This window comes from Misgurnus anguillicaudatus, chromosome 9, assembly GCF_027580225.2.
Source record: "Misgurnus anguillicaudatus chromosome 9, ASM2758022v2, whole genome shotgun sequence".
In the NCBI taxonomy this organism is placed as follows: domain Eukaryota; kingdom Metazoa; phylum Chordata; class Actinopteri; order Cypriniformes; family Cobitidae; genus Misgurnus; species Misgurnus anguillicaudatus.
Genome location: NC_073345.2, coordinates 31,106,822 through 31,169,051, shown reverse-complemented (window position 1 = coordinate 31,169,051; position 62,230 = coordinate 31,106,822). Strand labels below are relative to the sequence as shown.

Here is a 62,230-nt window from a genome sequence, read left to right as displayed (position 1 = left end):
AATTGTTTTTTGATTTCTTAGACGAGAGATTTTTATTTTCCTTGTTGTGTCTAGCTGTAAATAAACTACAGTACAACATTAATATCATAGTAATTTAAATTGTCCTTGAACTTTCTATTGCCTTCTTAGAGGAATTTTTATCTCTTGATAAAAATATAAATGTAAATAATTAAATATCATAATCTTAAATTATCTTAAAGTAAATAGATTGAATGTTAACATTTTCAGCTATTTCATTATGTTGCACAGACACACAGCTTTAGATTTTATTAAACATTTTCTCTATGAATTAATCGTATGGACTACTTTAATGTTAATTTTTTTTCATATTTTATCGGTGCAGAGCTTGACAATAAATTGTATTTTTTTAGATTGTTTATCTCTGTGTTATTTTTGAAACAACACACTTTGTGTTTGTTTTAACACATCTTGTGTTGTCTCTTTAATTTATTTGAACTCAAAGTCAACACGAAATGCCAAAATATAACAATATAAGATAACAAATAATGTTTGTTTGTCGATTGGGATTCACACACTGATTCACGAGCCACACGGAAAGTGTTTAAAACCCATTTGTGGCACTAATCTATATAAATGACTGGATTGCGCATGATGTCACAATCATGAAGCCACGGTGCCACCATATTTGTATGCCCAAACAAAATGGATGTGGAGGTACCCGAATGGATCCAATAAAATCCTAACTTAATCCTAATTTATAACGTCTTAAAGGTTTAGTGATCAAGGAAAGGTGTGCGCTCTGTGTGCTTCTACTAGTCTTAGATATTGCTTGTTAGCTTATCTAGATACTGTAGTACTTCAGAGAATCAGGTGCCAAAATGCTCGCGCAGGCTATTTGGTCATGTGGGCTGTAAAAGGGTCTATTTGAATGTCTTTTCTACATGTTAGTGAGGTGTCCGTATTTGTGTATAAATGCAAGATGTCATTACATTATGCTGTGTAGTTTGTTTAATTTTGTGGGGAAATGATATGAAAATGTGCGGATGTGAACGTGTGTTGTTTGTAAGGTTTACAGGATTTGTCATCACTTGCACAAGACTGCATATGACAAAAACACTTGGAAATGACCATTAATAGTGTTCAAATAGACATTACTGTGACACTTACCGCTATGTGTTGTTTTAGGTTGAAGCTTGAATTCCTGTACGGTGAGATGTCAGTTCGTTTTGGTGCACACAGCATGCATCGTATTATAAAACGATTCTTATTGACCTCTTGGAGTGAAAACATAGACCGAACTTGAATCCACGGGTGATCTGCCTCAGATATCACACACATGCCTTCATCTGCTTCTCCTTTCATCTACGCATGCTAAAGGGTGATGCGTAACCACCTCTCGCAACGCAGAGGGAGGTTAGCTGTGATGTTTGGAAATTGTAATTTGCCAGATGCTGTCCTGACAGAAATTCTTCTTCACGTGGTCGTTTATTTTTTAACGTTTCTTAAAGTAGACCAACAACAATTACATTTTATGATACATGTCGTAATTCTTTGATTTTAAATAATAGCACTTTAAATATTATTCGGTTTACACAATTTGAACATTTCTGACATTAAGTATAATAACTGAACATGCTATATATTTATAGACTTTGTTTTACAGGGTACTCACACAATGTAATAACAATTGCTGTGTTTTTAACTGCTTTAACTCTTAGATGCTCATGTTAGCATGAAGCCAGAAAGCATTCATTACAATGAGGATTACATTAGCATATACTCAAATGACAAACTTTTAGTTAAAAAAATATTGCAAATTATGTGTTTAATCAGCACTTTACCCATAAGTTTCTTTAAATGCACAGATCAGCCGTGTTTGATATCTTTGTAGCTCTTTTAGTTTTCTTCCACCAAAACACAGAGCTGATTTATTATGAGATGACCCATAATAATACAGCAGAGGATCCAGAAAAACACTTGAGCTCCCTGCACACACAGCTAACATGTAAGCCATATATGATGCATTTCCCTCCCCGCTAATACCTCCGGTGACCAAAACAACACAGTGGTACAAAAGAATTGCATTGGTTGCTGCAAAACAAACCACAAACTCTATCATTGTGGCAATAGTCATAATCACGGCTCTTCCTCGTTTATCTGAGGTTGATGATGATGTTGCTAAGCGACCAGATTTGACACTGAGTGCATATATAATAGTAGAGTAACACACCAAAGTGATGACCAGCGGCAGAAAGAAGTAAAGACAGGACAGAATGGAAAACAGGTTCATGTACATCTTATCTAGGTCGTTGTAACACAATGCATCATGACAGGTCATGCCCACATGCTCGATGTCGAACGTTTGCGTTATAGAGAGAAGTGGGACCGTGCCAGCGAGTGCCAGCAACCAGACCAGCGCACAAACGTAAGCAGAATTCCTCGTTGTCCTCCAGGTCAGAGAGACGATGGGGAAAACCACAGCCAGCAGTCTGTCCACACTCATGCACATCATCAGCAGTATGGAGCAGTACATGTAGCAGTAGAAAGCAGCGCTTAGCACACGACACGCCACCTCACCAAACACCCAATCAGATCCGTTCAGATGATAGTGGATCTTCAGAGGAAGCAGCAGGGTGAAGAGCAGATCCACACACGCCAGGTTTGACATGTAGATCACAGCCGGTTTCTTTGCTTTAATCTTACAGGTGAACGTCACCAGGGCCAATGCATTTAGGGGCAAACTAATGATGAAGAGGAGGATGTAGAAAGAGGGCATGACACGTGTGACCAGTAGGCTTTTGAGGAAGAGCACAGCATCGTCTGAGATGGAGAATGTGGTCATATTCTGTGTCGTTTTCAGATCAGTGCCGTTATATTCATTTGTAAGATTTTTACCTGTAAATAAAACACAGTACAATATCAATATCATAAAACTCTTAATAATGATCTCCTTAGGAATCACATTATGGTATCTTTAATTTTAAGGTGCTTTGACTAAAGATATCTGTTGATAAAATATAAACATGCAAATATAAAAAACTTTTATAATAGACAAGTGAATAGAGTAAATGTCAAGGTTTTCAGCAATTAAGTTATGTTGCACATACACAGCTTTACATTTTACCATATTCTTCAGAAATGAATCGTATGAACTATACTTGTATATTATTTCTGTACTGATTTTCCATTAGTGTGGAGCTTGACAATAAATGCTAACTATTTGTGTGGATTTGGAAATGACTTTAGAAAAGATGCATTGGTATATTTTGTATAGAAAAAAATGCAAGTATGTTGTTGTATGAGTTTAGTTACCTTTGCCCTCTAAGGAACAGTTGGCTGATGTCTTTTCTTTTGGCCTTGTCCTCAATTTTTCATCAATATTTATACCACCTTTAACACAGGGGGTTTTGCATTAGTAGAAGTACAACTACTTCTGAGCATCAGTTTTCTATGTTCCTAGAGATCTTTGCAAAGTAAATCTATTAATTTATCCAACATTTACTTTAAATAATGGTATTTTAAACCAAAGTACAGAAACATATAAGAGTTTAGTTAGGCTATATGAGAAATAACAATCTCATGACACTATCAAACACTGAAACTGCTGAGGTCTGTAACAAATAGTCAAGAAACACTATCCTTGAATGTCCTATATCAACATATGTTACTGCATACTTAGAAATCACATTACAGCATCTTTAATTGTAAGCTGCTTTGACTAAAAGCATCTGCTGATTAAATATATACATGCAAATATATATTAAAACTTTAGTGAAAAAATGAAAGTCAAGGTTTTCAGCAATTAGGTTGCACAAACACAGCTTTACATTTTATATTTTCTTTATAAATTATTTGTTTCGACTATACCTTGTTACTTTTGTATCGATATGCTCATCAGTATGGAGCTTGACAATTAATGCTAACTGTTTGTGTATGGAGAGATTGGGAAATGACTTTAGAAAAGATGCATTGATAGATTTTGTATAGAATAAATGCAAGTATGCTATTGTATGACATATGAAATGTATGATATATATATATATATATATATATATATATATATATATATATATATATATATATATATATATATATATATATATATATATATATATATATATATATATATATTCAATTACCTGCCTTCCTCTGCAATAGTTCCTCTCTAACAGCAAAACAGTCTTAAAAACATTAGTTTTGCATTAGTAGAAGTACAAACTATTTGGATGCTGAGCATCAGTTTTCTATGTTCCTAGACGTGCAGAGTAAATCTATTATTTAACCAACATTTACTTCATATAATGGTATTTTAGAGCAAAGTACAGAAACACCATGACACTATCAAACATGTAAACTGCTGAGCTCTGTAACAAGAGTCAAGAAACACTACCAACGGACTGTTAGACATGTGTCTATTACGGTAATATAGAATATATTGTACAAGTCTTGTGAATTCATTTAGCCATTAAGTGTGTTTATTACAACTAATGGCATGTTTAGTTACCTCTGGGTCCGGGATGTATGATACAGGTAGGGCTCATTCCAGGCAAACTATTCAATATTTCACCAGAGTTTCCTATAGAAAAAAATATAAATTAAGAACATCTTTAGTAAAAGTTTGCAAAACTATACAAGAATAATCCAAGTAATTTGGAAAACACAGAATACCCAAAATTTTCATTGTGCAGCAATGTGTAGATCATTTATATTAAGATTACAGAGAGAATCTCTAAAAATGTATACCAATAATGTAAGTATGTACTGTATCTATGATGTAACAATAAATATGTGCTCCTCTATAGGCAAGGTTCAGTGGTAGAGCATTGCATTACTAGCGCAAAAGGTCATGGGTTCGATAGGGAACACAAATAGTAATAAAAAATGTATTGTATGCAATGTAAGTCACTTTTGATAAAAGTGTCTGCTAAATGCTTAAATCTGTCTGTTGTTCAAGAGTGGCTTAACACAAGGAATGCGACAGCTGAAACCCATGTCTTGCATACGTCTGTGCGTAGTGGTTCTTGAACCACTGACTCCAGCTAAAGTCCAACTTTTGTGAATCTCCTAAACATTTTTGAATGGTTTTGTTTCATAATCCTCTCCAGTGTGCGGTTATCCCTATTGCTTGTACACTTTTTTCTACCACATCTTTTCCTTCCTTTCACCTCTCTATTAATGTGATTGGACACAGAGCTCTGTGAACAGCCAGCCTCTTTTGTAATGACCTTTTGTGTCTTGCCCTTCTTGTGCAAGGTGTGTCTTTTGGACAACTGTTAAGTCAGCAGTCTTCCCCATGATTGTGTAACCTACAGAACTAGACTGAGAGACCATTTAAATGCTTTTCACAATATTCTAATTTTCTGAGATACTGAATTTGGGATTTTCCTTAGTTGTCACGCTTAGAGTTAACGCTTTATCTCTGGATAAATGTACAAAGTCAAGGTTGAGTTGGAGAAAGTTGTTTTAAAAAAGCTTTGAGATATAGGCAATGAAAACACACTTTTTAAAAGGCAATTTTTTATTATTTTATTGCTTTATGTAATCTTATGAAAGACATTAACACAGCATGTGACTCCATGACCTTAATAATGCGTGTTGCCATTGCTTGCTATTGCATGTTTCTGTGACAAGAATCGTGTGAAATGTAAATTAGAAGTAAATACTACAGAGTTGAGTATGTGCACTCAATCTACACAGACTGCTTAGAATTCGGCAGGATAAGGTGACTATAAATTGTTAAACATAACAAACTGGTTAGTGAAATGACATTGTTACATCATTAGCTGGACATTATTTTCATAATTTTATCACAATAGGAACATCAATGTGATCAAATCTTTGGCCAAACATACACATCACAATAAGACATTTTTGTGTTTCTCTGCAATTTAGCATCTCCAATGTCTTGACATCATGTTCACCACATTTGGTGTCAATTGCATGAATCCTAGGAGGAGAATGTAAAAGTTCAGGGCATCCAAATGTCCAAAATGTCCATCATTATGTTGCGTGTTTACCAAGTTTCAGGATTGTAGGTAAAACTAATTGCACATTTTTGATGAAAGGGGGCGCTAGAGAGCAAATATACATACAAATGTATATTTGTATGTATATTACAGTTTTTCTAAGTCGCTTTGGTGCATTTCTCACATCACTATTTACATTTGCACAACAGTTTATGCAGTTCTCAAAACAATTAGTACAAATTGCAAAACCTAGTTGATAACCTGCAAAAGCTTGTCACTTGCTCAAAATGGATAGTTCATTCCTCAAAAGCAAGTATTCATGTCAATGAAAGTGTCAGTGTCATCAAAATGAAAAGTCCTGACACCATTGTTTATGAACAAGATAGTCAAATGGCTTAGTCATGTTTTCATTGTGACAGTTATAAATGTTTTTCAATGCAAAAAAGTCAGATCTTGGTGACACTACATGCTCAAGAAGACAGCACTATATACTATTTGCACAGCTATTTGAAAAATACAGTAAAGTTACACATTACTGTATTTAGTGAGGTAACTGAGTACAAGACACTGAATATGTATGTTTCACATTTTTACTTCATGCTCTTTGTGATTCTAATTTGTTCACAGCATTGTGCAAAAGAAAAAAATACACCCTTATTTACAACAAACAAAAACTCCCTTTGGGTAGAGCTTACTGTGAACAATATTGCAGTACATATTGGAACTGAACATACAACACACATAGTACTGCAATCATTCATGCACATCCAGACATTCCTCTCTGTCTGGCCACATAATTTGAGAAATTGTTCAATTTAGGAGACATTTTTTGGGGAAAAAAGATTTAAAAAATTGATTTTGACAACTAGTTCAACAATTTTTGTATACAATGACTCAAGCAATGAAATGATGACTATTAGTTTTATATGGAATGACTATTCAGCAGTCACAAGTATAGTTAATTTTGACTGACAAGACATAAGCAAATGATAATGTTATAAAACAGCAGAGAATTGTATGAAAGCAATAGATGCATGTCCAAAAGCATTTGCAATTTGTTCGAAGGAATGAGAAACTGCTAATGAAATGACTAAATGTTGTGCAAATGTAAATAGTGATGTGAGAAATGCACCAAAGCGACTGAGAAAAACTGTAAATATTACTGCATTTAAAAAATATATTTGTTGCAACCTCTATTGGTTCCTTATCAACACTATCAGTAATTATCACCACTATCAAATATTTTATTCTTTGTTCAATTTATTTATTTAAAATGTTTAAAAATAAACTGCATTATATGATGTATTATTAACCTAACACTGGTCATATATGCCCTTTCTTTTCAAAAGAAAAAAAATAGTATTGGGAAATTTAGGAACTGGGTGTTTAATAAATAATAGTGTGAAAAAGTATAAGTTATTAAATGTCTCTCTTTTCTAAAAACCTAACATCTAAAATGATTTTGTTCAGTAATCTACAATGATTTGAGTATGCACACAAATAGTTAGATCTGGCGATCCAGTTCAGTGAGTAGGACAGCAGCTCATTGCCTTATGTGGTTACTAAATACAACAGTATCACTCTTAATGTGGCTCCATTATCATCAAGCTCATAAGTTTCTCCTGAAACAGTGATTTTGTCTTTAGAGTCTGTAATCGAACAAAAAATGCACTGTATTTTGCTGTAATTATGCAGCTGGTTGCCAGTAACTTACTGTAGAAGATAAAGACTGAAAATGTTTCATGTTCATTTAACTTTGAACAAACTGTTGTCAGTAAATAACATTTATTATTTAACTTTTACTGTGTAATTTTATACAGTACCACTTATAAAGACTATTAAAATACATTTACTATGAAACTTTGAATATGTAGAAAAAATATAAAAAATGACTTCTCTTTAAACAACACCCACACAGTTGGAGTCAAGGACAGTGAATGATAAACTTGACACTCAATATATGATCCAGTCAAAAGGTTTCAAGTCAAAGCATTAAAATCATAAGATGTACTTACTTCTGTATGCAGGGCATAGATGCATGAGAAGAATCAAATGCAAGATAGTTTTAACATCCATGAGTACCAAACCTGAATACTAGATTGACAGACAGCTCAATAGCCTCTATTGAGCCTGAAGCAAGTGACAGAGAGCTGACTGCTTTGGGTGTGTCTCCTTTAATTGATGATATATATGCATGAATTTCAATTTGTTCAATTACTGACAGTAATTGCAATTTACATGATTAACAATCTATTTGAATGGCTTTCAAATGTAATTTTGTTGAAAACCATATAGCCCATCGCTGTTACTCGTCATTAATGCATATTGCATCTGCAGGAAAAACACGCGGATTTGATTATTCTGTGTTGTGAGAGATCAAAATTTGTAAATGTAAAATAATTATGTCATTTGCATATCACAGATCTGTAAAACTAATAAATAAAACAGAAATGAGGATTATTGGCTGAACTCTATGGTTGTAGAGTAACCATTAGTAAAACAACAGTATGTGCTATTAACAATACACACTGTATGAATACAGACAAAAACAAGTGCACGGTGTACAATGCAAATAACCGTACCAGGTGACTGAAAACATTTATTTGGAATATTACATGGCGTCAAAAGTATTCACATTCATTAATCAGGTAGAAGTATAGTGACTAAGGTATATTAAATCAAGCTTTTTACTCAAGTAAAAGTGTAAAAGTACTGGTTTTAAAGTATAAAAGTAAAATGTAAGGAAAAAAAGCACAAAAGCTTAGGCTGCGCTACAGGGGCCTATTGTGCACTATACCTTCTCAACAAAAAAAATTTTTTTCTAAAGGCTATAATGTCAATGTTAAAAAATTTGGGATGTCCTAGGCTACCTATTTCAGCCACATATATGCCCATAAAAATGTACAATGAAAATTGATTAAAGAACCATATGTGTACTGATGAGCATTAACATGTGTTTCATGGAGCAGCAAAAGATATGATGAGTTGCCTATAAGTATTTGTAATGGTGCAAAAAGTCAAACTTCCGAGCAGGGCCAAATGCCTGTGGTGCCCTCTTTAGTTAAAAAATACCCCCCCCCAAAAAAAAAAAAAATCACACACCCAACTATAGTATGTATGAGAATAGAAGGATTTATTAAAATACTATTGTTATCATTTATAATTTGTATTTTGACAGCAACACAATTATACAAATATGCAATTATATATTATAGCCTATATTTCTGCATCTAATTATCAAATAATAATTAAGTGTAGTTATTAGCATATACAAAACAACTAATGTCTTTAGCAGAGATATCTTTACCATGCATTAAATGCAACGCAGTACAATTTAATTTAAGAATTTGAAATGATATGGGTACATTGTTATACTATTTAAATCACGCAGATGAGTTGGTTGTTTGTTGGTTGGTCTGTGTTTTCACAGGCTTGTGAATGTGAACTGACCTGAAAGTGATGCAAGGGTTTAATTTTGGACTTTTCTTTTCCATTTGAAGACAGAATGCGGTGTCTTCCCGGGGAGAGAGTAGCTGTTCATCAATTGCCATTATATATATATATATATATATATATATATATATATACAGTGGCTAGAAAAAGTATGTGAACCCCTAGGAATGAATTGATTTTCTACAGTCATTTGCCATAAAATGTTATCTGATCCTCATCTAGGTCACAACAATAAACAAACACGATGTGCATAAGCTTACAAGACATAAATAATTCCAGTTTCTTGTGTATTTTTGGAAAAACACCCATTAAACATTCACAGTGCTGGAGGAAAATGTAAGTGAGCCCATGGACTCATTACTTTATTGGCTTTTTTGTCAGAAGCTGGCAAACTGGAGTCCAATTAATAAAATGAGTTTAAATGTGTGGTTTAGTGCAACTTTGATTGATATTAAGACACTCACACATTTTAAGATTGTAGTCCTTAAGAAGCATCAGCTCTTCTGAACCACGCTCTTATAAAGATGTATCTGATCAAGAGATGTTGCACTCCATAAGGCTGAAAAGGGATACAAAACAATCTCAAAATGTTTAGACCTCCATCAGTCTACACTTAGATAAATTGTCTATAAATGGAGACAGTTAAATACTGTAGCTACCCTTCCTAGAAGTGGGTGCACAGTCAAGATGACTCCTAAGACACCATGCAGAATACTCAATGAAGTAAAGAAGAACCCACGAGTAACAGCTAAAGGCTTGAAGACATCACTGAGTCTACCATACGCAAGTCTTTGGACAGGCACGTTGTCTATGACAGTACACGGCGAAGGAAGCTGCTGCTCTCCCGAAAAACATTGCTGTGAGCCTGAAGTTTGCAAAAGAGCACCTGGTTTAAATGGTTGCCAAAAACGTTAAAAATATTATTTGGTTTACACAATTTAAACGTTTTTGACATTCTGCATAATAAATGAACATGCTTTATATTTATAGACCTTGTTTTACAGGGTACACACACACACAATATAATAACAATTGCTGTGTTGTTTAACTGCTTAACTGTTAGATGCTCGTGTTAGCATGAAGCCAAAAACATTCATTACAATGCACGTGATTAATCAGCACTTTACACATCAACACGATTCTCTTTGTATGCACAGCTCAGGAGTGTTTGATGACTTTGTAGATCTTTGTGTTTTTTTCCACCAAAAAACAGAGCTGATTTTCTTTCTGCACTGAGATGACCCATAATAATACAGCAGAGGATCCAGAAAAACACTTGAGCTCCCTGCACACACAGCTAACATGTAAGCCACATATGATGCGTTTGCCTCTCCTCTGGTGCCTCCTGTGACCAAAACAACACAGTGATACAACAAGATTGCATTGGTTGCTGCAAAGCAAACCACAAACTCTATCATTGTGGCAATAGTCATAATCACGGCTCTCCTTTGTTTATCTGAGGTTGATGATGATGTTGCTAAGCGACCAGATTTAACACTGAGTGCATATATAATACTAGAGTAACACGCCAAAGTGATGACCAACGGCAGGAAGAAGTAAAGACAGGACAGAATGGAGAACAGGTTCATGTACATTTGATCTGCTGGGTCTTCGTGACGCAATGCATCGTGGCAGGTCATGCCCAAATGCTCGATGTCCAACGTTTGCGTTATAGAGAGAAGTGGGACCGTGCCACCGAGTGCTAGCAACCAGACCAGCGCACAAACGTAAGCAGAATTCTTCGTTGTCCTCCAGGTCAGAGAGACGACGGGGAAAACCACAGCCAGCAGTCTGTCCACACTTATACACATCATCAGCAGTATGGAGCAGTACATGTAGCAGTAGAAAGCAGCGCTTAACACGCGACACGCCACCTCACCAAACACCCAATCAGATCCGTTCAGATGATAGTGGATCTTCAGAGGAAGCAGCAGGGTGAAGAGCAGATCCACACACGCCAGGTTTGACATGTAGATCACAGCCGGTTTCTTTGCTTTAATCCTACAGGTGAACGTCACCAGGGCCAATGCATTTAGAGGCAAACTAATGATGAAGAGGAGGATGTAGAAAGAGGGCATGACACGTGTGACCAGCAGGCTTTTGAGGAAGAGCACAGCATCGTCTGAGATTGAAAATGTTTTCACAGTCTGTGTAGTTTTTATTAAATTCACTGCACCCAGATCAGTGCTGTTATACGGATGGGTAATGTTGATCTTTTCCATTTCATGAGAAAATGAGACATTTTTACGATTTTCTTTACCTGTAAATAAACATCAGTACAACATTAATATCATATTTACCTCTGAATGGTACTTGAATTTTCTATTTCAACATTTATGTTACTGCCTCCTAAGGAATCACATTATGGTATATTTAATTGTAAGCTGCTCTGACTGAAGGTATCTGCTGATAAAAATATATACATGCATATACACTTTTTTAATAGACAAGTGAATAGAGTGAATAAATTAAGTTATATTGCACACACACAGCTTTACATTTTATTTAAAAATATTCTTCAAAAATAAATCAAATTAACTATACTTTTATCAGTGTGGAGTTTAATAATTCTTACTGTGTGTGTATGGACAGATTTGGAAATGACATAAGAAAATATGCATTGGTATATTTTGTATAGAAAAAATGCAGGTATGTTTTTGCAGAAGACTTGAGTTTTGTTACCTTTGACCTCTGAGGAACAGTTGGGTGACATCTTGTCTGTTGGAACCGTCCTCGACTTTTCCATAAGAGCACTAAAACTGCAAAAAACTTGTTAAACACAAGGTTTTTGCATGCATTAGTAGAAGTACAACCTTTTTTGATGTTGAACATCAGTTTTCTGTCATGTTCCTAGAGGTCTTTGCAGAATAAATCTATTAATGGATTACTTCAAATAATGGTATTTTACATATAAGAGTTTAGTTATATGGATAACAATCTCATGACACTATCAAACATTTAAACTGTCTGTAACAAGAGTCAAGAAATACTATCAATGGATTTTCAGACATATGTCTAATACATGTAGATTCCAATTAATTATTAATGCACACAAAGACATTGAATAGCTTCACAATAATATAGAATATATTGTATACAGTGTTTAATTTAGTGTTAAAACTGATAAAATAATTGCTGTCTGTGGTTCTGTATGGGCTATAATGGCAATATTTAAAAAAAATAATATAGGAATAAAGAACTATAAATTAGTTCATTTTCAAAATTTTGAATGAACTATGAACTGAACTAGTTCGTTTTAAAATTTGTGAACTGAACTGAACAAGTTCATGTAGAAAGTGAACTTTCCCAACACTGTACCTGTGGATATGGTGAGATAAGAAACATTTTTAAGTAGGAGAGAGCGGGAGCGAAAGTATCATTTTTCAGAAAAACTTAATTTTAAATGATAATGTTTTAGACAGAGATATATATTTTTGCTGTGGTCAATAACTCACAAGTGTGGTCTATCAATACCAGGTGGAATTTTGGAAAAATGTAAAAACGACTTCAGTATATATTTTTAAACTTTAGTAGTGAATTGTTACTTTCGACCCCACTGCAGGGATGAAAGTAACACAACAAAACAAGATAGATTTTTTGTGTTACACATGTTTTTATTAAATATACATGACTATGACCTCATAAATATGTAACTGCAAACACATTTTGTAATTTATCTTTGTAAAAAATTATGAAATTACATTCTCATTTAAAATGTTAGTTTTATAAAATGTTTCAAAAGCAACCAACAGTACAAACTTAATTTGGTGAGAATAAATTTTTTTCAACAGTTTGAACACTATGAAAACGAAATTAAATCAAATTAGAATAATATCAATTGTCAACATATACAACAGTTTTAGCAGCGGGACAAATGTAACAAGTGTTTCGACCTGACAGGATCTCCTCACATTTAAACACGATTTACTTTTATTTTGTAAAAGTCAGAGAGGTCAAACTTCAGGATGTGTTAGATCACTAAATAACCTGTAGATTGATCAGTATTGTAACACATGAAACCAGAAACACAACGCGTTATAAGAACAAAATGACCGCTTTAGGAATTTAATTATCATGGTTGAAAACACCTTTCTGGATCTACACGCGGAAAATGGTGAGTAAATAACGAAATATTTGTAAGGGGTGTTCTGCCTAAGATTCTGTCGTAGTTTGGGATGCAAATGTTATCAGGGCTCAGAGAAAACCGCTTAGACTCTCATAGGTTTTTTGCACGTTACGCCCAAAACACACCCATTACTCATTAGGAGAATAGGAACAACTCTTTCAGACTGGCGCATAAACCATTTTTCCCATTGTTAAATTAGCAAAAGTGGAATCGGAGATGCCTGTTTAGACCGTGCGCCGTGCACTTTAGACAATGTGCTTAGAGCGTTAAAAATACACTGTAAAAAATTGACTGTAGAATTTACAGGATTTAGCTGGCAAAAAAGTTGCCAATAAAGTTCTGTAAAAAAATTATTAATTGCTGTAAAATGGTCTGCAGCATTATACTGTAAAGCAATTTACAGCTAATTGTTGTTTGTAAAATACAGTACTTTGTTGTTTATTTTACAGTTATAATGAATTACACTTGTATTATGAGTTACAGTATTTTTTTGTAATTCCAATAAATTACAGTATATAGTTGGCAACTAGAGTTGCCAATAAAATCCTGTAAATTCCCCAAAACCCAAGATGATATTGTAATAGGTTTACATTCAAATGCTGTAAAGATTTTTTACTACATCATTACACTAATATATTTACCAAATCTATTCCTGTAAATACTGAATTAAATGTAATTTACAGAATAATGCAAACAAAGTCAGAGGTGCTTCAAGAACAACATTTATTAAAACTGACAGCAAAGTACTTTCAAAAAAATGATGTTGTTTCAGCAACTATTCCACTCAATCCTGAATATTCTAAAACAATGGCATCTATAAAACATCTAAACACGGTTTGTGTTACATTTAAGATCTTGTTGAATCTGTGTTAGAACATGACATAACTTGTATGTCTAGAAACACAAGTGTTCAATCACAGAACTGGCCTATTTACAACATGTTTTGGTCTTTATACATGAACAAGAACTTACATGCGTAACCATTCAAAGTCCAATAATTTTCTGAAAAGAGTACACACATGAGGGTTGATGGTGTTGTTTCTCTTCTCAGAGGCGTTTCCACTTTTTTGCCTCTTGATGCTGTCTTGATGCCAGTGTTAGCTGTGATTCCAACAAAACATCTGCACAAAGAACAAACAAAAATAAATTTTAGAATATACATGTATATATGTACATTTACATACAAATGTACATATAAACACTTAAATATCATATGGTAGCATGGGTACTTTCCTGGTGTGTGTGTATTTTATTTTTCAAATGAAAATAGTATAATGCAGGAAAAAAAACACATCTACAGAGTGCCCACATAATGTTACGTTACGTGATGAAATCCAGTAAGAAAAAATTAAACAAAAATTGTGAAGAAGTTAGTATTAAAAGGCTTACATTTTAGACAGCATAATTCCTGTTTTTTCACCAACAAAAATAATTACAAACGCAGCCACAGCACTGTTTTGATTATCTGAGGACAAGAATGGTCTCTTTTAATTAACCTGTCCATACTCTAAAGTAAGAACCTTATGTTACCATATTTATCTATAAATACAACATATACACCAGGAAAGAACACATTTTAAAAAAGTGGTTGTCAACCTTTTTTCTTTTCAACCTATTTTCCAAAACAATGTCAAAAGCCTTATTTCTACCCTGTTCCTGGAGGGCTACCATTCTGCAGATTTCAGCTCCAACCCCAATCAAACACAGCTGAAGCAGCTAATCAAGGTGTTCAGGGTTGCTTAATAATTACAGACAGGTATTGGTGTTGGAGCTGGGTTGGAACTGAAGTCTGCAGGATGGTAGCCCTCCAGGAGCAGGGTTGACCACCCCTGCACTAGAGCTTGGCATGTCTACACAATGTAAATTTGTTTAAAAAACATCCAAACAATAAGAAATCTCTTGATTTTAGATTGTTTTAGCTTATCATGCTTGTTTTGTTGTATTTTGAATAACTGTCATTTAAAAGTCTTTTATTAAGGCCTACTTGGGGGGTCCCATCCCCCTGGTTGAAAAACACTGCTATAAAACAAATAGCTCCCTATGTTAATATAATTACCTTTGAACAAATTCAAGTGTGGAGGATGCCTCCCTCTGGTAAACCAGGTTGAAGTTGTAGTATGATGCGAACAAAGCTGCAAATCCAGCCACAAGGTTAGGGTGTGGATTCACAACCACCTGACCGTCCATACTCAGCATCCACTGAGTTGCATTGAGGATTTCACCTAAAAATAATCTTAAAAACAAGAAATATAAAATGTAAGAGAAAATATAACAGTCAACATTTATTGAACAAATACAACAGATTTCAAAACGTTGTTTTTATGCATTCTTGAGACATGAGAAGCAAATGTGAAGTTAACACTAAATGTCCTCTCACAGCTCTTAAAAGGGCATTTTATCTTTCTGCCTTCATCTATATGGTCTTTTGGAGGAACGCGCCCAGATTTTGGGAGTTTGGCTTGTTCGCCGTGTCCCCCGGAGTTGGATGGGTCCATGCATGCCTTTCTCATCTTCGTGCGTGCTGTAACTCTGTTTGACGCAGCCCCCGCTAGCTAAGCTTAGCACAAAGACTGGAAGTGAATGGCTCCAGCTAGTATACTGCTCCTAATAAGTGACAAAATAACGCAAACATTTTCCTATTTATGTGTTGTGATTTGTATAGTCACACCGTGTACAAATAACAAGGTGATATGAGACACAACTATCTTTTAACAGTATACAATATACTCGTCAGACAGAGTTACAGCACGCACAGAGATGAGAAAGGTATGTATGGACTTATCTAACTCTGGGGGATACGGTGAATAAACTAAATTCCCAAAATCTGGGCGTGTTCCTTTAAATGTGCAATAAAGTCCTTTAGGCTTGTACATGTGAAATTACAAACTTAAATTTGTCAAGTCTTTGTGGTGTCTGTTTGGTCAAATCTGACACTTCCACGATACCCTCTTAGGTCTCTGTTTAAATGAGACTTGAATGCTGAAATTTTTTGAATGCACGGGAGCATTCAGGTACTCCACATGTAAAGGAACAAGTTACGAACATTACTGTGTACTTTCATATGCTGAGTAAAGCCTATAATAGTATTGCTCTCATGCTGACACAACTTGCAGTGATACATGTCTAAAATACTTTATAAAATAGCAAAGTCAACAGTGAAGTATAGCATCCATCCATGAAAAAGGGCAGTGTACACAGTGGGTTTTTCACCTTTTCTCATTTGTCTCACACCACCAGTCCTATCAGGTTAGAGTTGCAATCGCTGCTGTCTCGTGCCTGAAAAACAATGTTAAACTTAATTACACTCCAACCTAACCAAATTTCACGTTTAAAACAACACTGCAAGCACCTATACTAACATGTAAAAAGTGAACAACAAACTGGAAAATTAATTACATCTGACTATGTTGGCTAATGTTATAAAATATTTCTGGTCGAAATAACAGGCATCAAATTGCTTCACATTAACTTAAGTATGACACAATTAATATGTTAAACACTACCTTAAGTAAGGAAAATAAACGGACGAAATAAACTAGAATAGAAAATCGCAGCATCCAACCATATTTTCTAAGATAAGAGCAAATACGCATTTATCGTGTAACCTTACGTTCGTTTTCTTTCACAAGCAATTCAATTGAAATGTCACGTTCATTTAACAGCAATCCAAAATACTTTAACAAAATGGCAACAAACTACAGCCGTATGCAAAAATAAAACGTCCTGTATGAGCCCTGAAGTTGACCCGTATGACGTGACATCTTTGCTGCCTTGCGCCTGAATTCAAAACTACTGCACATTCAACTCAGATATAACCCGGGTATTATGTTAAACATGTTGACGTGCCCTTAGTAAGGAGTAGTTATAAGCTGGCGAAATAAACTAGAAATTTGCACGATATCCAACCATATCTAATTTTTAAACTGGCAGCAAATAACGTACGCGTTTATAACGTAGTTTTCTTTAACAAGCAATTCAGTGTCGCGTTTAATTAACAGCAATGGTCTAAAAACACTTTAGCACGCATCCATGATAAAATGCATAGCATGTACAATGTTTTTTACCTTTAAGTTTGAAGATTCGTCTCTCCACCTTGCAGTCCAGCCGTTACGAGACCCCTCGCGCTTTTTGCTGCCTCGCTCATGCCTGAAACAAACATCTGAAACGTTATAAAGTTAATGACACATAACTACCAAATGTAACATTTAAAATAATGTAAAGAATTTAATTTTATATTTTGCTACGTCTTAATGACACGCTGTTGTGAAATACAAATTATTAACATCTGTTATGTTAATAATATCTGGTATAGCGGTCGCATACCAAATATCACTATTTAAATGACCATAATAGTACTTAGTTTAATACTGTACTATATTTGAATGATTTACGTGAACTTACCAACAATTTTGAATGATGACTCTTCAGTGTTCATGTCCATTTCAAATGTAAATACACCCACGCAATCCCATGATGCCATTTCACAATTAATTTTTGTAAAAACATATGATATACAGTGGCAACACCTTCTGCCTGTAAATTCAATTACAGTTTAAATGAAAATATACTGTTAACAGCTGTAATACCTTCTTTTACCCATAATGCATTGTGAACAACACTAAAATCTTGTAAAATGTTAAAACAGGAATTTCCTGTAAAATTTTGCTGTAGAAACTACAGCAATTTGTTACAGTGTAGGGCCCTTAGAGTTAATATACAATCATGGGTATATTTGCTGGACGAATGCATTAATAAATTGTTATCATTAATTCTGCTAAATCCTTATAAATTTGTATAGTTAATTACAATTAATTAAACGTATTATTCCCTAAAATCCGTAGCATAGTTCGGTAGGAGGTTCAATAGTGTTTTAAATAACATTTCATTTTACCCTGCTGAATCGCTACATTGATAAGATGTTATTAATAACTGGTGTGTTCTGGTTGCAAAGCCTAGTAAGCAGGGGAGAAACTGACATTTGTTGGTTGAAGGATATGCAAATCCTCTGTGTCCCCATCTCCCCCTTCAGAAAATACTCAGGAAACTAACATATGGGCTTTGAAATGTCACAGAGATTTACTATTTACTTTTGCTCTCACCCATAGTTGTCTTTTGGTTAACTAGAAAAATGAACATGAATCTATTTAAAAATATATGTAAAAACACAACTGCACTGTCCGTTATTGCTTTCAAATCTAAAAAATAAACATTTTGTTTTTACCAATTTCTTTAGTTAGCCCGTCCTTACACGGAGGATCCGTACCTGTACCTGTAACCAAACATAAAAAACATAACCATATTAGTGAATGCTCTCCCTACTGAACATATCAGAAAAACGTTTTGGGTTACGTATCGTATGTAATACTTGTTCCCCATAGCGTCAGCTCTGACGCAGCGTTGAAGTTCGCTCGAAAGGGAACAGAACACATCTGAGGCTTTGTTAAGTCCAGCAAATAAACAAATAAATAAATAATCAATCCTTGCTCATGCAGCATGAATCTGAAAACAATTCAATTCGCAGCTCTTAAAATCATAAGATCTACTTACCGCCCTCTCCAGTGCATGTATGCACAACTATTATTAAAAACAAGATAGTTTTCCACCCCATGATTGACCTAGAGAAAAAATTTAACAAAACAACTTCAAATCATGAAACTACAGAATCTTCAGACAGACAGACAGAAAGCTTCAATTAAAAAAACAGCTTTCTTTGAGATAATGTCTTCTTTGTAGTTTTGTTGAATTTCACTAAGTTAAAAGCAGATCACAAGGACACAATTTTTTATTTAAAAAAAAAGATTTGAAGAGTTAAAATCTAAAATTTCCTGTTAAAACAAAGAGGACTAACAGACATAGTACAACCTGTTAGGACCTCAAGCCTTAAGGGGGTCGCACACCGGCCGCGCAGCTCAGCGTCGTGCCGCGTCGCGTCTAGGACAACTCAGATGTATCGCAAACCGGAGGTGCACATTAAATAGCACAAGCTTCATCAGATAGCGTCTACTTCAAAATGCAAAATATACGTTAGCAGCCAATGTTAGTCGTTAATGATTTGTGACAAATATGATGTTATTTAATGTTAAACTATGTGAGTGGCGCTGTGTGGCGCGACAGGGATTTGAGCAACTTCCTGAGTCACAGCTGGGCGGCGAAGACAGGCGCCACCTGGCGGTGCCGGTGTGCGTTTACTCATAGAAAATAATCGCTGCATCAGAAAACTCAAGGCAGTGACTCGTTGCCTCGCTGCCTCATGAGGAAATGACTAAGTTCGGAGGCATGAAGGCAGCTCAGAGATGGCGCTTTTCCATTGTATAGTACTTCGCGGTTTAGTTTAGTTTGGGTCGGGTCAGCTCACCTCACTTTGGCGTAGTTAGCTTTTCCATCGAGTTTGGTATCACTTCGCAGTGGGAGGGATTTTAGGCGTGTCGTTATATTTGCGCTGCCCACAGCTGTGACATAATACAAGTGAGAGGAGAGCGTTGTTGTACATTCCCATACATTTATTTATTTCTCAGTCCGCCACAAAATTAAAATTGGCCACCACAAATAGATGTTTGCACATCGCGTTTATTACTACCTCTATCACATGACAGTTTCAAACACCCGCGGCGTCAGCCGATGGCGCTCCGCTGATATAATGCTGACGTGCTCGTCGCGAATGTTCCGCCACAAACTGCAAGCCTGGACAAAACTGTTATGGTGTGATGTGGATGTTTTTCGTCGCTAAAAGGGTGTTTGGGAACTTATAGCAGAGCACAGATGACAACATGTTTGCTCGAGACAGCGCAAGCTAGCCTAGCACAGGTAAAGCTAGCGATGACCCTGTTAGTGACGTTTCTTTCAGACCAATCAGTGATCTACAGTGTTTTCGCGTCACGTTTGGTATCAGCTTGGGTCGCTTGGAACCCCAACCGAGGTGGTACGAAAAAAGTATTGGGTACCACGTACTGCATCTAATGGAAAAGCTCCCAAAAGTAAGCTGACCCGACCCAAACTAAACCAAACCGTGGGGTACTATGCAATGGAAAAGCGCCAAGAAAGACTTTCAGACACACTTCAAAGGCAGCGTGTTTGAAATTTAAACAGAGAGCGCCTTTGTGATAACTAATCACATATTTGAAAACTACAATACTAATTTCTCACTAGAAATGCAATTAAAAGGCGTAAAAAGTGAAAATCTACCTTTATTTACATTAAATTGGTGGTCCAGTCGCGTCCTTGGCCGCCATTTTATTTTTTCGAACTCGACCGGGCTCGACCAATCACATTCTTAATGTACGTCCACGCATAGGTATCTCAGGAGACAGGAAGTAAACCATACATTGAATACGGACATGCCTTGATGCCTTCCTGCCTTGAAAAGCTGCCTCAGAAGGCAGCAATTTAGAGTTTTCGGACGCAGCCAATGTGTTTGATTTTTTTTTAGAACGGCGCGGCCGGTGTGCGATCCCCTTTAAAGGTGCAGTGTGTAATTTTTAAAAGGATCTCTTGACAGAAATGCAAAATAATATACAAAAATATATAAGCAGACAATAAAGACCTTTTTATAATGAACCGTTATGTTGTAATTACCATAGAATGAGACGATTTTATCTACATGCACAGAGGGTCCCCTTACGTGGAAGTCGCCATTTTGTGCCGCCATGTTTCTACAGAAGCCCTTAACAGACAAACTTTTTTTACTAAGATGTGTACGATGATGACATGTTTTTCCGGTGGCAGCTACCGTAGCTTCTCTATGCGTTTTAAAAGCGAGGGGTGAGCAGTAGACTGAGCTGTTGGTTGCAATTCTCAACCTCACCACTAGATGCTGCTAAAATGTACACACTGCACCTTTAAGGAACGGTTCTTTATGTTCTTAAAAATCTTTGCAGAGTAAAGGGGGCAACTTGCTGGTCTGCTATAGAGACTCCAGAGAGCAGTACCCATAGACCCCCAAGTTAAAATGTTCAACTTTACAACAAAAATAAATAAACAATTATCCATTGCAGCTGATCATTGGATTTAAAAAATGGTCGCACAAATATCTCCTATATATAGTAGGCAGTCGTCTAGTGGTTTAGAGAGTTGGGCTTGTAACGTGAGATGTGCTGGTTTGAGTCTCACGGCCAGCAGGTTGCAAATATTAACTATACATTGGCAAATACTTAACTTTTTCACTTTTTATTGGTAATAAATGCATTCTCTGAGAAACTATAAGTTTTGAATGCATGTCACACCCATAACACTGGAATTGCCCACATGTATATTTGGCCTGATTTTTACGCTTTGTATATATAACATATTTACATTTGCTGCAGTGATGAATGGAGAAAATCTGTTGATTTAAATTAATTTTACTTCATAAATTTGTTTAGCATCTTAATTTGTTGTTTTGATAAGTTGTTTAAAAAATTATTGTTGCAACCTCTGTTGCTTCCTTATCAACTCTGTCAGTAATTATCACCACAATCAAATAATGTATTATTTGTCCAATTTATTAATTTAAAACATTTAAACATAAACTGCATTATATGATGTTTTATTGACATAACATTGGTAAAATATCCCTTTTTTTCAAAAAAAATTCAAAATTTAGGAACTGGGTTTTCATAATACTTTGAAAAGTTATAAGTGATTAAATGTCTTCTTTTTTTCTATTTTTTTTCAGTAATTAACAATGCTTTGAGTATGCACACAAATAGTTACAGTTAGATTTGGCGATCCAGTTTCTTGAGTCGAATGAAAGTAAACAGAGAGCAATGTAACCAATCAGTGAGTAGGACAGCAGCTCATTGCCTTATGTGGATTGCTAAATACAACACTATCACTCTTAATTTGGCTCCCTAACCTTGCAGGAAAACATACATGCATGTATCTTTATGAAACACTGTCAAGAAAAAAAGTTAAAATGATGTACCACAGCTGTAACTGGGGCAGTACTTTCAAAAAGTACACCTTTCCCCAAAAAGAGTTCATAGTAGTACTTCAAATGTATATATTGATACCAAATGTTTAAATCCTGGTACATAATATCTTTAAAAAAAAGTGTCAGTGGCAGCTAGGGTACAAATTTTGATCATTTTTTTCCTAAGAGTGTTTGTCTATTACCTTCTTATACAACAGCTGTTACATTGTGCTGCTACAATAGCAAATGTTCAAGTCATCAAGATATACAACTGAGAAAACTGTTTATTAAAACCATTTAAAGCATTTAGTCTGTTTATACCATCATTCTTAGCATTTCTGTCAAACACAAACCTGAACTCTACTTAAAACGCACCAGCGAGACAAAGTTAAATTACATAGTCACAGTTTTTCATGCATAGTTTGTATGTACTTACCGTTAAAGGTTTGAGCGCACGTGCATGTAAGCAAGTTAAGTTTAAGTTTTGAACCCCATCACAACTGATTATAGACAGAAGTGCAAGCTCCGACTCCTTCACTAAGCGCAACTGTTGTGAGAAGATGCAGGATGTGATTTTACTGTAAGTGTGGTAACGTCACTGCACCCTTAGTATCCATGTGCTATTAACCCATAAGAAACAAGATGCTGTAGAGGATTTGCCACATCAACAGAGAGAATAAAAGTCTTTCAGTGAGTACATGTAAAAAAATAGCTTTAAAGCACATTAAAGTGACTTTTATAAAAGTTTGATATAACATTAATTCTACATTTACACAATAAAATGCAAGACAATGCATCTGCATATTCCTAGAAATCCATTACAAGATGACCTGATGATAAGATAAACTTAATGACATTTTCATTTTGCTGATATAGGCCAATAAATATATATTCTGATTTATTGTGGTTTTGGGCAATTTTTTTAACCAACACAATAAAATCTCAAATAATTTAAACGGCTCTTTATCTAAACATTTCACACTTAAAGTTAAGCTTGGCTGTATAGGTGATTCTCACGAAAACTTGGTTTTAAAAATGTCAAGCATGAAAATGTAAAAATTGCTTAAATTTACTTTTTTTCCCACCAGATGTTGAAAAACAAAGTCTGGAGTAAATGGGAACATTAATTTAAAAACTTTTACTTATCATTTAACACTTTTTGTAACATAATTTAAAAAATTTGTCCTTAAAAATCTCATTACCGCAACAGTCAGAAAACATCAACACTGACATATTTTCAAAATGACATGACAAACCTGAAAGAACATAATTTGGAGATTCTGCACATGCATTTAAAATCAAAGTATTATGCTTCTATTAATTAAATTAACATTTAATAAGCATCTGTTGCGGTAATGATAATCAAAATGTCGTGTAAGCATTCTGACAAGACAATATTTCAAATTAACTGTAAAAAAATGATCTTACTTGGATGCCATCTTGAAGTAACTGGTCCATGTGCTTGGTCACTCAAAATCAAACTTCATTAAAATTCTGTATGTGTGCTTAAACTGTTCTCAAAAAGTGTTGCGGAGGATGAGAACGTCAGGCATGGACACATCATTTTCCTAATTTTTCTTCATTATTATTATTATACATGAATATTCAGTAAATATTTTTTCTGTCATCTAAAGTAGTCTAGCAAAACATCCATTTATTTTTTTCTTAATATTTTTGTGTTAATTTGATTAAATTACAACATAACGCATGTTCAAACACAGCCGGACACATTGCGGTAATGAGAATTTCAGCAGAAAATGAGATAAAATTTCCAATTACAAATTCTTATGTTGAAATCACACATTGTGCAAGGTAGAACACAGTATTGTGTTAATTCTGATGCTTTTTAATGTTACTATATTACACATTTTAAAGCTAAAATCATTAGTGCCGTGGTGTTTCAATGGTTTCGTGAGAATCACCCGTATACTCAATGTTTTTCAATTGGTTTGTGTGTTTGATGGCGTGCTTTCTGTTTTTCTCCACCAAAACACAGATCTGATTTTCTGTCTGCACTGAGACGACCCATAATAATACAGCAGAGGATCCAGAAAAACACTTGAGCTCCCTGCACACACAGCTAACATGTAATATTTCCCCTCCTCGGTGTGACCTCCTGTGCCCAGACGAACACAGTGATACAACAGAATTGCATTTGATGCTGCGAAGCAAACCACAAACTCTATCAGCACGGCGATCGCCATAATCACAGCTCTCTTTTTATTATCTGAGGTTGATGATGATGTTGCTAAGCGACGAGTTTTGAGTTTATAAAAAACAGTAAAGTAACACACCAAAGTGATGATCATTGGCAGGAAGAAGTATAGGCAGGACAGAATGGAAAACAGGTAGTAATACAGCTTTATGTGGTACAGCACATCGTGGCAGGTGACGCCCAAATCCTTGATGTTGAACGTTTGTGTTATAGAGAGAAGTGGGACCGTGCCAGCAATTGACAGTAACCAGACCAGTGCACAAACGTAAGCAGAATTCCTCGTTGTCCGCCAGGTCAGAGAGGCGATGGGGAAAACCACAGCCAGCAGTCTGTCCACACTTATACACATCATCAGCAGTATGGAGCAGTACATGTAGCAGTAGAAAGCAGCGCTAAGCACGCGACACGCCACCTCACCAAACACCCAATCAGATCCGTTCAGATGATAGTGGATCTTCAGAGGAAGCAGCAGGGTGAAGAGCAGATCCACACACGCCAGGTTTGACATGTAGATCACAGCCGGTTTCTTTGCTTTAATCCTACAGGTGAACGTCACCAGGGCCAATGCATTAAGAGGCAAACTAATGAGGAAGAGGAGGATGTAGAAAGAGGGCATGACACGTGTGACCAGCAGGCTTTTGAGGAAGAGCACAGCATCTTTTGAGATAGGGATTGTCTGTGAAGTTAGGTTGCACTTCACTGCATTAGTGCTGTTACATGGACGTGCAGGCCACGGTTCCTTTTGAATTATGTTAACCACTGTTGAATCAAACAAATGATTTGTCTTCATTACCTTTAAATCAGCTCAAAGTTGGTAAAATATTAGCAGAGACTTAAAATTATGCATAAGAAAAATGTTTACATTAATAATTGGCTTATGAGGGGTAGTAATCAGTGTTGGGGAAAGTTACTTTAAAAGTAATGCATTACAAAGTTACTCCCATAAAAAAGCTAATTGTGTTACTTAGTTACTTTTTATGGAAGTAATGCTTACGTTGTTTTTTAGTTACTTTTGCATCCCTTTTTTTTGCTATGGCTTGATTTCTTTCAGGCCTTGCAGGTGTTTTTTATGACTGAGAAGTTCTGCATTAAGAAATTGCATCACAAAAATGTCGAGCTCTGGCCTGTCATCTCCGTTTCTGATTCAAACTGTTCCCACGCATAGAGTGCATAATGTGACTACGTTCAGTTTAATTCAGTACATAATTTTTTTTTTATCGAATTTAGTTTAACTAAAAAAGTAACTTGCATTACTTTTTTTAAAAAGTAACTCTAATAGTAGCCTCTTATGGAACGGCTGAAATTCCACAAGGGGGCGTATTTGTTCCTCAGACGTTGCACAATAAACGTGACATCCGAATATATTCATTATAAATCGTGAATGAAAAGTGAGATTCGAACGAATGTCCATTAGTGAACCTATTGTATACAGAATTTATATCATAATTCGGTCAGAAACGTCAAGATTGTGAGATGAACAAATCGTTTTGGATTAAAAGGCTTGGATATTCAGTTTCAGTTTATGAACAATTTGTTTTGGACAATTTCACCGAAGCGGATAAATGGAAGATTTTGAAGGTAAGTAATTATCCTAAATCGGCGCCGCCCGGTTCAGGTAACTAACAACTAGATTTCAGTTTTATGACTGCTATAAATCACATGATGCTTTGTGTGTGCGCTTAATGGAATCCTGAAAGTCTAAGCTTTCATACGATGTGCCGCATGACCGTATATTTTGAAGATTTAATGCTTCAAAGTTACAATGACGTTTATGCAGCCTCAAGTGCAAGGGAGGGGGTGTGCCGTGTACGGCACAGTGTTCCTTATCAGGTTAATGTGTACATTTAAAAAGTAATGCGTTACTTTACTCGTTACTTCAGAAAAGTAATATTATTACTTAAAGGAATAGTCTACTCATTTTCAATATTAAAATATGTTATTACCTTAACTAAGAATTGTTGATACATCCCTCTATCATCTGTGTGCGTGCATGTAAGCGCTGGAGCGCGCTGCAAAGGTTCGATAGCATTTAGCTTAGCCCCATTCATTCAATGGTACCATTTAGAGATAAAGTTAGAAGTGACCAAACACATCAACGTTTTTCCTATTTAAGACGAGTAGTTATACGAGCAAGTTTGGTGGTACAAAATAAAGCGTGGCGCTTTTCTAGGCGGATTCAAAAGAGGAAATGTGTTTTATGGCGTGGTGGCACTTTTGGGAGTACTTCGACTCACCTGAAAAGTCCGCTCCCCTTCTCACTCTCATAATGGGAGAGGGAGGGTGTTACTGCGCCGAGTCGAAGTACTCCCAAAAGTGCTATTACGCCATAAAATGTAGCTCCTCTTTTAAATCCGCTTAAAAAAGCGCTACGTTTTATTTTATACCACCAAACTTGCTCGTATAACTACTCGTCTTAAATAGGAAAAACGTTGATGTGTTTGGTCACTTATAACTTTATCTCTAAATGGTACCATTGAATGAATGGGGCTAAGCTAAATGCTATCGAAGCATCGCAGCGCGCTCCAGCGCTTACGTGCACGCACACAGATGATAGAGGGATGTATCAACAATTCTTAGTTAAGGTAATAACATATTTTAATGTTGAAGATGAGTAGACTATTCCTTTAATGCACGTTACTTGTAATGCGTTACCCCAACACTGGTAGTAATGATAATATGATAATGATTTTAAAGATAAGTCATGTGACCAGATCACACATATGACAAACTCAGATCATACAGTGCCTCAAGAAGTTTGATACTGTACCGGTGTTGATGCTTTTTCCAGAATAGTCTTCATCATCAAGCTCATAAGTTTCTCTTGAAACAGTGATGTTGTGCTCAGAGTCTGTAATCGAACAAAAACTACACTGTAAATTTGCTGTAATTATGTAGTTGGTTGCCAGTAACTTACTGTAGAAGATAAAGACTGAAAATGTGTCATGTTTATTTAACTTTGAACAAACTGTTGCCAGTAAATAACATCAATGTAAAATCTACTGTAAGTTACTAATTTCTACAGAAATGTTTTGTAATTTTATACAGTAACACGAATAAAGACTATTATAAGACATACTATGAAGCTTTGAATATGTTGAAAAAATATGAAAAAATTTATTCTATTTAAACACCACAAACCTAACATCAAATATGATCCAGTCAAAAGGTTTCAAGACAAAACATTAAAATCATGAGATGTACTTACCTCTGTATGCAGTGCATGCATGCATGAGTAGAATCGAATGTAAGATAGTTTTAACACCCATGAGTACCAAACAGATGTTGCACAATAACTTGAACGGTAGATTGACAGACAGCTGAACTTCAGTCCTGACTCTTTGTAGATGACAGGATGTTATAATACATAGATGTCACTATTTTGCCTGAAGCAAGAGAAAGAGAGAGAGAGAGTGATAGAGAGCTGACTGCTTTAGGTGTGTCTCCTTTAATTGATGATACAGTATATATGCATGAATTTCAATTTGTTAAATTACTGAGAATCGAATAGCCATTAATTGCAATTTACATGATCAACAATGCTTTTGAATGGCTTTCAAATGTAATTTTGTTGAAAACCATTAGCTCATTGCTGTTAATCGTCATTACTGGATGTTGCATCTCCAGGAAAAACATGCGGATTTGATCATGGTGTTGTGAGAGTTCATATTTCGTAATTGTAAAATAATTGCCAGTGGTAATTATATCATTTGCATATCACAAATATGTAAAAATAATAAATAAAACAGAAGTGAGGATTATTGGCTGAACTCTATGGTTGTAAGAAACCATTAGTAAAACAATAGTATGTGCTATTAACAATAAACACCGTAGGAATAAAAATAGCGTACATTAAAAATAATCATAGCAGGTGACTGAAAACATTTATTTAGAATATTACATGCTATGGTGTAGTTATTATTATTATTATTATTAGTTGTAATTATTATTATGAATTATTATGAAAATTAATGATGATTTAATGATTGTTTTGGTGTAGTTAGTTAACATCATTTTAAAAACCTTTGATATGGATGAGTCTTACATTTGTCTTGCAGTCAAAAACACTGCAATTCTCATACAGTGATGCATGATATTCAATAGTTCCCCTGCTGTACAACATGAAATTTTGACTTCAGTTTTGGTTCCTTATTCAGTAACCGGCTGTGTGTGCTTTTTCGGTTAGGCCATCGATTGTGATGTGTAGATACACAAACTTTGGGCCTTTGGTTCTTTTACTGGGAATCTGATATTAGTAAGCAGTCTGTGTGAAACCAATGAATCGGACAAGAGGTCAAGTACCTACGAATTACTTTTTTTTAAAGGTAAAGCATTTAACATTGCTGTAGGCTTTACAATGACACCTACGGGATTGTTGTGGTATTTTCTCTGCACATTGGAAGCAAAAAAATGTGGGTGGGTCCAAAGCATTTACTGGAGTATATTTTCTTGTATTATGTGCCTTTACATTAAATTGTTTTTTTTTTAGCCTAAAAGCTTTGCTTAGCTTGTTGTGTCAGGCCAAATTTCAATGACCTATTTTTTCACATGCTTGCAAAAAATCGTTTACCAAAAAAAACTACTGTGTTGATCTTTTTCACATTTGCTAGGTTGATAGAAGCACTGGGGAGTGGGGACCAAATTATAGCAATTAATCCTTTAACTGTCACCCCTCCCCTTTTTTAAGTGGGGGGTTAAAAGGTGATTTGCACATTCAAATTAATTTAACTCTGTCATTCTTTGGTCTAGAAGCAGGACACTTAAAAAGGTTTTTCACTGAAGTGTCTGCACTGCACTGAAAAAAATGATTCATTGAATTTACACATTTTTTTAAGGTAAGTGGTTGCAATCAATTTATTTAAGCTACATTAAAAAAAAAGATTAGTAAAGTAAAATAAAATATAAAAGTTTTGTTTAAATGTAGCTTAAATAAATTGATTGCAACCACTTACCTTAAAAAATTGAGTAAATTCAATGAATCATTTTTTTCAGTGTGTCAGAAAAAAGGTACAAAGTTGTTCCTTTTTCTGTTGCTGGGGGGTACCCTAAAAGGTACCTTTTTGTACCTTTATGGGTATACAACACATTGAAATGTTGTACCTTATGGGGTACAATATAATACCATAAGGACCAATTGTGTAGTTTAAGGAACAATTTTGTACCAGTTAAATTTTAGGGGTACAAAACAGTTAACTGTACCTTTAAAGGTACACAATAGATCCTTAAGGAACAGTATTGTACCTCAAAAGGTACAACATTGTATTATGTTTATATACCTGTAAAGGTACAAAACACTGAAAAAAATGATTGATTGAATTTAATCAATGTTTTAAGGTAAGTGGTTGCAATCAATTTATTTAAGCTACATTTAAACAAAAGTTTTATATTTTACTTTACGTTACTAATCTTTTTTGTTTAAATGTAGCTTAAATAAATTGATTGCAACCACTTACCTTAAAAAAAATTGATTAAATGCAATGAATCATTTTTTTCAGTGAATGGTACCTTGGGGTACCACCCCAGGTTTTTCACACTTTTAGAGGTTTTAGCAACAAAGGCCACTAGGTGTCAATGGTTTGTTGCATACTCGCAAATCACAAATTAATAAATTACTTTTACAGCATTATTATTAATGGAAAAAAATGATTTGAAATATGAAAACTACATTCTGAGAGCTTTCCAATTATATATATAGGTTGTCAAGATTTTTAAAGATTATAATATATTACAATTATGAATATATAATAATTATGGGGTGAGTGACGTTTACTGAAATGGTTATCACTACTACATTTCAATCATCAAATGGCCTTGAAATATGAAAACTACATTCTTAAAAAAATCAGATTTTTTATATGTTCCTTTTGAATCCCCTTTTATACAAAGAAGTTGCTGTCACATTATTACTTTATACATGTTTTAACTTTATATATTATTCATAGTTTTATTCTATTGGTGTGTTTTTTTTCTTTAAACTGAAGGACACTGGTGAACATTAGGCTATAAGATCTGTGGCTATACGGTTAGTCATAACGTAGCTCATTCACATATTCTAATCAATCACCTATCTAAAAGATACATTACCAAAAACAGCCTGTTTTTATTAAGTTAAGATAAAGGTTGGAAAATAGACATGGAAAATTACAGTTTAGTGCAAGACAGCTTAACCAACATTATATATTCTTTTCAGATAAATAAATGTTATAAATGAATTGTTATAAAGAAAGATATATAGTATTCAATGATGTAGTTTGCATTTTAGACAACTCCATTCCCCATTTACAAATGAAGATTTTCGTTGCAAAACGAGATAAATCCATTTTTTTTTATTTTTGTCAAAACATGTTTATTATTATGTTTTCATGTTATCATTTTGTTTTATGGTGCTACTTAGCTGTATATTTTAAGTTATGAAGGTTTAAATCAAAACAAACCAACTCCAGTTCAATTGAAATTAATTGGAATGCACAACCAAAAAACGAGATTCCTGAACAATTAAAAAAAACGGTGGTTATCTCGTTTTGCAACGAAACTCTTCAAATACTTATTCCAATATATAGTACTCACATTTACTGTATTTTTAATAACCATGAATACATATTTAAAAATGAGATACAGTGACTTATTAGCACATTACATAAATATGTACAGTATATATATATAAAGTAGGGCCGGGACTCGATTAAAAAAATTAATCTAATTAATTAGAGGCTTTGTAATTAATTAATCTAAATTAATCGCATTTTAATCACATATAAATATTTGACCTGAGAACATTAAGAAGTAATTTTTTTACATGGATTTTCAGTATACACTCTTAGAAATGATGTGTTAATTTTATACACATCATTGTGCGGTAAGCTTTTAACACATTATGTGTAATTTTAAGACATTATGTGTCATTTTGTGTTGATTTTGTGTTCAAGTATAAAACATGTTGTGTTAAAAGTAACACAAAATGTGTTGTTTCAATAATAACACAGAGATGGGTGGATTCCAGGATGACGCAGTTTGTTGTCCCAGAATCAACACTAATGTGTTGTTTTGACTGTCTGTGTTCCGGTACCTATTTGCGCGGATCCCCCACCTCACGTATAAAAACAACAAAACATAATATACTATATAGCCTATATTAAAATTAAAATATAAAAAATATATTATGCACATTTTTAAGTTGCACATCGTTTATAGTTTTCTTAAGTGGGATTCAGATGTGAAAAGCGCTGCATAATGTACGCGCTTTTAGTGTTACCATTGAAACTTAACTAAATTAAAAAATAAGAGGTGATATATAGCTTTAGCCTACATAAATGCTTGTTTCTTTAATGTTGCAAGATCCTCTTCAGGTTTTCTTGCTGTAATGTTTATAATAGTTCATTGTTCAGAGTTCATATTGAGGATCTTATAGTCCATTTAAATATGTTCTTACAAACTGACTCTATTCGTCAGAAAAACACCATTTAACTTTTTTCCTTTACCTGCCGTCGCTATTCTCTGTGCGTGTCCTCCGTCAAAGTAGCCTATTAAAATTAATATGAAGTTGATTTTTGAAAGTCTTAAGCACACCGCAAATCAAACGTGCTGCTATATGCTCTAAATGCGCGTGGAAATGTAATTTCTGGGCACTGCCAAGCTGATTTTTAAGTGATATAGGCTACTCACTGCATGTTTTGGCATTCGGTAGCATATGCATCAATGAGATGCACGGTGTTGCTTTTAAAGTTCTTTTTAATTTATATTCACAAAACCTAACAACAAAACATTGTTTATAATTAGTAGACAAATTATTTAAAAACGAAATTCATTTTAAAGTAGCAAACAAAACTTAAATTAAACTCGCAATAAGCTAATTAAATTGAAACAAAACAACATTACAACAATATTTAAACCCAACAATACTCAAACATTAACATATAACAGACATTAGGATACATGTTAAAATAATCTGTAGTTTGTTGGTAGATGTTTATTGGGCAAAACCTCCGTTGCAAACCTCCATTTACCAGAATAAATAATTTTTACTTTGAAACTGATGCGTTGTCCCGTTAAAATCAGCTGTTCGTTTAGGTTCCGTCCACTTTTATTTACACTGCAGCACAACTCCGGAGTTCTCGAACTAAAACAGGGTCTGCAGCATTTACGAATGACTCCGTTAATAAGTGCGATTAAAATGCGTTAAAATGTTTAACGCGTTATTTTTTGTGTAATTAATTAATCTTAATTAACGCGTTAAAGTCCCGGCCCTAATATAAAGCATTTCTAAACACGCAAAAACATGCAATGAAAGGAAAATCTCAAATGTTTTCTGTTAGCTTATTCCCTGCCATGTTTTTTTTTAAGGGCCCGCCTTTTACAAAATGACGTTTTACAAAATGCCTTCCAGGAAAATGTTATTTTAAAAAATATATAAACATACAAATATATCAAATGAAAGAACAGACCCTCTGCTTTCAAACAAACAATAAACAAACAAACAAAACGGGAAAAAAAAACGTTTCATCCTATTTATTTTTTTCTCTGCTTATAAACTCTTAAATATTGGTATTTTTCTTTAAAAACATTTTTTTTTTTTTTGCAAAAAGATGAAATAATTGCATTTTTGTTAAGGAATTTTGTTAGAGATCAGATTCAGAGCGATTATCCAAATATACACAGAGTTTAAAATTAGTTTAAAAAAAATTGCTTCAGTTTTTTATACATTTGGTAGGTTTGCCATCTAGTGGATAATCGTGGTATTACAGATTATCATAAAACTTCATCAGGAACACGTTTTTATGCAAATGTTTTCTCTTAATTAACGAGATAACGTCAATGGCGGGGAAAGAGTTAATTATTTTGCGTTATATTCGGCACTGCATAAATTATAGAATATGGGAAGGTTAATGAAAAATAATAAATAAAATATAAAATACAAAAATACAAAAATAATCTAATGCGTGAGTTGACATTAATTCTACATTGCATCCTATTGGATCAATTCAAATTAAGTTCAAATTTGGAAATTAAACCCATTCATCTACAGTAGTTTTCTCTCATTGCACAATGTATGCCAGTACAACGTTTTTATTTTTTTATTTTTTTATTTAAGTAAATTATTTTCCCAGCATGTCATTAGCTTTATTTCCAAACACCGTAATGCGAGCTTGACTGTACTCGCAGCTCATGTGAGAGCATTTTGTCAGACTGTCTGAGTTTGATAATGTGGCTTTTGCCTTCTTCCACCAAAACACAGAGCTGATTTTCTGTCTGCACTGAGACGACCCATAATAATACAGCAGAGGATCCAGAAAAACACTTGAGCTCCCTGCACACACAGCTAACATGTAAGCCATATATGATGCGTTTCCCTCCCCACTGACGCCTCCTGTGACCAAAACAACACAGTGATACAACAAGATAGCATTGGCTGGTGTAAAGCAAACCACAAACTCTATCATTGTGGCAATAGTCATAATCACAGCTCTCCTTAGTTTATCTGAGGATGATGATGATGCTAATTGACCACATTTGACTCTAAGCACATATATAATTCTAGAATAACACGCCAAAGTGATGACCAGCGGCAGAAAGAAGTACACGCAGGACAGTATAGAGAACAGGTACATGTACGTCTGCTCTGCGTGGTCTTCATGGAGCAATGCTTCATGACAGGTGATGCCCAAATTTTCGATCTTGAATGTTTGCGTTATAGAGAGAATGGGCACTGTGCCAGCGATTGCCATCAACCAGACCAGCGCACAAATGTAAGCAGAATTCCTCGAGTTTCTCCAGGTCAGAGAGGCGATGGGGAAAACCACAGCCACCAATCTGTCCACACTCATGCACATCATCAGCAGTATGGAGCAGTACATGTAGCAGTAGAAAGCAGCGCTTAGCCCGCGACACGCCACCTCACCAAACACCCAATCAGATCCGTTCAGATGATAGTGGATCTTCAGAGGAAGCAGCAGGGTGAAGAGCAGATCCACACACGCCAGGTTTGACATGTAGATCACAGCCGGTTTCTTTGTTTTAATCCTACAGGTGAACGTCACCAGAGCCAATGCATTTAAGGAAAAACTAACGAGGAAGAGGAGGATGTAAAAAGAGGGCATGACACGTGTGACCAGCAGGCTTTTGAGGAAGAGCACAGCATCTTTTGAGATAATATACTTCTTTACGAGTGGTTTAGTCCGGTTACATTTCACTCCACCTGGATCAGTGCTGTTGCACAAACGTCTACCATTATTATTCTCATTCGGCACTTCTGTAACACCCATGACTGAATGGCGTCTTCCTGTGAATGCGCACACAAAAAGATTTTATATTAAGACTTTGAGAAACAGTATAAGTTATTACATGTAACATCCTGGATACTATACCTTGTCTGGTGTTTGTAGGAAGTTCTAAAGAATCATTGTAGTCTATTGGCTCATCAGTCTGGGTACCATAGACAATGTTAACAGAGAAGCCGCGTCCATTGGGCACTGTAACCATACATAACATTGGTCAAGGTCTCATAACAGTAATAGAGGCAAACAGGAGTTGCTTCGAGCATTTTACAAGCTAGCCAAGACAAACACATGACCATTTCTTCTGATAAAAACAATGCCAGTAGGAGTCTGTTTATTAGATCCATGTGTGATAGACTGCTTTATACATATCTTTTCCAAGTCGCATAAGCATTGAACCTTTCAAAGGGACACTCCACTTTTTTGAAAATATGCTTATTTTCCAGCTCCCCTAGAGATAAACATTTGATTTTTACCTTTTTGGAATCCATTCAGCCGATCTCCGGGTCTGGCGGAACCACTTTTAGCATAGCTTAGCATAATCCATTAAATCTGATTAGACCATTAGCTTCACGCTAAAATTACCAAAGACTTTCGATAATTTTCCTATTTAAAATTTGACACTTCTGTAGTTACATCGTGTACTAAGACCGACAGAAAATTAAAAGTTGTGATTTTTTAGGCAGATATGTCTAGGACTATACTCTCATTCTGGGTAATAAATTATAATCAAGGATTTTGCTGCCGTAACATGGCTGCAGGAGGCGCAATGATATTACGCACTGTCCGAAAATAGTCCCCTTGGCAACTTTCAATAGCAGGGGACTATTTTCGGGCACTACGTAATATCATTGCGCCTCCTTTAAATGTGCAGTGTGTAATTTTTAGAAGGATCTTTTCACAGAAATGCAAAATAATACAAAAAATCTATATTATCAGGGGTGTATCTAGAGGGTCCCCTTACATGGAAGTCGCCATTTTGGGCCGCCATGTTTCTACCGAAGCCCTTAACGGACAAACTTGTTTTATTAAGTTGTCTACGATGATGACATGTTTGTCCGATGGTTGCTTTAACAGTAGCTTCTCTATTTGTTTCAAAAGCGAGGGGTGAGCCGTTGGTTGCAATTCACAACCTCGCCACTAGATGCCGCTAAAATTTACACAATGAACCTTTAATTTTTATATCAAAACTCTTTGGGGTTTTTTGCTCAATGCTAATGGTTTAATCAGATTCAATGGATTATGCTAAGCTATGCTAAAAGTGCTAGTGCCAGTCCCAGAGATCATCTGAATGGATTCCAAAACTGTAAAATCAAATGTTTAACTCTACAGGAGCTGGAAAATTAGTATTTTTCAAAAAAGTGGAGTGTCCCTTTAACATGCTCATGCTCATATAACACATTCGACTACTAATGTTTACAATAGTGATTTGTAACCCTGTATGTGCAGGCTAAAGTCTCATTATCTAATGATGATGAGATTAGAAGCATCAAAGTTTAAATTCAATCACATTAGCCTCTTTCACACAGTAATTCTTGTAAATTTCCATGAATTTACCAGAATTAATTTACCAGTAAATACAAAAATGTGCTGTTCACACATGCAGTGACGTTCCGTCTTTTTACCAGTAAGACATCATTCACACATCAGTATCAAAATACCGGTAAACTCGGAGAGAAAGCGGAAGTTACCTGTGGCGCGCGGCCGGCGAGCTCCGTACGTGTCGTATTTGTAAACGGCGGGTTATGACTTAATATCCACGGTCCGTATTTTGTTGTTTTCACATCTGTGGCAAATGGTCGCGAAGTTGCTCGTGACCAAACAACATTGCGTTAGGCGGCCTCAAACGGAACCTGCGCGTTTGCACATTAGGCTTCACAGATGGTGTGCTAAGGACGTCGGCAATTTGGCAATTAGATGGTAGCTGTTTTAAACAACTTTGGTGAAGAAATGTGGATGTTAACTTCAGGTGTGCTCGACTTTTAAGCAACATGTGTGTGGAAACGTCCGCAAACAGTCTGGGGGAAACCGCGTCACCTGTATAAAAAACTTTCTGATTGGCCCGCCCGATCTGTCAGCGCGGTCTGACGTCATCTAAATGCCGGTAATGCTATATTTTTCGTTCACACACAGCGCTTACCGGTAAATTACCGTTAATCTTACAACCTGTCTTACTGGTAAATTGGGAGCACTGATTTACCAGAAAGGTTCTGTTCACACATGACATGTTAACTGCAATTTACCAGTAAATTACCAGTAAAGACTGTATGTGTGAAAGGGACTATTGATTCAATCTTTCACATGACCTTACTCAAACAATGTTTTTTATAGGATGATTTTATGTAGAAAACAGTATGACTTAAGATGGGTTTTCACAGGCAGGGTCACAATTGTAAGATATAATGTTAATGTAGTAATTGATACCACAGACCTGGTATAGTTTCAGAGGGAGATGACCCATTATTAGCTGTTTTATTAGTTAGACTGTCTTCTGAGCTATCTGTAACCAAACATAAAACACATCAAAGACATAAACACTCCGGACACATCTGAAGCACTAAAGATAAAACCAAATATTCCCAAGCAGAACACACACACAGGGTCATTTCCTTTACAGTTTAAGGAATGCTGGGATCCGCCTAATAGGCCTATTCAAATCTGAAAGTATGTGTGATTGTTTCCTTTGTGCCTGGAAGCCTTTAAAATATTTTTCTTTATTTACTCTGAAGAATTAAGGTTCCTAAAATGTTCAGGATGTAATGTTTCATAAAGAGCCTTTAACGTCCACAAAACTTTTCTGCTGTACAAAAAGTTCTCTGTACTGGAAAAAGGTTCATCAGATTTTAAAAAAGTTAGAAAGAAATATGTTTTGGGGAAAACTTAACCAAATATGTTTCTTTAAAATATACCAGAACAATATTGACTTAATTATCTACTATATTTACTAATATATGTTTTTATTTATTAGATTTTATATATCAATACTAATTCAATATCCTCTAAAATATTGAATTAAAACTGTTTATCTTTGTGAATGTTTATAAATCCTACATTTTAAAACTGTTCATGTTAACTTGTAAATGTGAAAATACTGCATTGTGACATATTCTACAGGTATACAACTATTTAAAATATTATTTACCATATATAAAAATAGGCTATTTAGCACAAATATGTGGATTAGCCTAATACTATTTAGGCCTGTGTAGAATAAAATAACATTGTCTATTTTTTTTCAAACACGAGAACGCGAAAAAATTTTATCTAGTTATATATGTTATTTTTGAGTTGTGTTAAAACAAGTTAAAGCAACTGGTTAACACTGTGGTAAAACTCTTTGTTTACATTAGGATACACAATCCTTATGCGTTTGCTACCCATCGACATAAAGTATAAAAGTATAACACAAACACGTGGATTAATAATATTTATGTATAATAAAAATAAAAGTTAGCCAATACAGTTTTCCTAATGTTTATTTTAAAACACGAAAACACGAAAATGTTTTATTTAGTTATGTATGTTTATTAAGTTAACTTAGCTATTTTAATTTAAAACAGACGCGTTTTTAACGCGTGGTTGAACTGATTTAAAAGACTCACCGTTAAAGATGGCTGCAATGCATGTATGTGCAGCTAAAGTCAGAAGTAAGATAGTTTTCACCTCCATGAGGACAGATTGATCCCAGCCGCTAAGAAATAAATTCAATAACGACGTCAAAACTTGAGAATGTCTTTATATTGTCCCGTTATTCTTCACCCGGAGTCTCAACACTGACGCGCGCCCTCTGCACAGTGATGCGCGTTACAGTGCGATGACATCACAGACATCAATTCCCATATGGGAGCGATTATAAAACAGACACTGTGTCTGATTTTTGCATAAACAGATAAATAGATAGATGAACACGTTATTTTTAAAGTGTAGCTTCACTGTAATATGTGAAACCGTGAAAAAATCCTTTAAATGGCAACATCTACAAAAAAAAGTTATTTCAACTATATGTTTTAGTGAAACATGCTTTAAGTGAAAAATTTTAATTGAAAAAAAATAGGTGTAAGTAATTTTTTAAGTTGATCTTATGTTTAATTTTTTACAATGTTTTCAATCTTTTGATAAATGGTGAAAATGTGATGTTTGGTTGCATGGTTTGACCCATAAGCCTTTATTGCATTACACTGATGCCTGATGTGATAAAGATCCCACTGATCTAACTAGACACATTTTCATCAATTTGTTTGTCTCCAGTCTAACAGTCTTAATTGACACTCATGATATTTAAATGGCTTTATAATCCATTATGGTGACTGTTCATGTATCCAGCACCAGAACACTGCGACTCCAAGAAAAACAAGACTGCATATTTGCACGCCCATGTCTCTGTGAAACCATGACCTCTTACTGCTTTAGATAACAAATCTTTGCTGCCGTTTCCTGTTTCACGAGGAAATCTGTGCAGACACATTTTTATGAAGGACGGTGAAGGGTAAACAGATTACATAAAGAAAGATGCTGATATATCTCAATGTGTTTACATGAAATGAAATTGCATAGTTCAAGTAAACTACCTTCTAATCCTAAAAATAGTCAAAAAAGAGCAAACTTGTTTTTCTTACTGGAACTTTCTGGATCTGCAGTGTTTCATTTCTCAGTGTGTTTTGTTAACAAGTTGACTAAAAGATGTTATAATAATAACTAGAATATAGGCCTAATGCTGAGAGAAATATACTGTAGTGATTTCACAGCTTCGTAATGGCCACGTAAATGGTCTTACATTTTTATTTTTATAGGTATGAAGAAAGCATGTTTTTGATGTGAAGAAATAATAGCATTTACAGAATTACTAAACAGGGCAAATTTACTATCAGTTTATATAACACCGTCAGAAAATGTGGTCAAAAATTGTCCCTATAAGTGTCAAAAAAGTAGGTCTGCACCTAAAAAAAATATTGGTACCTAATAAGTACATATTTATAACAAAGAGTACCTCAATGATAACAATGTATACACATTTGTACCTAAATTTACTTTTTTAAGAGTACTGCCCCAGTGGCAGCTTGGGAACATTTATTTACCTTATTTTCTGATGTCTGCTTGTGTAAGATCATGTATTCTCTCACAACCTTGATCTGAAAAGTAAACACATTTATTCAGCCACCTGTCCAGATTGCTGCTTTTCTTATTTGTACATTAAACACAATCACATTCTCTTCACATGAGTATGTAGAGAGCTGTTGATTTAACACATTATGTTTTGTATATTTTGGGAATAAATCTTTTGATTTGATTTTTTGTGATTGTGTTTTATTGAAATCAAATTCAGAAATGTATGAGGCCACACATTCAGTTTGTGTGTAAGGCATCTGTTTTCTGTCTTCCTCTACTGTTAATATAAACATCTTAGACACTGCAGTAGCATCTGATTCAATCTTGTTTCAAACATGTTGAATAACTTTCAGAAATTGATTCATGGATGGTAAGGTTGATTAATGATGTTTATATCTGCAGTGCTTTGAGGTTATTTGAAAGTGTAAGGGTGAAATGTAAAATTGTAAATCATCTTATATTGTTGCGCTGTTGCAGAAATCTGTATATACAGAATTTGTATTTTTGTAAGGACATTTGTTTCAAAAAGAAAGTGTTCTGTATTTTGAGTTGATGGGATGATGGGAGAGAGAGTAGGCTACACTGTAAAAATAAAATGCAGCATTTTTGTCAAATCGAATCGACATATATTTTTATGTTACTTTAACTTAAGTTAAACAGTTTAAGTATGTCAACTTTTTTAAGTCAAAACTTCCACTGTTCCACTTTTTTTAAAAATATGCTCATTTTCCGGCTCCCCAAAACATTTGATTTTTAACGTTTTGGAATTCATTCAGCCGATTTCTGGGTCTGGTGCTAGCACTTTTAGCATAGCTTAGCACAATCCGTTGAATCTAATTAGACCATTAGCACAGTGGTGTAGTCTAGATTTTTGTAGTGAGTATACTGTCATTTTTCCCTCTCACCCTTATGCTCACTCGTCCCAGAGTGACACCCCATAAGCACCACCACACTTACAGATGCATACAGTATGGATCTTCATGTAATCGAGAGCATTCTGAAAGTACTCATAAACACATAAACTGAATGTGTTATCAACATGTCAGTTTATTATAAGAAAAAAATACTTTAACAGTCAATGGGTTTACAGCTGGGGAAACTGGATGGATTTTTAGACTGGTTTAGTGTTAATCAACATCTAACTCAGGGCCAAAAGTTACTCAACTGTTAATTAAAATTAAATAAACTGTTTCCAATCTTCAATCCGTGGCTAACACATGCATTGAAGGAGAAAAAAATATACACTCTTTCAATAGCTATTATCTGACAACTATTGATAACATTACCATGTGTAATTTAATGGTGTAAATGTTTTTAATTAATACACATTTAAGATGACCATGAATTAACTCTAATTTGCATAGTCATTGAAATAAAAGCTTATTTTATGCATATAATACAAGCAGTGTCTAAAAATGAAAATAGGCTTTTACTTAATTATTATTACAAGACCATCGTGTAGCCTAATATTAGACACCCAAACCAAAGTGAAGAAAATTATCTTTAATTTGCAAGTCTGAACTGAACATCAACGCAGACATGATTTTCCTCACAAAAGTTTAAGATCATATACATCTTGAACGTAGATATATAAATTAACACAGAGAAGGAAATTTTAACACTATGAAGCACAAGCAAACATGCTGAAAGCTAAAACAATCAGGATATAATTACGGGCTTATTTTATTGCATTTGGAGCCTTACCTCCAGATAAAGTAATAAACTGGACCGGTGTTTTAAATGTTGTTTACTCACATGTGCGTTGTTAAGTCTCCGGATTTTATATAGCAGCAGCTCGTTCACTTCACATGGTTTGTTTACAGTGTCGCGTGAACAGCTACACTGCAGGTTCGACTTCATTTGGCGCTAAGCAGACCCTTTGGTGATGTCAAAGTACCGCGAGAGCGATTCAAAACAGATTTCTCCATGTGATAAATGCAATCGCTCTCGCGGTACTTTGCTGTCACTCGACTGTGGGTTCTTCTGGTACCACACCAGTCTGCTCCCCAGTCACTTTCGCGCCGCTATGGTAATTTGATTTCATACGCGAATCGGATCGCGCAGTTCGGCAGGAATTCAAACACACCAAATTGATAGCCTTATATATATGCAGTTCAACCCGCTAAAATAGCAAGTGTAGCATGCTACTGGTCAGTGCTTTACATCTGAATTATGACTAAAAGTTTGAAATGTCAGAAAACCATGCTGTTACGCATCCTCAAGCTATTTTTAGTGGGTATACGGAAATCCTTGACAATTTCTAGTGGGTATACGGCGTATACCTGCGTATCACGTAGACTACACCACTGCATTAGCATTGCGCTAAATCATAACCAAGAGTTTAGATATTTTACCTATTGAAAATTTGACTCTTCTGTAGTAACATTGTGTACTAAGACCGACAGAAAATTAAAAGCTGCGATTTTCTAGACAGATATGTCTAGGAACTATACTCCTATTCTGGCATAATAATCAAGGACTTTGCTGCTGTAACATAGGTGCAGCAGGCTTGGTGATATTATGCACTGCCCGAAAATAGTCCCCTTGGTTACTTTCAATACGGACTACCGGCACATCCGGGAACTTGACTGTAAATTTCGTCACCGCCCCTTTTCGGGGGATAAAAAAGCAGCGCCTCCATTGGCTTCCATTCAAAACAGCGGAACAAAGCAACGTTTTTACACAGCCGGCAGGCGTAAATAACATATGAAATCACTCAGATTAAACATGTCGAGTATTTATCTGTCCATCCTGCCTGCCATAGAGCGCGAAAGATACATTAACACATTTAATTTGGTCAATATAAAAACATGTCCCTTTCATTCTCACAGGGTCAAATTTTGTGTAACAACGCCATCCAGTGATTGCTGGAAATATCGCTAAGCCAGTTAGTTGTATGACTCGACGGAAAAGTGCACTCATTACTCTAAATATAAAGACATAATAAATAAATACGAAGTAACTTTCAAATACGAAGTAAAATCATTCACTTGCTTCCCTGTTGACTTGATGAGGTTCGTGTTTAATGTCCGGGTAAGACACCTCTGGCCAATAGGGAGCGTTGTTACACAAATTTGATGCTGGGGGAGTGAAGGGGACATGTTTTTGTGTTGACCAAATTAAATGTGTTAATGTATCTTTCGCGCTCTATGGCCGGCAGGGTGGACAGATAATTACTCAACATGTTTAATCTGAGTGATTTCATAAGTTATTTACGCCTGCCGGCTGTGTACGAAGGTTGCTTTGTTCCGCTATTTTGAATGGAAGTCAATGGAACCTCTAGTGCGATTTCCCCCAAAAGGGGGCGTGAACCTGTTCAGAGACATTCTATGACGTTGCGCCGGTTGTGCGTATGGCAGGGAAAAATGTTCGGGCAGTGCGTAATATTACTACGCCTCCTGCAGCCATGTTACATCAGCAAAATCCTTGATTATTACACCAGTTTGAGAGTATAGTTTGGTTATGTTTTAGCACGATGCTAATGGTCTAATTAGATTTAATGGATTGTGCTAAGCTACGCTATAGCGCCAGACCCAGAGATCAGCTGAATGTATTCCAAATGTTTAACTATAGGGCTGGAAAATTAGCATATTTTCAAAAAAAGTGGAATGTCCCTTTAAAATAGTAGGTTGATTTGACTTGCAAAACCAAGTTGTTTTAATTTCATGCTTTTTAAAGAAAAAAAGACGAAGAAAAAATAATTTGTTGGTGTCCATGAATGTTTTGGGATTAATCTCTTTTGAACAATCACGTACACTCCAAAAATGTTGTTTTATCTTCAACCCAGCATTGGGTCAAAAAAGGACGAACTCAGCTGTTGGGTTAAATTATCCCAAGAAAAGTTTATATGTGACCCAACAAGTTAAAACAATCCTCCATTTTGGTTTGAAACAACCTAGCATAGCTTGAATTACAACTCAACAGTCACGTTTTATCCCTTTTAGACCCAATTCTTGGTTCAAAATAACAGGACGCACAATTACAATAGCACATTAGTGATACAACACATATCTCATAAAAACACATTTGAGAAGGCTTGGGCAGGGTGCTGGACAGTCGCCATCTATTATGTAAGAAGTGTGCTTATTAAATAATAAATACAAAAACATATCCTAATTTGGATATAAAATAAAAACTTACAAAAAATAAATACATTAAATATCTTTGGTGGGTATAAAGATTGCTGTACAGTACATGTTTATAATGTTATTAGGATACTGCTTTAGATATCCACAAGAGGGCAGTGTGTCCTTACTGCATCACTAAACCCTGACATTACAGTAATTCAACATCCACCAAAGAGTAATGTAACCCTGCCTGTGAAACCCAGCTATTTTTGTGATTTACTGTTTTTTTACATAACACCACCCTACATAATGTAAAGAACGGTCTGTGAAAAATAATCTTAATATATTTAATAGTGACTGCGTAAGGTCATGTTAAAGTTTGAAATCAATCAGCAATCGAAATCTAACTTTGATGCTCTTGATCTCATCATTAGATTATGAGACTTGAGTCTGGATTTCACAGAAATATGAACAACATAAAATTTCAATATAAATGATATTGAATTTAAATGTTTTCTTTTATTTGTTTCATGCAAATGCATGCTTTAATCTATAGTGCCTAAAAGTGTTCACCCTTATCCAAACCTCTTAACCATGTTTTTCATTTCGAGTGTGTTAATTATCAGCATCTAACACCATCACAAGTGACACGCATATGTGCAGGAAACCCAAGCATCCTGATGTTTCAAACAAACACACATCTGATGCATCACAGACATTCAGACTCCTCAAACATATGGACTTCACAGAACTGACGGAATCCAAAATGATTTCTGTTATGTTTCAATAACAGAAACACACACATGCATGTAAGATTGCGTAAGGAATGACCAGATTTGTGTCTTAATTCAAAACTTTAAGTGTGTGCTTCATAGTCTGTGTGTATTTTCATAACCAAATGTGACATTAAATGTGATCACTTTCTGGCTTTGAACTGAGGGTTTTATAGAAAGCGGATAAGTTTGTGTAGGCAATAAACAGAACATTTAACAGTGCTGTGTCGGGTCTTTTGAGGGTCATTTCTTTGTTTACTTTGTTTTTAATGAGTTATAATCTCACAACAATAATCTTTTCTAAATTGCTTCCTGTAGTGTCATGCAATTGACGGTAATGCTATTTGACAAGTAAATCCCCTGCATTTTCCTTCCTGTAACTGTAATGTTGGCCCTGGGGAGAACATTTCATCAGCATAAGAAACTCTTGGGGTCAGAGGGCTAAAGCCAACCAATAGAAACAAGCAAGTATTCACTTCCAATCATCTGTCAACCTGCTGCCCAGGAGGACTCCAAACTCATAGAGCAAATTAAAATCAATCTCTGATTCATTTGAGCTATTTCTTTTTGATTTTGCTGGTAATGGCGTGTTACAGCATCTTTATTTGCTATGCTAATTTATTTAGTGTTACTAACCTTGAGCTTTATTAAATGTAACCATTTAACCCTATCAGTATACAGCTTTATATAGGGGTGCGATCTGTTATCTGTTATCATGCTACTGGTTTTAATTATAATGATCTCATTGAATAAACATTTGCACAACTCTCAGCCAAATCTTGTACACACATACAACACATGTTATCTTTCTTTCAAAGCATAGGATAAAGAGTGGATAAAGATTGTGAAAAGATTGATGAAGAAATTGTTATAACATTAACATTATTAGTAAATGCATTTACTAACATGTATTAACAACGATCAATATTTAGTTGATTTTCAGCATTTTGTTAATCTTTGTTGACGTTATTAAATGTCGATGCAATAGTTCATGTAAGTTCATTGGGCATTATAATGTTAAAGTTACAACTTTATTGTAAGATGTTACCAAAAACATTAAATATGTGTGTTAATGTTGTTTGTGGAAAATATAGCATGCAGTCTGTTACACTGGGGCCTGGTTTCACAAAAAACGTTCAGTTAAAACCAGGATTAGGCCTTAGTTAAATGAAGCTGTTTAAGCATCTTTTATAAACATGCCTTAGAAAAAGACGTGTGTGTCAGGACTCTGCCACGAGAGTCTATTTTATATTTATGTTTATGTTTTATAGTGGTGGTGGCAGGGTTCTGACAGTCTCTTGTTTTGTGTGGAGGCTCATGCCTTGTTTATTGTGGCATGTGCCTCTGGTGTCTCGTCTCTAGTCCCCGCCCCTTGTTCTCACTGTTAATTATTAATTATCAGTTCATCCCTCTCACCTGTGTTGCCCTCATTATCTTGTTTAGTTTCCCCTATTTAATCTCCTCTTGTCTCTTGTCTTGTGCTGGATCATTGTGCTGTATCGTGTCATGTTATGCAGTCTTTCGTGTTCTTTTAGTTTAATGATTTCATCTGAGTGTTTATGTCTAGTCAGTGTTAGTAATTCATGTTTAATGTTGTGTTGCCCCCTCGCGGGCTTTTGTTTTCATGTTTATTTATAATAAATGTATAATAAATGATTTTCACTGTGTGAATCTTGAGACAAATCAATGGGACTGGCATATTTTATTATGTCTGTGCAAGTTATTTTCAGTTGAGACAGCTTAAACATGTGTTTTAATCTAGGACTAGCCTTAAGCCTGGTCTGTGAAACCAGGTTGAGTGCATTATTGGTGTAAGTAGTATATATTTAGTGTACTATCTTATTTTAAATTATAGTGTACTCTACAATATATACCATGCCATATGTACTGTACTGTAATGTACTGTACTATACTATACTATGCACTATACTATACTGTGCACTGCTCTGTACTGTACTGTACTATACTGTACTATACTATGCTGTGCTATACTATACTATGCACTATGCTATACTATACTGTGCACTATACTATACTATACTATACTGTGCACTGCTCTGTACTGTATTATACTATACTATACTATACTATACTATAATATGCACTATACTATACTATACTATACTATATTCTGCATATAATGTGCACTATACTATGCTATACTATGCTATACTATACTATATTATATTATACTGTGCACTAATACTATACTATATTTTGCACTGTACTGTACTGTACTGTACTATACTGTACTATACTGTACTGTACTGTGCACTATACTATACTATAATGTGCATTATACTATACTGTGCAATGTACTGTACTATACTATACTGTGCATTATACCATTCTGTACTATGCACTGCATTATACTATATTATACTGTACTGTACTATACTATACTATAATATACTAAACTGTACTATACTCTACAATACTATACTGTACTGTGCAATATATACTGTACTATATTGTACTGTAATGTGTACTGTACTGTACTGTACAACATATACTGTACTATATTGCACTGTGATGTGTACTGTACTGCACTGTACTGTACAATATATACTGTGCTATATTGTACTGTAATGTGTACTGTACAATGTATACTCTACCCTACAGTACTCTACTATACTCTACAATACTATACTGTACTGTGCAGTATATACTGTACTATACTCTAGAATACTATAATGTACTGTACTGTACAATGTATACTCTACTATACTCTACAGTACTATACTGTACTGTGCAATATATACTGTACTATATTGCACTGTAATGTACTATATTAATTTTTACTCCACTACATTTCATAATTTCAAGTTTTTGGTTTATATTTATTATTTAAGTACATTAAACACTTTTGTTCTTTTACTCAAGAACAGTACACAATTTTTATGTAATTAGGTATTAAATCAATTTTAATATGCAATATAAAAGTGTGATTCTATGCTGTAGTGAACATTTTTAGTAAAGTACATTTTTCCCCCAAGACAAAGCACAGATGCTTGGAAAATTTACTCTGCTACCGTACCCATACCCTAACCTAACAATCCCCACCATACCAAACTGCACAACACTACATAGAGTTATTGTGTTTATATGTGGACACACTGTAAGAAAAAAATAGTCAAAAAAATTGTCCCAAGTGTTTAAAATGTCAAAATCTCATTCCAATCAGATTATCTGGGCTATTCAAAGATACTCTTTTTTGGCACATTTCCAGTTTTGCGACTGGAACTCATTAAATTTTAATGAAAGCTGTTTTGAGGAAAGATGAGCAACAGAGACTGTTTGTGATGTGGCAAAGCTGAGCAAAGATTATTTCTGTCTTTAACAATTTAAAAGCATATATTACTCAATTAAAATGACAGAACCACATAAACCGTAACTCACTGGCTAAATTTACTGTTTGTTGTGTTTTTTTAAATTTATTTCATTCATTTACAATTTGTTTATTGTACTCGTGATGTGTCCTGGTGTTGTTTTCTGTACGTGTTATGTCTCATGTCTTTTGTTGCGTCTTATACTTGTAATTGGTGGAAAACATCACTCTGCATACAGTAGCTTTATATTAAACTGTGATTTCACAGCAATGCTTTTGCTCTCAATAAGAACTGCATCACATTCCACATCATGCCTGCTTAGGACACAATGTTACATGATAACAGACATTGTTTAAATTTTACGTTTATCACTAAGCCACTAAGAGATGGCAACATAGCAGTAATGCCTTTAAACTGCCACATGTCACTCAATGCTTTGCACGCATGTGTGTGTGTGTCTTGACTTGTGAATAGCTGGCACTGATGTAGTGTAGTAATTCACACAGTGAGTTGCGTTATGTGAAAAATTGAGAGTTGGCCTGTAAGGAATGTGTGTTGCCACTAAAGCCTCTGTTCAGTTCAGCCATACAGATCTTGAAACACAACATCCATACTGTATTCGGTATTAAAACAGAGACACTGTACTGTACTACTTTGTCTTCCTAAGCTAATGCTATTAAAAAGTAAACTTTTCAATAAAACCAATAACCTGCTATTGGATGAGAACATGTTTATGATCCAACAAAAATAGTGGAGGAGTTCAGATGCAAAACCCCCTAAATGCCTCTGACATTTTTTTTTAAATACAAAGCATAAACATAAAAGCCATGTTTTCTTAGGTTCAGTAATTTTACTTTAATGGCAATGAAATGTTATTAGCCAGTAAATTAAATGCCTTATTTTCACAGATGTCACTTTAGTCATTTTATTGGTATTTAACAAATTTCTTTCGCTGCAAAACCCTCTAAGTGCATGCAAGCTCTTTAGGCAAAAAACCTCCACTTCTAAAAAAAAATCCCTTATTTGGCCAAGGCATAGTAATCAGTTGCACAATCAACTGGAAACAATGCCAATGATGAAAGTCAGAATGTAAAAATGAAGAAACTGAAGCACACATCAGGGGGCGCTGTGATCCATGTCACTGCCACAAACGGGTTATTATGTATTCAGGTCCAAGTACTCACAGGGTATACAAGTTAAAATGTGAACAGTAATTTTGTAAAGCAAAGATAATTGAGAACATGCTTTTCTTATCCTAGTTTAATTTACAGGGACATTAGTTTGTAAGGAATTTATAGGCTAACTTTCCTAACAGTGATAATGCTGTGTCACTTTTTAAAATATTGCTGTGTTTGTCGCACACTGGCTGACATGTTAAAGGGATAGTTCACCCAAAAATAAAAATTCTCATAATTTTTCTTATCTTCATGTTGTTACAAACCTGTATACATTTCTTTATTCTAGGGGACACAAGAGAAGATATTTTAAAGGTGGTGTGTGTAAATTTTAGGAGCATCTAGTGGTGAAATTGCGAATTGCAACCAACAGCTCACCCCTCAATTTTTTTAAACGCATATGGTAGCTGCCATAAACACTTCATCGTCTGAGACAACGTAGGGATGAAATGCGCTCTTTAGAGCAGTTTTAGGGCTGTTTATGGCTACTGTAGAAACATGACGGAGACTTCCATGTATAGAGATAAAAATGGCTTATTGTAATGCTGCATTCACACCAGCCGCGGTAGAGGCATCAAGCGCGAATGATTTCAATGTTAAGTCAATTTGAAGACACGTTGTTGCGCATCTGGAGGTCTTGAGGCGCGAATGAGGCGTTTAGAGCAGCACGGTAGACACAAATCCGCATTCATTCATGCGTCTAGTTCACACGAATGGCGCAAATTGTGCGGTGGCGCAGAAAATGCGCAAGTTGAAAATTTGAACTTTGGTGGAAAAACGCCTCGCTTACTCTAGTAGTGACGTGACTACAGGAGTCGCAGAAGCCCTTCCCATGACGCGAATTTCCGCGTGAATGTCTCGATGACCAGAATTTCACGTGCGAATAAAGCGAGAAAACTCAAAACGTTCAAGCGGCAAACTAGACGCGGTAGACGCAAATTTGACGTCTCAAACGCGACTGGTGTGAACCCACAGTAAGGAATACAGTTCATTAGGTCTTTATACACCACTGATAATATAGTTATGTAGATTATATTGCATTTTTGTTAAGAGACTCTTCTAAAAGTTACACAATGCACCTTTAAGGAATGTTTGTAACCAAACCAATCATGAGCCCCATTCACTTAGTATTCAATTTTCCTCATTATCGGTTTGGGTACAAAAATTCCTCAAATATCTTTTCTTGTGTTTGTAACAACATGAAGGTGAGTATATGATGACAGAATTTTAATTTTTGGAGAAAACTATCCCTTTAACCTTTTGCTAAACCAATAGCGTAAATTTAGTGCATTTGTCTCAGTAAGATCACAAAAAGTATTTTGTTCATCTTTATAAAAACAATCCTTCATTCTGAAACTGTGTTTGGTGTCACTAGATGTATAGAAATTGCTCTCTTTCCCTTTATGAGGTTTAGCAGAAATCTCATAATAGTTTAGAGTTTGATTCTGTTTACACATGTCTAATTGGCTGATCCACATATTTATTTTACTAGCTTGGAGGTCTTAAAAGTCTTTCCTCTACATAAATCCCTCAAATTATTTTAATTGCAGCATTAAAATAAATGTTGCATCTTCCAGAAACAGTCATCCAAACACATCTCTCAACCACAGCACATCCTAGTGGGTGTAACCGCTATGACAGCTTGCCAACAGGGCCTGAACTTACAGTAAGCATTTACAGTTTCATGCCATGGCAACCATTCAATGATGTGCGTATATCCCATCACTTGCATGCGATTGTTTCGGTCTAAAGTATTTTTGCAGAGACCACAGGATTTGTCACACCCAAGCACAAACGTAACCTGCTAAGCCAATTATGTAATGTTTGGATGCACTGCATGAACAAAATTCCCCAGCAGTGTAAGGGTTAAGCCTCAAGTTTATAGTCTTTGTCTCTTTCTGTCTCCCAATATCGGTGACCTTTTATTCCTTTGAAAACTGGAAAATCTGAGGAGAATTCTCTGGAAAAATAAGTAGGCGAGGAATATAGAGGGGGTGAAATGTCAGTCGCGTCCCATGAACCATTTAATACAATGTTTTTTTCGAAAACGGCTATTTCAGCATTATTGAAATAAACTATATAAAGGCCATCCGTGGTCTGGGAGGCAAAGACAAATCAGAAAAGAAGGCGTTCTAACCCCTTCTGAATGTCTGACATTTGTAAAGCTGCATCTTTGGTGCTATGAACATGAATGATACCTTAAATTGTGTACCAGCAAAAGGGAGATTTTCACGCAATTAGAGTTGCGATGTGTCATGAAACATTTTGATAATAAAAAAGTAAATGCTATCAAAATAAGTATACAGTTATAAACATCTCTTCATTTACTATTTTGTACATGATTTCAAATGACATCATAAAAAACAATTTTGTTGTTTTTTCCACATTTAAGGGGAAAATGTTCATTACCGCAACGTGTCCATGACTGGATTTGGGTTCTTTGACATGGAAATATATTATAAAATAAAAAATAAAAAGCTTCAGTGCATGTTATACTATAAAATTTACAGTAAAGAAACATGTGATCATTGGTAAATGTAGAGACAATAATAAGGAATATAAATGTGTCCAAGACCAATTTTCTCATCCTCCGCAACAATTTTCAATCATTGTTTAAGCTCTCAAGGAACTAACATTTTCAAAAAAATTGTTGGAAGGGACAAAATTGACTGTGACCCTCAAGATGGCTACCAGGTAAGCAGTTCTTATTTTTTCCCTCCAGTTCTCATTTTCGAAACATGAGTTTGTAAATGCATATATTTAATGTAATATCATGTTGCGGTAATGATAATTTTTGATAATGATAATCTAAAAAAATTTAAATCATAGGAAATATTTTTTAAATCCTCTAAAAATAATGGTTATAGTAAGTTCAGGCATTAATCTTATATGTGCAAAAAAATGGCTTCAAGGGCTTTTTATAAATTCTGATGCTGGACACCTTCTAAATCTGGATTTCGTGAGAATCACCCAAAAATATTTGGATAATTTTTTAAGCCTATGATAAGACAGTCAGTAAAGTCTTATATAGTAATTTGGGGTTGGCTCTTTTATCGCAAACACATAAACCACACATTAACCATTTTCATTTATGCATTTACTATAATTTACATTACTAATGCATTGCTCTACCATTTTAACTACATGACCAGTCACCACTCAAATATTGTGGTGGGTTTTGCATAGAAAAGCAGCGCTCACATTTTCTTTAAAAAATAATTCATTCAATGCGTTTGGCTCATCATTTTTCACATCAAGGGAAAGCATGACATAAAAGCATTGTAATAATATTTTAAAGATGGAGTCCTCTACACAGTGGATACTACAGCAAGTGATGTGTAGAGTTAAGCTTTATCACCTGCTGGTATTTCTAAACCAAATCTTTGAGAAACATCTGGACTGGGTTTAAAACAATGATGACAGGTTTTCATTTTTGGGTGAACAATCCCTTTAAGGCTCTGGGCTTGTAACCGGAAAGGTTGCTGATCTGAATCAAGCACTGAGCGTTGCACAGAGTGCCTAGTACAAAGCATTTAACCCCGGGTCACACCGGGGGTCCGACAATACTGTAAGTGCACTGTAAATCACTTGAGATCAAAGTGTGGCTGTCTTTTGGTTTGGACATTTACACTAAACCCAGGCAGGCTTATTTACACTTTGATCTCGCGTAAAAAATTGAAGCAGAAAATGTAGCCCCTCAAAGTTTTGACCTAACGGTTTAATTTACTTGCTAAAACCAACCATATGTGTGAATAAAGGGAATGTCAGATCAATGTTTGTGCTTGGTTTGTTTGCCTGATTTGGATGTCCATGTTTTCCCAGCATGCTGTCTGCCTGGAGGGCATCATGTGAATGACCTGTGACCTCTGAATCAGCAGGTTTATGAGTTAATGATCATTATCACCTGATTCTCTCTCTCTCTCTCTTTCTTTTTTCTCTCTCTTTCTCTCTCTCTCTCTCATAAGCGTAATTTATTTTAATGCAGTTTTAGTTTTTGTTTATAATACCAGTCAGAGGCGTCATGCCCATTCAAACTAAGGGGGCACTTGCCCCCTTGGTTTTTTTGAGCCAATGGATTTTGCATCCAACCTCAAAATCAAATAAGCGTCCATTAATCTGTTATTTGACTTTTAATCTATTTAATATGCACACTATTATACATTCTGTGCTGCATCCTTGTCACTTTTCGGAGATTTTCGCCGTTTTGATAGTGTTTTGATCATGTTACATTACTTTTATTCTGGCGGCAGCTGGCGCTGCAGGCAGTGCAGTCGCTGTCGCAGACGTCATCAGCGTCTGGGCGCGCTCACTAGTGATGGGCAGTCCGGCTCTTTCCATTGATTCGGCTCTTTCGGCTCAAGCTCTGGCTCTACATTTTAGTGATGGCAGTCCGGCTCTTTTCATAGATTCGGCTCTTCTGGCTCGGCTCCCTTAGAAGAGCCGGCTCCCCTGCCTGCGTCTGAAGATTCGGCTCTGCTCGTTCGCTACAAAGAATCAGCTCTTAGAGCCGCTCGTTCGCGAACGACCCATCACTAGCGCTCACGAGCTCTCTCCTGTTGCTGGCTTGCACTGCATTTGGCTATCTGAGGAATTACAACGTGTTAGATACGCTCACAAAATTTCCAAACCCCAGTACGGTAATGTGCAGTTAACCTCCTCTGTGTAGAAAATGTATGGTTTTAAATGTGACCATCTCAACGTTATATTAGTAGAGATTCATCTTCTTGGCACAACGCCGAAGTTCGCCAGAGTTCACGCGGGCGCGGAATCTCACATGCTCACATATGAGGTAAAATTTAATGCAAAAATCCGTTCCTCTAATAATTTTATCTAAACATATTTTTTAAAATCATTATTGAACATTAAAATCAATCACGTATGTCATTTTCGTTGTTTATATACTTTATGGATTTAAAATTACATTAATTTTATATGATAATGCTGTTGTTGTGCAAAATGCATTAATGACACAATTAAACAAGCCATTAAGACTTAAATAAATAAAACATGCCGTTTCAGATGTAAATATGATGCAAATGTAATGTGTCATTATTCCGATTGAATAGTATTTGATATTAAAGTTAGTCATCACTTTTATTTTGGAGGTTTTTGCTTGAAAGAGGGGGATTTCAGATTGTTAGAAATGTAAGTGCCATGTAAAAGACTGAAAGCTCTATAATATTTCGTTTGATGTCTGTGTATGCACAAATTTCTGTGAGCTGTTGACACTGTGCCCCCTTAAAAAAAATTGGTGCATGATGCCCCTGATAGCAGTGCCTCAGCGTTTTTTTTTTTTTTGCAATTTTTTAAATATTTCTTGTTTACTTAATTTTTTTTACTTTGAACCAATTTAATAACTTAACAGGCATCTTTATAATACTTTAATTAGTAATGATAACCATAAAAATAATGTGCACTTAATAGAAAAGTATTTTGTACTATTTTTAGGTTGGCAACCTCCAGCGGTCCAGAGAAATTTCCAAAGATCAGGCTTGTACTATAGATGCTGTCAATTCAATCTTGTTGTTTTGTATTCCATGCATACATTAAACACAATACTGAAACAACAGAAAGGGAAGTATATTAATTAATAGCATGCGTACAGTATGGGTGTGTACACAGTCCACAGTGAAATGAATAAAGTGATTTATCCATCTCAAATCTTATAGTGTGCATACTGAAATCTTTTGTCATAAAGATTAATGTGCTAAGAAGGAGAATCCCCCTTTTATACGCCTGTGCACTTTACAGCTGTCTGCAATAGGAAATCCCCATATTCTGTCCCTGTACAGTAAACTATCTCACATTTCGAAAAACAAGAGCCTTGGCCAAGACTTGCACATACAATTGATTTGGTGCTGGAAAATGACATATGCATTCAGTATGACGTGATATACAATCCCTGCCCATCCCAAGATCACCGTGCAACTCAATGCTAACGAATTAGTTTGTTAATGGGAAAGCTTTATTTCGGAGTGATTAGTTAATTGATGCAGTAGATTGATCTAATACTGTTTAGCCAAATGCTTGCAATGTGCACACAGACTTATAGTACAAACATAGACCTGATCTCACATGCTATCCAAACACTCGCACCCAAGGCAGAAACAAATGCCAAGACAGTCCCTGATGTTTGGGATGTGGCTTTATGATTATACTGTTAATAAAGTTAAGTTTTGTTTTATGAGAAACCTAACAAGCAAATCCAATCAGTTTAGTGTTTAACCGTGGAAAACCCACAGGGTCAAATTTGGCCGCTGTTAATTGCTGCAACCCAAAATCTTCTTGGGTTCTCCAAGATTAAATTCAAAATATGCTCAATGTTGGCTGATGCCAATGTGTGTGTGGATAACAATTAAAATATACACAAAAAAAAATACAATACAATAAAATTATAGGGAGGCACTGGGACATGCTTTTAATGTTTTTCAGGGGTGATTTATTTTTGAAAGTCAACATCTATTCATTCATATTAAAGTTAACCTTATACATCTTGGCTTTATTCAAGCGTGCAATTGTTTTCTTTGAACACAGTTCATTAAGTAGAAATAAAGCAAGTGTATGCTTGTATGATTGTATTGTGCACAGTTGTATAGCAAGAAATGAAGTTTGTTAGAATAATATTCTCAGACACATCATTTTGTATATTTTTGTAATTTGAATCCTCTGGGAAATAAAATGAATTAATTCAATGTGCTCATTTCTCTCTCTCTCTCTCTCTCTCTCTCTCTCTCTCTCTCTCTCTCTCTCTCTCTCTCTCTCTCTCTCTCTCTCTCTATTTGGTCCATTACAGACTTTAGCAAAACATTAGTTTGATACCTTTGAATTTAATAAAGTACATACATTTTTAAGGGATCACCTAGTGACAACCGCTTCCTTAACTTTTATTTTACATTTTTAAAACTTTTAATTAACATACATTTTTATAGTATTCAATATTGGGGCGGTTTCCTGGACAGGGTTTAGGTTAATCCAGCACTAGGCCTTATTTATATTAGGTCATTTAAGAAGTCTTTACAAACATACCATACAAAAAAACGCTACAGGTGTGCATCTCGAGACAAAACAATGTCACCAATATATGTTAATAAATGTGTTTTTATCTCAAAGCAGCTCAAACATGCATTTTAGTCTGTAATTTGGGGTTTCTTTGATTTAACGTTATCTGGGACCAACAAAAAATGTTGATCCAGGATTGTAAAATCACTGCGACCTTATAATGATGGGGGGCTTGGCCAGGGGGGCTTAGCTAGAAGACCCCCATAATCTTTGACTTAATTCGAACACTGTTTTCAACCCCTTGGGAGTCAGCTGACATCAGCTTAACTTAGAATTACTTATACGTTGCATTATTACTTTGCTCACTCATTTATTAATTTTAGGCACTGTACTTTACTTTTGTTGTCCTGTGATTTTCAGCTTTCTGTTGTTTTTATTAATGTAAAGCTGCTTTGGAACAATTGACAGTTGTGAAAGTGCTATATTAATAAAATTGAATTGAATAACCACGTTAATGCCCCTTCCATCTAACAGACTGACGCAAAAATAAACCAGCGGATTAGGGAGTAATTAATGCACTTCTTAAGGGTGGTCAGCAATACAGATATCAATCTTGTCTTCAAGTAACAGGTGCCAAACAGCTTCACAACTTGTGTGTCTGTGTTTCAGCCTTTGTTCCAGGATCTTAAATGATTCCTTTATATGAATTACAGAAATTATCCATTAAGTTGTCAATCAAGGATGTTCATTTCCTGTACAGCAGAAAGTGATAAAAAAGAGAGAAGATCTTTTTGGACTCTCTTAGATATAGCAGATGGTTTTCAGGCAGAAATGCGATAACTGAAATCACTTGTGGCGGAAATATGACTCTGACTCTCATCCACAGACTCTCAATTCATGCAATCCTTCAATCGCTCCTGTTTCTCAGAAAATTCATTCATCTATTGGAAAAAGCGAGTGATGTTGCTATAGACAACATCAACTTTTTTACTGTAGGCTTATAAACTATACATTTTTTTTACAGTTTCTCATATCTGCTGAGATGTACACTTTTAGCAGCATTGATCTGTGATTTTGCTCCAGCTGGGGTAAACTTTGAATCCAAAATTTTACTCCCTTAACAGTAAACTTTGATTACACATGAGATTATGCGAGTATCTGGCAAACGCGAGCATCTTTTTTATCATAAACCATTTAGATGCATATGCAGCAGGCACTTATTTGGACAAGACACGTAATGAGAGGATCTGTCAACGCGCAGAACACATATTTTAAAATAAGGAACCACACACATGACGGGCTACGTACAACTTTGCATCGAGTGCCCTCGAAAAAAGAAGTCACCGGACGCCACTGATATGCATGCATGCATTAAATAAAATACATAAATGTCACATGTAGGAGTGTGACTGCGCATCTGTATAGTTAGCCTGGTTATACATATCTCTACCAATACCATAACCAAATCTGAGTACCTGGTTTGATAGCTGTGTAATCTGGGAAGGATAACTTTGTGTGTAAAGGGCAAAACCTCTATGTCTCAAAACAACAGCTGGCATACAGGCGGGAATATGGCCAGCATCCAGACACACAGTATCTTATTTGTCTTCAGTCGAGCAACCTTTTGATAGATTCCTGATTTAAAATTATATTAAATAAGAATAATTTTTGGTTTATTTAGAAAAATGTATGAGTTATATTTGCATATTTGTGCATTTGGTTTTCCAAGTCTGCATTCAGTCTGATGGAGAGAGGAGAAAGTGTGGAGGTCTGCATTGATCTGAGCTGTAAAGAGCTCTTTGTTCCCTTTAACAAAGAGCAGAGCGTGACACGAGCTAATTAATCACATCGCCTTTAACACGCCACGACCTGAAGAAGATTGAATGAGCGAGATATCGAGTGAGTGTAGGAGGAATTGACGGACACAGGAATGCGAGGGAGATAAAGAGAAAGTGTAAATGCAAAAAAGTGACACAAAAGCGACGGCAGCTGTTGCCCAGAGCTTCCAGTAAACATTAAACAAACAGATGATTATTTGATAATAAACAGATAATGAAAAGAGCATTCTGCATTTGTGTTTCCTGGGTCTTTCTTTTTGTATACATGTTATCTAGCCATTGTCTTCAGATTGACTTCAAGGCAAGGTCAGGACTTAAAAATATTTGTGTCTGGCTTGTAAGCACATCATTAAATAACTAAAGTAGACTTCTTTTTTGATGCGAAGCTCGTCAAAACATGTATTTAGCCCATCATGTGGGTGATTCTCACGAAATCCAGATTTAGAAGGTGTCCAGCATCAGAAATTTTAAAAAGCCCATAAAGCCATTTTTTTTGCACATATAAGATTAAGGTCTGAACTTACTATAACTATTATTTTTAGAGGATTTAACAAAATATTTTCTATAGAATTATTTGCATTTTTTAGATTATCATTATCAAAAATGATGATTACCGCAACATGATATTACATTAAATATATGCATTTACAAACTCATGTTTTGGTAATGAGAACTAAAAAGTTGTCTAGGTACTACAACAAAATTTCAACTTTTATCTTGAGAGAAAAAATAAGAACTGCTTACCTGGTAGCCATCTTGAGTGTCACAGTCAATTATGTCCCTTACAACTAATTTTTTTTGAAAATGTTCCTTGAGGAAACATAAACAATGATTGAAAATTGTTGCGGAGGATGAGAAAATTGGTCTTGGACACATTTATATTCCTTATTATTGTCTCTACATTTACCAATGATAATCAAATACCACATGTTTCTTTACTGTAAATGTTTATAGTATAACATGCACTGAAGCTTTTTATTTTTTAGATTTTTTTATTATAAATATTGCCATGTTAAAGAACCCAAATCCAGTCTTGAACATGTTGCGGTAATGAAATTTTACCCCTTAAAGTGTATGTTGCAGGTTAACCACCACTGTCGATTAATGGGTACATAAATCACTCAAGATATGTGTATAATTTTTAAAATGTCTCAAAAATGGTCTTAAAGACCACTTTTTTTACGTTTTTGGTATTAACGGTTTTTTTAACGCAATTCTGCGATGACGTCACGTTGGGGAGAAGTGGAGAAAGACTCAGCCAGAGCCATAGAGATAGATGAGACATTTATTGCTATTTAATACTTACGTATATAATTTGGAAATCATATATACATCTTAGGAAATATATAATGTGTTATACTGCAAAGTTACCTTGCTAATTATTATTTATGATATATGTGGAGATAAATAAAACTTCGCAAATCTGCTGATTTGATCCATTCATGTCCTGACCACCAGGCTAGAGATTTTTAAACATCCTTAATCCACACTTACTAGTCTATCAAATAATATCTCAAATATATTGTTTTGTGAAATAAAAGGATGCTTTGTTATATTGTTTATGCGATTATAACGAATCACACGATCATTTTATACGCAGCAGCAGTCAGCAGCTGCAGCACACTCGGATCCGACCGCATACATACTGTAATAAGCAGGCGTTCGGCGGCTTTTTACATCACGACAGGCTAAGCCATTTGAGGAGGAACCGCTCATTGATCACCGTATTTTTATAAATCCTGTACATGTTTGGACCTGCCGAACAGGTTGAGCACTTTTATATACTTTATTGAGCAGAGAGGCTGCCTGCACAGTTTGACCAGGAACCGGCGCACATCACGCCGCCAGACGGTGTTGCTAATATAACTGGAAATGTATAGCTATTATCAGATCGGCCCGGGAAAGTCCCGACTCTCTCGATTGCCATTCCGCTACTGGCTGTAAGAAAGTGAGTGCGTTTGGGTCGCTGGTCCCCGCGAACAGACGTGACGTGCTTCACTCACCTTCCAGGATTAGAGACATGCTGCCAAAACCGTTTGTGCTGAAGTTCGCATAAAGTTACACCCATTTCAGGCAGGATCATGGACCCCCTCAAGCCAGCATGCACGAGTATGTTAATTGTTTGTTTACTTTCTACACGAAGATATGCTAACGTTATGCTATCTGGCTGTCTGCCTATCTCTCTATACTAGCCTATCCATCTGTCTGTCTATCTATCTGTCTGTCTATCTGTCTGTCTATCTGTCTGTCTATCTATCTATCTATCTATCAGAACTGTACTTTACTCGTCTTTCTATAGTCATTCTCAATGCTCTCAAGGCGGCTTTGGTCAATTCTCTCCCCAGCGTGACGTCATACAGTGCGTTGTGAGGGAAAGGAGAATCATTGCAAATTGCTGTACTTTTTCATACTTCTTCGGGTTTTGTGATACCCAACAACATAAAATACTATGGATAACAGTTTAAATGTTTATTATCAACAAGCAAATTGCACAAATTCGTTGAAAAATTTTACCTGCAAAACGCCCTTTAAATGTGGAAAAAAATGGTTTGTATGATGTCATTTGAAATCATGTGCAAAATAGTACATGAAGAGAGATTTGTAACTGTATGCTTCTTATTTTGATAGTCTAATTTCAGGAAAATCACCCATGTGTGTGTGGCTTGTAATGTCAAAATATGCGTTTGTGTAACGTGTGGTGTGCTTTAAGAAAGCGAAGGAGAGTAGAATCCATATGCAAAAGAGGTTTAATAAAGTAAATCCCAATAAGGGCAATCCTAATTGTAATCCAAAAACAGGCAAATAGTCAGGGCAGGCAGAGAACAATCAAAATCCAAATGTCAGGCAAGGGTCAAAAACAGGCAGATACAAAACAAGATACAGATAAACAGGTAAACAGGCTAGGCATACAAAGGTATTAATCAGCAATGATCTGGTGAACAAGAAGTGGCTATATACAAAACAAACAGGAAGTGGGATGTAAAGTGTGACATGGCATGAATATCAAAATAAAAGCCAGAACAGAGCAGGGTGTAAAAATAAAAGTACAAAACAACAAAAACAAACAGAACACAAGAAAGCACAAAACAAAACCTTACAGTTTGGCGCGTCATGTGAACCTACGTGCATCATGCGTCATGTCAAAAAACGTGTTTGCTGCAAACGCTTTGAAGGGGTTAATGATAAAAAAGATGCTTGCGTTTGCCAGACACTCGCTTAATCTCATGTGTTTAGTGTTAAGTTTTGCGAATAGTTTGTGAACGTGAGAGTCTCTTTAAAAATAAACCGATGCATGTAGCAGCAGGCACTTATTTTGACATGATGCACAGGTTACCATGACGCATCAAACACATATTTTGAATTTGCGCCCCTCGGAAGAGAAGTCACTGGTTCACATAAAGGTTTGCAAAAATGCAGGAATGAAGTCTCACCCCTAAATCCAGCGTCACTGGAACAAAAGCACAATCGTACTGAAATTTACAAATGTAATTGTACAAATTCATACGAATTTGCATCTCATAAATAGTTTTGTATCTATGAGAATTTGAATTGATCAATTTTACAATTTTTGGGGAACAAGTAAAGTGCTTGCCTGTTAGACAAACCCTGCCCCAAAATCACACCATTCAGTATAAGTCAAACATTGAAATATCAGCAGTGGCGGCCGGTGAGTTCTTTTTTCGAGGGCACTCGATGCGAAGTTCATCACAACATGTATGTAGCCCGTCATGTGTGTGGTTCCTTTTTTCAAAATATGTGTTCTGCACGTCGAGTAACCCATGTGCATCACTTGTCTCGTCAAAATAAGTGCCTTGATGCAGACGCGTCTAAAGGGTTTATGATAAAAGAGACGCTCGCGCTTGCCAGATACTCGCATAATTTCATGTGTAATCAGAGTTTACTGTTAAGGGAGTGTCTTGTGTGTATTTTGGGAACGTGAGCGTCTCTTTTACGTGTGTGCAGCAGGCACTTATTTTGACGAAGCACGTGATGCACATGGTTCAAATGACGCAACAAGCATATATTTTGAAAATGCAAGCAACACACACGACACTCCGAACACTTAT

At 35.3% G+C, this 62,230-nt stretch overlaps 3 protein-coding genes and 1 long non-coding RNA gene across 5 annotated transcripts; all 4 read right to left on the bottom strand.

Annotated features, from left to right (window-relative positions):
• Positions 1-1,509: 1,509 nt before the first annotated feature.
• LOC129423760 (proteinase-activated receptor 1) lies at positions 1,510-23,069 on the bottom strand. The gene is given in 7 exon segments (XM_073871482.1): positions 1,510-1,891; positions 1,894-2,856; positions 3,274-3,351; positions 4,466-4,537; positions 18,728-18,775; positions 19,054-19,121; positions 22,830-23,069. Coding segments are annotated over 6 exon segments (1,299 nt in total). The 5' UTR covers positions 19,115-19,121; positions 22,830-23,069; the 3' UTR covers positions 1,510-1,814.
• On the bottom strand, positions 14,213-18,198 carry LOC129438346 (uncharacterized). Its single transcript, XR_012371343.1, has 5 exons — positions 17,908-18,198; positions 17,571-17,652; positions 16,717-16,782; positions 15,563-15,739; positions 14,213-14,627 (listed from the first exon to the last, which is right to left on the bottom strand). It is a non-coding gene; the product is annotated as an uncharacterized lncRNA (long non-coding RNA).
• A 608-nt stretch (positions 23,070-23,677) lies between the features above and the next one.
• On the bottom strand, positions 23,678-25,363 carry LOC129424137 (proteinase-activated receptor 1-like). Its single transcript, XM_073871481.1, has one exon. It carries the CDS (start codon positions 25,222-25,224, stop codon positions 24,334-24,336), a length of 891 nt encoding a protein of 296 aa, XP_073727582.1. The 5' UTR covers positions 25,225-25,363; the 3' UTR covers positions 23,678-24,333.
• An 8,302-nt stretch (positions 25,364-33,665) lies between these two features.
• LOC129424113 (proteinase-activated receptor 1) lies at positions 33,666-38,747 on the bottom strand. 2 transcript variants are annotated; one of them, XM_073871480.1, is made up of 3 exons: positions 38,479-38,705; positions 34,967-35,071; positions 33,666-34,881 (listed from the first exon to the last, which is right to left on the bottom strand). In XM_073871480.1, the coding sequence occupies exons 1-3, from the start codon at positions 38,543-38,545 to the stop codon at positions 33,698-33,700; spliced, it is 1,356 nt and encodes a 451-aa protein (XP_073727581.1). In that variant the 5' UTR covers positions 38,546-38,705; the 3' UTR covers positions 33,666-33,697. The 2 variants fall into 2 exon arrangements, 1 of the variants encoding a protein (XP_073727581.1); XR_012371218.1 differs by lacking the exons at positions 33,666-34,881; positions 34,967-35,071 and adding an exon at positions 36,215-37,376 and having other exon boundaries at positions 38,479-38,747.
• Between the last annotated feature and the right edge of the window lie 23,483 nt (positions 38,748-62,230).

Excerpts from the sequence above, each read along its gene's own strand:
- LOC129424137 (XM_073871481.1), bottom strand. The coding sequence starts at position 25,224 with ATGCCCTCTTTCTACATCCTCCTCTTCCTCATTAGTTTGCCTCTTAAT.
- LOC129424113 (XM_073871480.1), bottom strand. The coding sequence starts at position 38,545 with ATGGAGGTGAAAACTATCTTACTTCTGACTTTAGCTGCACATACATGC. Across the intron at positions 35,072-38,478 it reads CATTGCAGCCATCTTTAACG|TGCCCAATGGACGCGGCTTC; the intron begins GTGAGTCTTTTA and ends GTATGGTTACAG. Across the intron at positions 34,882-34,966 it reads TCCTACAAACACCAGACAAG|GAAGACGCCATTCAGTCATG; the intron begins GTATAGTATCCA and ends GCGCATTCACAG.